The 71,068-nt window shown below is 42.7% G+C and overlaps 5 protein-coding genes across 8 annotated transcripts; 2 read left to right on the forward strand and 3 right to left on the reverse strand.

Moving 5' to 3' along the window:
- Positions 1 to 14,461: 14,461 nt before the first annotated feature.
- On the reverse strand, positions 14,462 to 18,696 carry LOC123106258 (carotenoid 9,10(9',10')-cleavage dioxygenase). Its single transcript, XM_044528469.1, has 14 exons — positions 18,407 to 18,696; positions 18,136 to 18,206; positions 18,031 to 18,045; positions 17,730 to 17,841; positions 17,335 to 17,434; positions 17,169 to 17,231; positions 16,917 to 17,027; positions 16,649 to 16,833; positions 16,284 to 16,422; positions 15,635 to 15,752; positions 15,456 to 15,557; positions 15,029 to 15,298; positions 14,804 to 14,915; positions 14,462 to 14,706 (listed from the first exon to the last, which is right to left on the reverse strand). The coding sequence occupies exons 1-14, from the start codon at positions 18,668 to 18,670 to the stop codon at positions 14,677 to 14,679; spliced, it is 1,692 nt and encodes a 563-aa protein (XP_044384404.1). The 5' UTR covers positions 18,671 to 18,696; the 3' UTR covers positions 14,462 to 14,676.
- A 10,917-nt stretch (positions 18,697 to 29,613) lies between these two features.
- LOC123101918 (uncharacterized) lies at positions 29,614 to 34,507 on the reverse strand. Its single transcript, XM_044523159.1, has 3 exons — positions 34,163 to 34,507; positions 30,700 to 30,790; positions 29,614 to 30,082 (listed from the first exon to the last, which is right to left on the reverse strand). The coding sequence occupies exons 1-3, from the start codon at positions 34,328 to 34,330 to the stop codon at positions 29,817 to 29,819; spliced, it is 525 nt and encodes a 174-aa protein (XP_044379094.1). The 5' UTR covers positions 34,331 to 34,507; the 3' UTR covers positions 29,614 to 29,816.
- A 1,353-nt stretch (positions 34,508 to 35,860) lies between these two features.
- Positions 35,861 to 40,021, forward strand: LOC123101920 (phosphatidylinositol 4-phosphate 5-kinase 2). Of its 4 annotated transcripts, none has more exons than XM_044523160.1 (8): positions 35,861 to 36,455; positions 36,619 to 36,786; positions 36,890 to 37,055; positions 37,161 to 37,271; positions 37,379 to 37,572; positions 37,663 to 37,796; positions 37,913 to 38,012; positions 39,405 to 40,021. In XM_044523160.1, exons 1-8 carry the CDS (start codon positions 36,064 to 36,066, stop codon positions 39,724 to 39,726), a joined length of 1,587 nt encoding a protein of 528 aa, XP_044379095.1. In that variant the 5' UTR covers positions 35,861 to 36,063; the 3' UTR covers positions 39,727 to 40,021. The 4 variants fall into 4 exon arrangements, with proteins under 4 accessions (XP_044379095.1, XP_044379097.1, XP_044379096.1 ...); XM_044523162.1 differs by having other exon boundaries at positions 39,414 to 40,021; XM_044523161.1 differs by having other exon boundaries at positions 37,916 to 38,012.
- Positions 40,022 to 41,017: 996 nt separating this feature from the next.
- LOC123101921 (probable ethylene response sensor 1) lies at positions 41,018 to 45,969 on the forward strand. The gene is made up of 6 exons (XM_044523165.1): positions 41,018 to 41,222; positions 42,694 to 43,671; positions 44,339 to 44,707; positions 44,795 to 45,061; positions 45,154 to 45,281; positions 45,372 to 45,969. Exons 2-6 carry the CDS (start codon positions 42,766 to 42,768, stop codon positions 45,601 to 45,603), a joined length of 1,902 nt encoding a protein of 633 aa, XP_044379100.1. The 5' UTR covers positions 41,018 to 41,222; positions 42,694 to 42,765; the 3' UTR covers positions 45,604 to 45,969.
- Positions 45,970 to 52,899: 6,930 nt separating this feature from the next.
- On the reverse strand, positions 52,900 to 58,814 carry LOC542869 (sucrose-phosphatase 2). The gene is made up of 9 exons (XM_044523166.1): positions 58,511 to 58,814; positions 55,967 to 56,035; positions 55,568 to 55,867; positions 55,369 to 55,470; positions 55,035 to 55,229; positions 54,656 to 54,943; positions 54,298 to 54,484; positions 53,353 to 53,399; positions 52,900 to 53,248 (listed from the first exon to the last, which is right to left on the reverse strand). Exons 2-9 carry the CDS (start codon positions 56,024 to 56,026, stop codon positions 53,159 to 53,161), a joined length of 1,269 nt encoding a protein of 422 aa, XP_044379101.1. The 5' UTR covers positions 56,027 to 56,035; positions 58,511 to 58,814; the 3' UTR covers positions 52,900 to 53,158.
- Positions 58,815 to 71,068: the final 12,254 nt, after the last annotated feature.

A 71,068-nucleotide genomic window follows, 5' to 3' on the forward strand; every position in this document is an offset into this window, starting at 1 on the left:
GGCAAAGAAATCTATGAAAGAAAAAGGTATTGAAGCTGAAGATGTTAAGAATTTACCTCCTATTGAAGAAATACATGGTCTTAATTTACCGCCTGTTGAAGAAACATATAATCCAAATCCTTTACCTATTGAAGAAACTCATGGTCTTGATAACCCGACACAGGTAGTAAAGGTAAATTCTCTCTATAGATATGATAAAGCTGTAATCCCATTTACTAAAATTGCTAGCCCATGCTTAGATGAGTTCGATAAATTTATGGGTAAGCAAGAAGACTTTAATGCTTATTTTGGTAGACAATTAAAATATAATTCAAATATACTTGGACACTTGGGTGATTATATGGCTAATGTCAAATGTGAACTTAAACTTATTAGTAAACATGCTTCTATGGTTACCACTCAAGTAGAACAAGTACTTAAAGCTTAAAATGATTTGCTCAATGAATTGAATAGTAAAGATAATGATTATGCTGTTAGAGTGGCTACTAGAACTGGTAGAATGACTCAGGAACCTTTGTATCCTAAAGGCCATCCTAAGAGAATTGAGCAAGATTCTCAGAGAAATAATATAGATGCACCTAGTTCTTCTAAAATGAAGAAAAAGAAAAATGATAGGACTTTGCATGCTTCTAGTGAACCTATTGTTGAAACACCTGAGAATCCAAATGATATTTCTATTTCTGATGCTGAAACACAACCTGGTAATGAAACTAAAACTAGTGGTAATGTTAATGATAATGTTCATAATGATGCTCAACCTAGTAATGATAATGACATAGAGATTGAACCTGTTGTTGATCTTGACAACCCACAATCAAAGAATCAACGTTATGATAAGAAAGACTTCGTTGCTAGGAAACATGGTAAAGAAAGAGAGCCTTGGGTTTAGAAACCCATGCCTTTTCCTCCCAAACCATCCAAGAAAAAGGATGATGAGGATTTTGAGCGCTTTGCTGAAATGATTAGACCTATCTTTTTGCATATGCGATTAACTGATATGCTTAAAACCAATCCTTATGCTAAGTATATGAAAGATATTATTACAAATAAAAGAAAGATACCGGAAGCTGAAATTTCCACCATGCTTGCTAATTACACTTTTAAGGGTGGAATACCAAACAACCTTGGAGATCCAGGAGTAGCCACTATACCATGCTCTATTAAAAGAAACTATGTTAAAACTACTTTATGTGATCTTGGAGCCGGTGTTAGTGTTATGCCTCTCTCTTTATATCGTAGACTTGATTTGAATAAGTTGACACCTACTGAAATATCTTTGCAAATGGCTGATAAATCAACTGCTATACCTGTCGATATTTGTGAGGATGTGCCTGTTGTAGTTGCAAACGTTACTATTTTAACGGACTTTATTATTCTTGATATTCTCGAGGATGATAGTATGTCTATTATTCTTGGAAGACCCTTTTTGAATACTGCAGGGGCTGTTATTGATTGCACTAAAGGAAATGTCACTTTTCATGTTAATGGTAATGAGCATAGGGTACACTTTCCGAGGAAACAACCTCAAGTTCATAGTATCAACTCTATTGGAAAAATTCCATCGATTATATTTGGAGGTTTTGAATTTCCTCTTCCTACTGTCAAGAAGAAATATGATATTCTTATTATTGGGGATGTGCATATCCCCGTTGAGGTAACATAGTGTTATTCGAAATTTCTCTGGTTCCATGTTATTCAGAATGAGTTCGTTAACAAGACTTGATCAACCTTGTTAGTGGATTCCTTTTGATGATCATGAGATGGATGAAACTAGAAGGCACAACTTTTTGTATCCCACTTTTACTTTCTGTTATTTATATTAAATAAAATAAAAATAAATATTTGTCTATCTGTTATATGATTATCCGTGCAATATGAAAATACCTCAAAAATAAAAGTTCTCCAAATGCCCTGAAAATTAAATATGATTTTTTCTAGAATATTTGAGGATTTATGGAACAGAGAACACACCAGGGGGGCCAACCACCTTGCCACGAGGGTCGAGGGCGCGCCCCCTACCTCGTGGGCCCACGATGGTCCTCCTCCACTTATTCCTGCACCCACACACTTCATCTTCCTCCCCCAAACACGAATAACCAGCTCAAACCCGAGTCCAAGCTCGTTTTGCTGCCATTTTCGATCTCCTTGCTCAAAGCACCTCTCACAAAACTGCTTGGGGAGATTGTTCCTTGGTATGTGACTCCTCCATTGGTCCAATTAGTTTTTGTTCTAGTGCTTTATTCATTGCAAATTTTTGCTGCTTAGGTGACCCTGTTCTTGAGCTTGCATGTCAAATTTATATGGTCAAAAGTAGTTTTGATGCATGATATAGGCCCTAGGCACTTGTAGGAGTAGTTGCTATCAATATTATTGAGTTTGGTTTACTTTTATTTTGAAATTACTAAAAAAATTCAGAATTTTTCAGAGGAAGAAAAATTCTTAGGAAAATGTTCCAAGGTGGTTCTTCAAGGAAGCAAGGACCCAGGCTTGCAATGCGTGATGCTGACGAAGAGCCACCAAGAGATGCTCCAGTGCGTCCTTGTGAGTGGCCTTTTGAAAATTTTATGGATCGAGCAGGAATAAAAGAAGAATTCAACGCATATTTGCGTAACGCTGATCTCGTGAGCTTCGAGAAGAGAAGTGCAGTCAGTATCATGAGCTCACTAGCTCCTTTGTGAGGAGGTTTGAATTTTCAACTTCACGTAATTCTCCAACTGTCCTATTTGATCTTTATGATAAATCTTATACCATGGACTTAGAGAATTTTACCACTGCATGCAAACTTCCACAATGGGGTAGTATAAGGGATCCTCGCAAATCTAAATTTAGAGATTTTCTTACTAATATAACTGTAGGAGAATCTAGAGATATTAAACAAGCTACCATAGGGAGCATTCACCTTCCTGCTATACGTTATTTTGCTCTCTTCATAGGTAGATGCATAAATGGTAAGGATGAGGCATGTCACATGTGTGTCCCCGATCTTAGTATTCTTAGGAGTGCTGTGTTAGAAGACAAATCATATAATTTGGGAGCCATTGTTGCACATAGGTTGCATCTTAATAGACGTAATGGAGATTTCTTTGGTGGAATTTATGCAACCCGCATAGCTAATTTTCTTGGTATAGATGTACGCGAAGATGATATCGAACTACCTTCTGCCTATCTAGATTTTAATGATATGGTTCACCACCAGTTTGTCGAGAGGAACGAATCACCTCTCCAGTATCGACTAATCTTTGACAGACACCTTGTTGTCCGTATTACTCTCCCTGCTCCTGCCTTCTTTGATTATCAGGCAAGAGGAGGATATACTATTACCAGAGAGGAGGCAGGTGAGTACGAGAGGAGAGAGGAGGCCGCTCGTCGCCATGCTGCAGCTCAGCAGGCGATAGCTGCTGCATCACAGTACGGCCCCAGCTACTATTATGGATATCAGTCAGGCCAGCCGTGGCCATAGACCAACTTAGGCCAAAAACCTAAGCTTGGGGGAGTACGTATTTCCCACCGACATTACATTTATGCTCACACACTCATTGCTAGATGTCGGTGCTCATACTTTTTCATTGTATCATCCATGCTAGTTTATTTTCCTTTTTATGCTTTCTTCTTGTGTGTTTAATAAACCTTAAGAAAAACCAAAAAAAATAGTTGTAGCTTTTAATCAGTTTAATTTCCATGCTTGTAGTAGTAATTAAAAAGAAAACCCAAAAATATTTCATGTTCTTCTTCTGCTTGCTTGGAGTTTTCCCGTGTAAATAGTTTTATTTCTTTTTTTTTCTTTGGGGGTCGATAGGAGAAGACCATGATTAAATTGTTGAAGTGGCTCTTATATGCATTATTGTTGATCTGACAAAAGAGACCATATTGCCTTGTCTTCTCCTGTTTATTGAATGCTTGCAGATTCCAGCTTAGTCCAATGCACGTGCACTATTATTATTATTCACACTATTCGGTCGTGCAAGTGAAAGGCAATTATGATGATATATGATGGACTGGCTGAGATAAGAAAAACTGGTATGAACTCGACCTCTTTTGTTTTTGTAAATATGATTAGTTCATCGTTCCTGATTCAGCCTATTATGAATAAACATGTTTGCAATGACAACTAGAGATCATAGTTTCTTATGCAATGCTTGATTATCTATGAGTTATAATGGTTTACCTTGCATGCCAACATGCTATTAAAATGGTTATGATGTGGTATGATAGGGTGGTATCCTCCTCTGAATGATTTAAGTGACTTGACTTGGCGCATGTTCACGCATGTAGTTGAAACAAAATCAACATAGCCTTCACGATATTTATGTTCATGGTGGATTATATCCTATGCATGCTTGCATTCAGTGTTGATTAATTTTAATGCATGTTCATGACCGTTGTCGCTCTCTAGCTGGTCGCTTCCCAGTCTTTTGCTAGCCTTCACCTGTACTAAGCGGGAATACTGCTTGTGCATCCAAACTCCTTAAACCCCAAAGTTATTTCACATGAGTCCACTATACCTACCTATATACGGTATCTACCTGCTGTTCCAAGTAAATTTGTATGTGCCAAACTCTAAACCTTCAAATAAATATCCTGTTTTGTATGCTCGAATAGCTCATGTATCAACTAGGGTTGTCTGTATCTTCCATGTTAGGCGGGTTATTCTCAAGAGAAGTGGACTCCGCTCCTCACTCACGAGATAAATGGCTGGTCACCGGGATGCCCATTCCCATGTTTTATGCAAACTAAATCAAAATAATTGCAAACAAAACTCCCCCTGGGACTCTTGTTAGTTGGAGGCACTCGTTGTTTCGATCAAGCCATGGATTGATGCTTATGGTGGAAGGGGGAGTATAAACTTTACCATTCTATTTGAGAACCGCCTATAATGTGTGTAGCATGGAAGATATCGCCATCTCTTGGTTGTTATGTTGACAATGAAAGTACACCGCTCAAAATATTATTCACCTCTGTTTCAAAACCGAGCTCTGGCACCTCTACAAATCCCTGCTTCCCTCTGTGAAGGGCCTATCTATTTACTTTTATGCTGAGTCATCATCCTCTTATTAAAAAGCACCAGTTGGAGAGCACCACTGTCATTTGCATTCATTACTGTTAGTTTACATTGAATATGACTTGACTGGATCTCTTTTACCATGAATTACAATGTCTAGTTAGTCCTTGGTCTTTAAAGGTGCTCTGCATTTATATTTTGCGGTCTCAAAAGGGGCTAGCGAGATACCATCATGTTATATCATATTATGATTGTTTTGAGAAAGTATTGTCATCCAAGTTTTATTATTATGGCTCGCTAGTTGATTATGCTATTGATATGAGTAACTTGAGACCTATGCGTTATTGCAAATGTGGTTAGTTACAATCTTTGCTGAAAACTTGAATGCTGGCTCTACATATTTACAACAACAAGAGCAAACAGAGTTTGTAAAAGTTTTTCTTTATCACTTTCAGTTTGTCAACTGAATTGCTTGAGGACAAGCAAAGGTTTAAGCTTGGGGGAGTTGATACGTCTCCAACGTATCTACTTTTCCAAACACTTTTGCCCTTACTTTGGACTCTAACTTGCATGATTTGAATGGAACTAACCCGGACTGACGCTATTTTCAGCAGAATTACCATGGTGTTATTTATGTGCAGGAGCAAACGTTCTTGGAATGACCTGAAACTTCACGGAGACACTTTTCAGAAAATAAGAAAAATACCTGCCAAAGATGAAGGCCAGGGGGCCCACCGTCCTGCCACGAGGGTGGGGCGCGCCTCCCCCCTAGGGCGCGCCCCCCTACCTCGTGGGCCCCCTGTTGCCTCTTCGACTCCACCTCCATATATTAAGTTTCGATGAGAAAAAAAATCAGAGAGAAGAAATCATCGTGTTTTACGATACGGAGCCGCCGCCAAGCCCTAAAACCTCTTGGGAGGGCTGATCTGGAGTCCGTTCGGGGCTCCGGAGAGGGGAATCCGTCGCTATCGTCATCATCAACCATCCTCCATCACCAATTTCATGATGCTCACCGTCGTGCGTGAGTAATTCCATCGTAGGCTTGCTGGGTGGTGATGGGTTGGATGGGATCTATCATGTAATCGAGTTAGTTTTGTTAGGGTTTGATCCCTAGTATCCACTATGTTCTGAGATTGATGTTGCTATGACTTTGCTATGCTTAATGCTTGTCACTAGGGCCAGAGTGCCATGATTTCAGATCTGAACCTACTATGGTTTCATCAATATATGAGTGTTCTTGATCCTATCTTGCAAGTCTATAGTCACCTATTATGTGTTATGATCTGTTAACCCCGAAGTGACAATAATCGGGATACTTACCGATGATGACCGTAGTTTGAGGAGTTCATGTATTCACTATGTGTTAATGCTTTGTTCCGGTTCTCTATTAAAAGGAGGCCTTAATATCCCTTAGTTTCCGTAAGGACCCCGCTGCCACGGGAGGGTAGGACAAAAGATGTCATGCAAGTTCTTTTCCATAAGCACGTATGACTATGTTCAGAATACATGCCTACATTATATCAATGAACTGGAGCTAGTTCTGTGTCACCGTAGGTTATGACTGTTACATGATGAACCACATCCGGCATAATTCTCCATCACCTATCCATTGCCTACGAGCTTTCCATATATTGTTCTTCGCTTATTTACTTTCCCGTTGCTATTGCTATCATCACTACAAAATACCAAAATATTACTTTTACTACGGTTACCTTTTGCTACCGTTATCACTACTATCATATTACTTTGCTACTAAATACTTTGCTGCAGATATTAAGTTTCCAGGTGTGGTTGAATTGACAACTCAGCTGCTAATACTTGAGAATATTCTTTGGCTCCCCTTCTGTCGAATCAATAAATTTGGGTTGAATACTCTACCCTCGAAAACTGTTGCGATCCCCTATACTTGTGGGTTATCACTACCGCTCGCAGGGAGCGGTACTACCGCGTAGGGATGGAAGTAAAAAATTATTTCCACGCCTAATTCCGCGTGCGCCAGCGTTCTGGACTAGAGACAGCGGTACTAACGCTCGCGAGGAGCGGTACTACCACAGGGCGCGGTACTACTGCAAGCCAAGGCGGTACTACCGCAAGCCCCTACGGTACTACTGCTCCCTTGAGTAGTACTACCGCATGCCACAGAACCTATAGCACTTGGAGGCCTTCATCTCGCCGTCTTTGTTCCAATGCAGCGAAGGAAAGGTGGTGCAAAGAAATAGATGTGTACGTGTTGATTCCACCCTAACCTTTCCGAAGTGAACCGCCTCTTGATAGTACGGCTTTCCTATGACTCAAAATCCATCGAAAAGAAACGTAGAAAAACCGCCGTCTTCGATATGCTCCGAGGGGCACCGAATCGTCTTATGCCTAGACATGAGATATCTGAAATGCTCAATGCACATGGTGAGTCCGCAAATGCACTGTCATCAATCACCAAAACCATATAGGGAGAAATATGCCCTTACACCGACCTCCATCACCTTGAAGCTAACATTACTAGAGATGAGTTAAATGTTGTTGTCTTTGACTTGCATGAGGAGAAGACACTGTAGAAGGGTAGAGAGGGATTTGGTGAAATTGTTGTTGTATTGCTTGAGGCTTGTGCGCATATATATAGGAGTACATGATCAACTTGGAGTACAAGACAAGGTAGAATAAATCCTACGTTATCCTATCTTCCTAACTAATTACGGTACTCAACACACCCCGCAATAACAATGGTAGGGATGCAGATACTGAGACTGGAGAAGAATCAGAAGGTAAGAAACCATATAGAAAGGTAGAGGGGGATTTGGTGGAATTGTTATTGCATTGTTTGAGCCTCGTGGGCATATATATAGGAGTACATGATCAACTTGAAGTACAAGACAAGGTAGAATAAATCTTACGCTATCCTATCTTTCCTAACTAATCACGATACTGAACAGGCACAAGGTCCAGACATTTTTATTAGTGCATTCTTCAAGTGTTTCCACCGTATAATTGAAGATGATCTTTTTTAGGAAACTAGGCAAACGGTCAGACTTGAGGGCCAATCAATGGAAGCTCCTAATGGGGCAAATATAATTAAATTCCAAAAAAAGTTGCACGGATGGCCTCTGGTTTTAGGCCAATTAGCATAATGCATAGTGTTGTCAAGATCTTTTGCAATATCCTTGCCAGCAGATTGGGACTGGAGCGATGTGAATGAGTCCCCACAAGAAAACATCTAAATAAACTTGATACCCATGCAGCGTACTGTGTAGTTAAAGAGTGGGTATATACAATCATGTCTACTAATTTTATTTTATTTTGAGAATCTCACAAAGCTTTATTACTGAATCATAATGTTCATAGGTACAAAAAGAAGATCGCCGGGTTGTCCTAGCCAAGTGTGTCGGCCAAACCCTAAAGATAACGCATGCTTTGCGAGATTATGGGCCTCCGTATTGGAGGTCCTATACTCATGAGTAAACGAACATGAAATAAAGGTAGTTGCTCTAGTCTTGATTTCCTCGACAATGGCTCCAAATTCTGCTGAGCTTCCCTGTCTGATTGCATCTACCACCACCTTGCAATCGGAGGCAACAAGTAAATGGTTGATATAGAGATCTTCTGAAAGTGCTAATGCCTCCCGAACAGCTAGTGCTTCTAGCACTTGGGGGTTGTGCAGTCCTCTGAAAACGAGAGCTGACGCTCCCATGAACAAACCTCTCTCATCCCTGCAAACCACACCAACTGCGCCAAACGTACCTGGGCGTGACACGGCCGCGTCCACATTGAGTTTGTAGTAATCTGTTGGTGGTGGAATCCACGTACGGGGTCGTGGTACTGCTATCCCATGTGCTTCCTCCTTCTTCTTCAAAAACTCTATGTCTGATAAGTAAGCTTTGATGAAGTTGTCAGTGGCAAACGGAGTCTGGTATATATCCTCATGTATAGCTTTCCGTCTTGCACTCCAAATCGCCCATAAAGTAACAATCATCAACTGAAATTGCTCCGGTGGAAGAGAGTCATTCATGGCAAAGAGCCACAGCCGTGCGTCAGGTTCTGAGGTTGCCCACATGTGCTCGACCATCTCGGCTTCTGAAAGTGCCCACACACACCTAGACACATTACACTCCAGCAAAGAATGCCGCCAGCTATCCTGCCCTCCGCATAGGGAGCAAGCACTCGTAGTGGCCATATGACGATGGTTTAGGACATCTCCCGTAGGGAGTGAGTGTTGCGCCAATCGCCAAGTGAAAAAGCGCAGTTTCGGTGGCACTGACATGTTCCATAGCGAGTTCCACCCCCTCATCTCATGTTCAGAGTTGGAAGGATCCTCCCTTTCCTCCAGCCATGCCTCGCGCCCAATCTTGATCTTGACAATCATCTTATAAGCTGACCGTACAGAAAAACGCCCCCTTGGATCATCATTCCATGCCCAGAAATCGTCCACACGCCGTGTACAGAGCGGTATTTGCAAGATCACCTCCACATCAATGGGTATGAACACCTGTCTAAGCAAGTCCTCTCGCCACGCATCTCTAGTGTGGTCGATCAGATCAGAAACCAGTTGCGGTGGGTCAGCAACTAAGGAGGCCACCGGCTTCATCATTCCGTCCCTTGGGATCCAACTATGTTGCCATATGTTCGTGGTAGTTCCATCACCAATACGCCGGATAGCTCCTTGGGTGATAATATCTCTCCCATCAAGTATAGATCGCCACACCTGAGAAGGATGTGGACCTAGTTGAGCTTCAAGGACTGTACATTGTGGAAAATATGATGCTTTAAGGATTTGTGCACTAAGAGAGGAGGGATCATTCAATAATCTCCAAATTTGCCGAGACAAAAGTGCCAAGTTGAAGATTTCTATATCCCGAAAGCCAAGTCCTCCCAAACTTTTCGGTCGGGTCATCAAATCCCAAGCTACCCAACATGGTTTCCTCTTGCCTCTCTTGCTCCCCCACCAAAATTGACGAATGAGTGATGTAATGCTTCCACAAAGGCCTCGAGGTAATCTGAAGCAAGACATCGAAAAAACTGGTAAAGCTTGAGCCACAGATTTTATGAGAACCTCCTTTCCTGCCACTGATAAAAGTTTCTCCATCCATCCCTTTATCCTTTCCCAAACTCTGTCTCGTAAATATTTGAAGGTGCCATTTTTGGACTGTCCAACATCGGTCGGCAGACCCAAATACTTTTCACTCAAAGACTCATTCTGCACATTAAGTATATTCTTTATCTCCACCCTAAGGGTCTCCGGGCATCCCTTACTAAAAAATATGGACGATTTATCATAGTTTACCCTTTGGCCCGAAGCCAAGCAATATGCATCAAGTAGGTTTGAAACCTCATTTGCCCCCTGGACACTAGACTTGAAAAGCAGCAGGCTGTCATCTGCAAACAAAAGGTGGTTCACTACCGGAGCCGTGGGCGCCACCTTTATGCCACCGAGCACTAATGACTGAGAACTGTGTTTTAAAAGGCACGAAAGGCCCTCCGCTGCAATCAAGAATAAGTAAGGGGAAATAGGATCTCCCTGCCTAATACCCCTGGAAGGTGAGAAGCTCTCTAATCTTTCTCCATTAAACAAGACCGAGAATGAAACAGAAGTGATCATGCTCATAACTGTATGGATCCAATCTGGTGCAAAGCCAAGCTTAACCATAATTGCCTTTAGATAAGGCCACTCTAGTCTGTCATATGCCTTCATCATATCAAGCTTAAGTGCACAAAAGTTGTTTGTCTTGGATCTGTTTCTCTTCATGAAGTGCAAACATTCATACGCACAAATAATATTATCCGTGATCAACCTCCCGGGAACAAAGGCTGATTGCTCCTTTGAGATAATATCTGGCAATATCAACTTCAATCTATTCGACACCACTTTAGAAGCTATTTTATAAATCACATTGCAAAGGCTGGTAGGCCTAAACTGGGTAAGTAGAGTGGGATTTTGTACCTTGGGTATCAACACGAGTACCGTATCATTAATGCTTGCAGCAGTCTCCTCTCCACGGACGATCCGAAGCACCACTTTAGTTACTTCATCCCCACAAATGTCCTAGTGGCGCTGATAGAAGTGTGCAGGAAAACCATCTGGCCCCGGTGCCTTCGTAGGAAACATCTGAAACAGGGCCTGCTTTACTTCCTCATTTGTGTAAGGAGCGCAAAGCGAAGCATTCATCTCTGGTGTCACTTTCCGAGGCACATGTTGTAATACATCATCTACCCCCTGTACACCTTCCGTCGTGTACAAGGTTTTATAGAAATCTGTCACAAGTTGTTTCATCTCAGCCTTGTCCTCTACTCTTATACCCAGCGCATTGTGTAGAGCTCGAATCATATTCTTCCTACGCCGCATATTTGCTCTCATGTGAAAAAAATTTGTGTTGCGATCACCCGCAGTCAGCCACTGTATGCGCGATCTTTGTCTCCACATTAACTCCTCCCTATGATAGAGCTCAACCAGTCGTTCATTCAACTTTTGCTCAAAGTGATTTGGAGCAGTCCTAGACGGAACACTCCGAAGCCTCTCTAGCTCCGCTTTTGCCTTCTTGATCTCCTTCCTAACACTTCCAAAAGTTGCATCCTCCCATGCCAAGAGGTTCTTTGACAGAAGCTCCAATTTTCTGCGAATCCCCTCAACTCCTTGATCCGCTTGCAGTTCGCTCCATCCTGAGCTGATAGTGTCACGCCATGATTCATGTGACTCCCACATCACTTCGTACCGGAAGCTCGGTTTAGGGCGTGGTAAAACCTCTTCAAACTGTACGAGTATTGGTCCATGATCCGAGGACGCCGAAGTTAAGTTTGTAACCTTGGCCATAGGGAAAAGCGCCGCCCAATCAGCTGTGGCCATCGCTCTGTCAAGCCTCACGCGGGTGTAGGATCCCCCGGTCACTTTTTTCTCAAAGGTCCAAAATCTGCCATGATAGCCCAAGTCCATCAACATGCAAACGTCAACCGCATCCCGGAAACCTTGTATTTGTGCATTACTCCGATTAGCAGCTCCCTCATGTTCATCTGGACGTAAAACTTCATTAAAATCTCCCAAACACAGCCAAGGGAGGTTGCTAAAAGACGCCAACCCCTTTAGGAGATCCCATGTTTGGTGTCTCAGTTGTGTCTGGGCCTCGCCATACACGCATGTCAACCTCCATGGGTCTTTCCCTTCCTCTACCACCTTTGCATCAATATGATAAACAGAATCACCCAAGATCTCAACATTTATTGTATTATTCCAAAAAATCCCTATTCCTCCACTTCTTCCTTGACTATCTATCGCATAGGCATTATCATAGCCCAAAGTGTTAGCTAAAGCTTCTACACGTGCACCCTTTACTTGAGTTTCAACAATACACAACACGGTAGGGGTAAATTTCTTCGCAAAGTCGCGAAGCTCACGAACTGTCGCGGCTTTACCCGCGCCGCGACAGTTCCAACAAAATGAACTCATTGCGTCCGGCGGCACTCCTCGGAGGAGCCCGCCGATCCATCATACTGGTCCTTGCCACGTTCCACTCCATCTGTCACCATACTCGGTGTCCCTGCATCAGACAGCTCCTTAAACAGGGCTCCTTTATTGCCAACATCTTTCTTCCGTCGCTTCACCTCTTTCCTTGGAGACACATATACAGGCGGCATCGGTGGAACCCCGTCCGGCTTTCCAGAGATTACAAGAGCTGTAGAGCTCACTGGGACCACGTCCCCTTCTCCATCATCGCTCGACTGAACTGTCTCTGGATGGTTCTTGTCCGATGATTGCCTCTTGTTACTTGCCACCACTACCCCCAGCGTTGCAGCAGTCGGTTCCTCGATCATACCCTTGGGCTCGCTTGGCCCCGATACTTCTGTGGTCATTGCATTGTCCTCTCCTTCATCCTGCCTCCCCGCCTCCCTGCGAGGTTCATTCTGATATGCATTGAAGCGCCAACTTTGATTGGGGTTATACTGATCTCGCCCCCTACCTCTTCCTCCTGCATTCCTTGGGCCGCCTCGTCCCCTCTGGTTACCAAAACCACCTCTGCCAGGTTGCCTGAAGCGAATATTGTTAGCCAGAACAAATTCACCCCACTCAAACTTTGTCTCATCATGAACACCATCACCACACTCCTCGTGCCAATGCCCGCATTCACCACAGTTAAAGCAAAAGACAGGTAATTTCTCGTATTTTACTTGATATCTAACTCGTTCATCCCCCTTCTTTCCAGTGACAAACCTCTTAATTTTTGCGTTGATATCGATTTTCACCCTCACCCGGACAAATTCACCAAAGAAACCTGCCGGTAGCTTGAGCTGCACTTCTTCCACCTCGCCAATTCGCGATGCCATCCCCCTGACTGCAGGCTCGATCAAAAAGTTGTCAGGTAAACGATGGATTTGCGCCCAAACTGCCAACTTATCCAACTTGATGCTATCAGGGTTTTTGAACCCATCATACTCCACCAAAATCACTGCTTGGTCTCTGAAAAGCCATGGCCCCTCTAGCATGGCCTTATTCCAATCCCCTAGACAACCAAACTGCGCTGTGAACAAATTGTCCTTCACTTTCCTCCAGACCACCGTTTTCGCTGGATTCCAGGCTGCACGCATGTCCCCATAAAGAGCATTAGGGCTGAAAGTCCTTGTAGTGTGTACCCTGGCTATGGCTAGCCACTTCGCCGGCGCCCCCAGATCCGGCAACTCCTCCTCCCACACGAAATCATCATCTTCCTCCTCCTGCAAATTCAACCTGGCTAGCAGCTCCTCCGTCGTCTCCTTGCCATGCCGCCCCTTCGAGCTTGATCCCGACGCCATGAACCGAGCAGTCTAGTCGCCGCCAACGAAAACCCTAGATCGATCTGCCGGAGAAACCACTATAACCAAGGCCGGGTAAGGTCACGAGGGGCCTCCCTTGATCAGCCCGAGTCCAGGGGATCACCAGCAGGTTCGATCGGGAAAAAGAAGGTAAGATCCGGCCGCGGCGCCGGAGTATGTCGAAACCCTAGGCTATCGCCGTCGGGGAGAGAAAACTCGCCGAGAGAAAACGATTCACGGACTCGCCCCTATTATCTGGATGGATGGATGGATAATCTGGACTGGTGAAGGCGAGGGGAACCTCACGCATCGACTCGCGGGATCCATCCAGGAACGCACGCATGCATCGCCATCATGTACGCAGCAGCCGCCGCCTTTGTCTCAGTCTCCGCTATTCTGTTACTAGTAACCAATCATGTCTACTAATGAAATCCCCGACCTTGGCTACTGGGTTCTCTTTTTCCAAATCAGAAAGGGGCCCGAAGACAAAGAGAGTCCCCATTGAGGGCCCATCTACCGTGCGCAGTGTTAGGTAGAGCCATCTGGATGATCCGTCTAGGTTTATCAGAATTTGTATCAAATTTACTAGCTCGTTCCTTGTGTCAGTTGATTCAATCACCGTACAAACATTTGAGTACACTAATTACTTCTATATATTAATGTATATGTATGCTACTTTCCTTTATTTCTACAACATGTAGAACATGCTACTTTCCTTTATATATTTTTAAACAAGGCAAAATACTTGCCATTTTCACTAAATAAGAAGTAGATATTTGCCCAGTTAATTGGCAAAAAACTAAGTGAAACCCTTCACAACCTACTGATCTGGCACACATAAAGATACTACATCGGGCATACCATTACAACAGCAAAAAAATATTCATCTAATGCTTCGTTTTTATCCCTCTTCACCGCTCTACTTGATGTCCTAGTTGTTCCTGTCAAAATAACACAAACATTGGTTTCTTTTTTCATCAACACAAAGCAGCTACCAATATATCTCGTAGTGATTACACATTTCAAGACGAAAAGTACCTCATTGACAAAGAAGGCATGGAATCCGTAAGGAACCCGGCTCGGCAGCTCAACAACCGCCACTGGATCAGCACACATCGTCTTGGCATCAATCACATTTATTTCAGATTTCCTGCATCCACAGTGCACGCAAAGAAAACAAAATTAATCACATTAACTTTAGATTTCCTGCATCCATGTAGCAGTACCATCTTGCCTTAGTGATGTAGGAAATGAAAGGAGTACCCTGTGTTTTCATCGTGCACAAAGAATATCAAGTACCCATCATCTTCTTCCCCTAAAACACCAGGCTCCTTGGGCACGAAGACCGCCTCCGAACAAAACCTACTAGGCCCTAGGTCATATATGCCCCTCACATTCCCCCCAACTTCAAGCTGCTCCTTGTCGCTCTCTGGCTCCGCATGTAGGTCAAATTTTATGATGCCAATCATTTTTAAGATGCCAGTCACCTTCACTGTGCTCTCAAGTATCGTGCAGTAGATGTACCGCTGCTTTCTGCATTCAAAAAGATAACATATGAGATGAAGTTTGATAGTTCCGACAAGGAATCTTACTTTGAAATGAAAGTTTTATCATGTGTTAATAGTGATTTCTATGGTATATGCATCATAGAACAAAACAAACTTTGAAGTGAGACCTCCAGTATAAGTACCTGCCAGTATAACTCTCATTGATCCGAGGAAAGTCTATGGCAGATACTGATAGTTGTTTCTGCGAAGCAGCACCTGTTTTCATGTTGAATCTCATCTCGTACCTGAAAGATATAACATTAGGGCAAGTAGTGGGTTGCATGGAATTAAAATAAACGGTATGTATTGTGGGTATACATACAACTCATTCCCGGGATCCTCAAGCTTGTCACTTTGGTGACCATTCACTTGGTCCAAATCTAGGTTGTTGAGACGACATGTAATGAGAATAACTTCGTCACCCTCTTCCCAGGCGTTAGCTGCGAGAACAAATATGCTTCTTGTGATTAGTTCAATAATATTAGCATGGAATGAATAATACAAATAATTACTGCAATTCGTCGATTGATATGTGCTCTAGCAAAGAAGCAAGATGGATTTGACTCTCTTATTTATATATTCATCTGACTGTTTTCGGGTGGATTATTAATAATTAGATCTCGCCCAAAATTAACTTATATTTTTTGGTTTTGCATGGACAATGCTAAAAATTAACTCAAGGAACTGATGTTGTACTTAATTCATCCTCTTGAACATGTTTATTTCAATTTTACTCCCTACGTCCCATAATGTAAGATGTTTTTTGACACCACACTAGAGTCAAAACACGTCTTGCATTATGGGACGGAGGGAGTAGTTCTTATGCTATGGTGCTAGACAACATTGTTGGGAGAATAAAGAATTGCATTTACATTTTATATTCATCATTTCCCTTGCTATGTTGAATTATGACAAATGATATAGAAAGATTGCACATTCGGAGTCCAAGAAAAATGTTAGAGATGGCATACCATTGTGGAATATGAAGCAATTGGGGAGTTCAAACCATCTGATGGTCTTTTCGTCCTTCTCATAGCGTTGGAGTATACCAAACCGAGCGTTCTTTGTAGGATCAAACTTGTAGATAAATTCACCATTCTTCGCCATTTCCTTATACAAGAACATATCAGGTTACAATAAGACCAGGTTATGAAGAGGAGTATTAACCATTTATCAATCGTTGATGCAAACATATGTTGATCATATGCAACCGTCAAACAAATGTTGACTATGGCATCCTTCAACATGATGAAAAGAAATGGTATAGGGGGGAAATCCTACGGAAACCACTTATTATTAATGTCATTTACCATCCTATACATAAATCATCATGTACCTTTGGTCGAAAAAACATTGGCAAGTCCATAAATATGGAATAGTTCTCTGTAATGGCAAAGTCATGCATCATTACAGATTCCGGTATTGTTATTGGCACAGGGTCAAGCATAATTCCGTCCTTGGTGATGATCCGATATGTACAATAGGGAGGTTCATGCGAATACCCAAAGGTGAACATTTCATCTGAAAGAAAGATAAAAACTACATGATTTAACCCAATTTTCATGAATGTAAGTAAGAAATGGTATGTTTTCACCGTAATGTACCTGTGAATGGATCAACCTTTGGATGAGCAGTGAAAGGATGTTTCAACCTTTTGTCATAATCCAACAAACCAAGAGTTTGCAAGTCTCCATCTTCAAGGATCTTAACAACATCTGAAAAACAAAAATAGAAACTCATGCTTCACATTTGCCATGTGCCGTTTATCATGCAAAGTATATGGTATTATCATGCCCACAACAATGTGTGGGCCATGATCTATTATAGAAGCAAATTGTGCTAACAGACTAACTTACAAGGTTTATCTGATTCTGACAGGGCCATGAGTTTGCCATGATGATATATAAGCGCAGTATTAGCTGGAAAAGAAGGGAGCAAATCAAAAAAATACCACTAAATAAAATGCCCATGAAACATATGTAGATATACATCATTCAGTGACTACTTAAGGTTAAGAAGTACCTGTTCCAATTCCGTAAGTAGCATCTAAGACTTTAAGTTTCTTCCTAAGTTCTTGTGTTAGAACCATAAACAATCCAAAAACACCCTTTAGATCTCCAATCTGTAAAGATTGAAGGAAAAAAACTCATGTGTGTGCACAACCGATTTCTTATATAGCCATCACTAAACCCACAAGATTTGGAAGAGATGGGGTTTTAGTGGTGGACTAAGTCATACACATGTACGGTATATATTAGAATCTTACTTAAAAGAAAGTAAGAAAGTTGCAAGCATGAATAAGAAAATTGGAGCATTTCCCGTGGAAAAAGGAGCATAGTTGGAGATGGCGGCACGTAAGATTACCTTGGTAAACTGGTAAGAACATTAAGGCTTTTTAGTGAAACACGTAAGCTTACCTTGGTAAACTTTGCTCCACCAAAATACTCTTCTTGCTCGAGGCGAGAAGTCTTCACATATCTTGATACATATGTAGCTTTTCCATCTTTAATGCGCATTGCATGGATCATTCTGTAAGAAACAATGTAAAAGTTGATGCAATCATGAAGCCAAAGTTTGAATCATAATAGATTAAGGCTTGACTTTATCAGCAAATAGTGAGCTGTAGAACTGTATTGAAAACGGGAGAGAATGAACGTGCACGCAACCGGTACGACTAGATATACAATATTCCAAACAGAAAGGGATTGTGTCACGTACCCATCCCCATCAAACCTGCAAAAAAAAGGAAAACACAAACACCAAAATTAGAAATGTGGCCCTCAATTGTTGGAAGGAAAATTGTCAACAAGTAAGAGTTAGTACCAATGATACCCTGCAAGAGGGGCAAACTTGGGGTTAGGCCCCACCCTGACAAATTCTCCATTCAAGCACTTCTGCAGATAACAAAATAAGGATCACCATGAGGAAAGGAAAAGAAAGGATTATCTAGAGGGCTGCACTGCATGCATGGCTCCAAGAAAAATGTCAGCAAATCAGCGTAGAGGTTGTTGTTATTAGTTGAAAAAATGCTGGAGAAAATGGTGATTTGCTCTAGAAACAAAGGATGAAGAGAGGGAGGGAGAGGGATGCTGACCGGGAGGTGTCCGCGGACGGGGAGGCCGGCGGCGGGCGGGGTCTCGTCCGGCACGGGGGCGAAGTTGCCGGAGAGCCAGGGGATGGGCTCGGCTTTCTTGTCGTCGTGACGGAGGCGGACGGCGAGCCGCTCGAGCAGGTCGACCGCCCAGGACGCCACCCCCTTGCGCGGCCGCGGCGCAGGCACCACCACCATTGCCGCCCCCTTGCTCTGGGTATCTTCTCCCATGGTGGCCGCCGCTGCTGCTGCTTGTGCTTCTCCCATGGTGGCTGGTGGCGTTCCAGATTACTGGCCGGGGTGGGCTTGTATAGGAGACCGGAGATGGTCGGCAGAGTTTGCGTTGCTTGGGACTTGGAAGAGTACACGGCAATGGCGACAGCGACAGCCGACGGGCCTCCATATGTCATGTCAGCGGTGGCGCGGATGGCCGGCCACGCCGAGGCTGCCTCTCTCCATGGATTCCTTCGCCCAAATCGCCTGTCTTTCTTGTCCCTCTGGATGGATGGATGGATGGATGGATGGATGGACTCAAGACTCCATCGCACTGACTCGCTCCACGTTTTTCTACGAAATCCATCTGGCCGATCAAATCCTCTCTGTAGACGGTGTTAGATGAATGGGTGCATGATTGGCGCCGGCCCCCCGTTCAAATTCTTTTACTCCCTCTGTTCATTTATATAAGACGTTTTAGCAAATTCAGACAGTGTACTAAACAGTTCAAACCCAGCTGTCTGAAACGCCTTATAAAAACGAACGGAGGGAGTACTAAAAATAGTCGTGATGGATTTAATAATCCCAGATATTGGGAGCTGGATATAGCATATTGATGCTGGTACAGCGGCAGCAGCTTGTCAAGGTATCGTAAATTGTTCATAGAGCTCATCGATCAGCTGGATATAGTATACAACGGCAGCAGCTTGTCATTGTCAGGCCAACCGTACTGACAGGAGGAGGCGCCATTTTTGGTAGCGTTTGAGGCCATGACCTGGACCCTATGGACTACATGTAGATGTAGCTAGCAAGACCTAACGAGATGGTCTTTTTACTGTGTGCTTCTGACACTACATTTAAATTTAGGGAAGTTCCAAACAGTTTTTGAATTCATTTTGTTAACTTTAAATTTTTTTAAAAAAAATCCTAAAATTAAGAATGTTTTTCTAAATTCATAAACTTATTAAAAAATTAAACGACCATTTCTTTAATTTGTGCATATTTTTGAAATGTGGATTGTTTTCTAAATTAGGAATATTTTTAAAATTTTATGATGTTTTTTAAAATATAAATTATTAGTGAACGCTTTTTGAATATTAATATTTTATATATAAGCAAACATACAAAAAAGGAAAACGAAAAAACAAACACAGAGGCACCCCGCCCCGTACTTGGGCCGGCCCAAAAGCACAGGGACGGCTGCGCGTTTGGGCGTCTCACGTCGCCTTATGCGCGAAATAGGAGGTCCAAGAAAAGAATATTATATTTGTGACCCTAATCTATACATATACCTATACCTATACCTATACCTACCTACTATTAAAGGGAATAGGTATTCTTGGTTCGGTCATAATATTCTTTGTCCCATGGTATTTTTCCATTTACGATGGGACCTACCTAATTTTCGTCCGTCATGGGACACTGGGATTCTTTTTTACGTTTGTCTGTGATTTTCTCGAACGTCTAGGCCGGCCCATGAAGATAAGGATAGGCTGCAAAGATATACTGTAGCTCCAAAAAAAAGATGTGCTTGTGGGGATCAAAACTAGGATGTCATATTACAAACATAAGACTCCAACCAGTTGACCTACCGAGCTTTACTGGTTATAAAGCAGTGAAAATATTAAGAATTAATCTCCAGCGCAGATATGAATTTTTGTTAGATTTCAATATGAACTATTTTTGAAAAAATACCAGAATGTTTTGTGAAGCGCAAACACTTTACAAATTTGTAAACATATTTATAAAAAAAGGAAACATTTTTTAAAATACGAAAATTTTCTGAAAATCATGAACATTTTTTTCAAATAGGAACATTTTTTTAATTCCAAAAAATATGTGAAAATGCAAACATTTTTTGAAATTTGCGACCAAATTTGGGAACACAAAAAAATTGAAACTCCGGAAAAGAAATTGAAACATGAACATTTAAAAAATGGAACAATTTGTGGATTCGGGAACATTTTTTTGAAATTCCAATAGAAATTCTAAAAAATTGTGAAAATTTTGAACAAAAACATTCCAAACAATTTTTGAAAAACCCCAATACAAATTTGAAAACACGTTTTTAACACATTTTCAAACAACTTTGGAAACGGGAACATTATTTGAAACTCCTGAAAATGAAAACATGACTATCTTTAAGATTTGTGAACAATCTCTGAAAACTGGAACATTTTCTGAAATTCTCAACATTTTTAAAAAGTTGTGAAAATAGGACAAAACCATTCCAAACGAACTTTGAAAATCTAGAACATTTTTTAATTTATGTACAAATACGAAAACACAACCATTTTTTTTAATTTATTAAAATGCACAAACATTTTTTTAGATAGAGAGGGTTCACTTGAATATTTATCCCACCTCGCTTTGATCCACAAAAATCCACCGGTTTATATACGTTGGATAGTTGTCAAGTAATCATCAAGCCCAACGAAGGGTATGGTGCGGGAGTGAGGAATTAAGGTTGGCTCTAATTAAGATGAAATTGTTGGAATAGAGTCTGATGAAAGAATTAAATGTTGGCTCTAAACGGAAATGTGGGAAGTATGGCTGAATTCTAGGCTTGGGATGTGCTTGCATGTCCCATGGAGTGTATGGTATGGCTGAATATAACTAACAAAAGATATAAGATACTTGGTTGAAGTTGTATATATAGCTAGTGAGTGATGGCGGAATCTTAATGCGCACTAACAAAGCAACCCCCAAGATGTGTGCAACACGAGAGATACTGCTATCTTCTTTCCATGGGATCAATCGGGTCTTGCTCGCGAACTACTCAAAAACGAAAAAAGAAGCAAACGACATGCCGTCAGCTTTGTTTTTTGGGCGGCATGTTAACCTTTTCAATGTGTAAAGCAATGTTTTTATTTCTTGGTGTTTTTGCCGCTACTAAGTTTTACTTTTTTTGAAAAAAAAATACTTGGTTAATCTACATCCAATTTTTGATCAAGCATTGTTGCTGTAAACAGCACACACAACAGTTTTAGGCCCGCCGCTGTTGGTCAAAGCAGAACACAACATTGAAAGGCCAATTGCTTGCTACATCCGGAAGCACACCAATGTAACACCAGTCGCCCCTATTATTTTTCTATTGGGAAGTTGGACCCCCATGCTACAAAACCAGTTACATAAATGATGCCAAGACAACAAGTCATATAGACAACGCAGCAAAGCCGACCACATGGACACAACAAGGATGACCGCCACTGCTACAAGTCGGAAGCGTGTCGTAGCGAGGTCAATCAGTGTGCTACAAGTTGAATGTGCGGAGGTGTAAAGCTAACTAAGCATAGATGGTAGGATTATAAGGAGAATTATTTGATCCTTAGTACCGTGTTAAGGGTTGTTGCATGATTAATGCCTGACTGATATGCATTTTTTTTAGAGCTTGAAGTGCGTCTTCGCGCCGTGTGATACCTTCTGGATACTATTATGCCACACTGATGAACACGCTAATTTTCACTCTCGTTGCAACGCATGAACATATATGCTAGTTTATCTCAAAAAATTAAAATATGTGTGACCCTAAAAGAAAACAAAAGAAAGAAAATCTCCAGCGTGCCTTGTCTGATGGGGCGTAATTACGCATGGCATAACGCGAGGTGCTAGCCAGCCTCGCCCACGCTCACGCTACAGGGTAACAGGAGCCGCCGATCTGCCGGCCCTGTAATGAAGTGTCATCGTCATTCTGACATTTTGCTAATTTCTTTTTCTCCTTTTCCTTCTTATTTTTAATATTTTAAATGAATATGTTTGAAAACCTAAATTTAATTTAATTTTCGAAAACGGTTAATTCAAACATTGTTAATTTATTATAAAAAATGTTGGTAGCCTTTTAAAAAATGTTTGTGAAAATCAAAACATGTTCCACGTGTAGGAAAAAATGTTACTCAAGTATTTGAAAATGTTAAATGTGTATAAAAAATGTTTGATATGTATAAAAAATGTACAGTATGCTTCAACAATGTTAACCATTTTTAATGTGTTAATAAAAATGTTTCTTATGTACATGAAAAATGTACAATCTCTATTTAAAGATAGACATAAAAGAATATCTCAAAAATGTTAATCATGTATACGACTACTTCAAATCCAACCCGACATCCAACTACACCATCAACGGACACAACTACATTATGGGATACTACCATGTGGATGATATCTATCCTCGGTGAATGACATTTGTGAAGACTATCCTAGAGGCCCAACATAACAAAAAGAAACTAAAGAAAGAAAACCAGAATGAAAAACAAAGAGAAACCAAAAAAACAGTGAAAACCAAATAAACAATGAAAACCGTAAGAAAAACTTGGAAAATGGAAAGATAACAAACCCACCAAAAACGGACCTCTCCGGTCATTGTACAAAAAAAAACTTAAAACAAAATCTACACTCAACCGAACGACCGAAGCAAATGAGCGAAGACTAGCGAGCGTGAGAACACGCTAACGGGCCGGCCAATATGTGGGGGTGCTATGGCTGAGGAGAGCTACCATCTTGCTATAAGCGAGATATAGCTTCCGCGTGTCTGATGTGCTACACAAAGATGTATTATTGGATTGATCATGCCGTATTCAGCATACCTGGCCAAACGGGCCGGCCCGGCCTGGCACAGCCCGGCCCATCGTAATCGTGCCTGGCCTGGCACAGCCCGCCAGGGCACAGTTACTATACGGGCCGTGTCGTGCCGGCCCGCGTGCTGCGCCCCCAGGCCCAGGCACAGCCCAGTTAGTAAAAGGGCCGGCACGTTGGCCCGTTTAGCATGGTGGGCCGCATATTTTCAGCCTGTTATTTGACGCACTGAGCGTTTTTTAGCCTATTTTTACATATTGGGCCATATATATATGTATAAAAAATAAAAATAAAACATAATCTGGCCGTGCCATGCCGGCCCGCCGGCCCAGCCTCCAGGCCCAGGCATGGCTCAGGGCGTGCCACGTGCCGGGCCTGGCTCGTTTAGCCCGTGTCGTGCCTGGCCCAAGGTGGGCCGTGCCGGCGTGCTCACGGGCTGGCCCGAAAAAAATGGCCCATTTGGCCAGCTATAGTATTCAGTATAGTACACAAGACAAAAAAATGCACAAGTGGCCGTCAACCATAATATGAAGATGCACATCTATCGACGTGTATCCCACTGGGTGGCTATCCAGACAGTTTTAAGTACTCCCTTTGTTTCTTATTATTTGTCGTCAAGCGAATATTTCTAGTAGGAGGTAAATACACTAGAAGTCAAAGAACTTGCACGGAACGTTCAGTTTAGTGCATAAACTTGTAAAATACGTGTTTCTGGTCATCTAACTTGTCCTCTTGTTCATATACGGTGCTTTCTACGGTATCCAGTCGTATCCCTATGCATGCCACATGGAGGGGCCCACTGTCAGTGGCTGAGATGGTGATAATCCGCATGCACTTTTTTAGATAGCACCCTATTTGAGACTCCTAAGATATATATCAAAGAGTAAAAGTACATATTCTGAGCTATGTTTTCTCTTATCTAGATTATTAATTTAAAATTATTTTAATTCAGACAAAATTTCCGTTGATTTGTTTGAATTTTTTCATTACTAAAACCAAAGTTACTTGGACTACTATTATGAAAAAGTTCAGACCTCGGGCTCGAGGATGTACATTCATTCTACACTATATTTTCTTTTATCTAGATTTTAATTTATTTTTTTCGAATTCAAACAAAAAATATTTGATTTGTCCAGAATAATTTATGTACATCCATTCTGCACTGTATGTTCTTTTATCTAGATTTTTAAATTTACATTTATTCGAATTCAAACATAAATTGAGTTTATTTGTCCGAAAACGTACGTACATTCACTGTGCACTATATTTCCTTTTATATAAATATTTAAATTTAGAATTATTCGAATTCAAACAAATATTTTGTTGATTTGTCCAAAAGAATTTACGTATATTCATTCTACATTTTATTTCCTTTATCCAGATTTTATAATTTAAAAAAATCAAATTCAACCAAAATTTTCGTTGGTTTGTCCAAAAGAATTTGCATTCATTCATTCTGCACTATTTTTTCCGGGAATATATATTTAAAGTTAGGTACTATGTGCAAAAAAAGATCTATCTTTGCGTAAAAAAATTAAACATAGCTCACTGCCATTGGAATACATAAATTTTATACTATACAATACATAACACTTTTATCATTTTTATCTCTATTTATCACTGATAAACTAAAATCAAATCTATCTTACATAGAAAAAACAATATACAAGATAAAATTTGTTTGTGTTACTAAGTGTCGGTGTGCCTGATGGTTGGCACTTGTACACGATGCCATAGTATCAAACTGGGGCTTTCTCTTTTCAGCAAACCCTTTTGTCGTTTTAATTTCTATTTTTTTTATGCAGTACGTGTTAAATAGCTTTAACTGTGCATTTTAGCGTCAACTGTTAGATTTTCTTTTTTGAGGAAGCGTCAACTGTTAGTTGGTCTAGTGGCTCTCTACGCTAGGCGGATCGTGCTAGCTCATCGGTTTGAATCCCATCAAGCGCTGCAGCTTCTTTCATTTTATTTGAGGATTGTTTGTGTAAAAATAAATAGAATGTATGGGTCCTTTCTTAAAAAAAACAGCCTCAACCACTGATGGTGGCCCTGCCACGTTGGCACTCGTAGGGATACGGTTGGAAGCACCGTATATGCACGAGATGACGAGTTAGATGACCAGAAACACGTTTTTTACAAGTTTATGCACTAAACTGAACATTGCGTGCAAGTTCTGTGACTTCTAGTGTATTTACCTCTTCTAGTAGAGAGTAATAAAGCTAATCTACGGGGAATATCACCGGGAGTCATAAAACGTGCGCTCAATGTTCAGTTTGGTGCTAAAACTTCAAAAATACGGATTTATGGTCACATAACTTGTCCCCGCGTGCATATATGGCGCTTCCTCTCATATCCAGCCACATGGCCTGTCCACATGGCGTGCCAGCCCGATGGAGGCCCACTTGTCAGTGGTTGGGAATGCACAAGGCACTAGGTGACCATAGCACGCTGGATTTTTTTATAGAGAACTCCCTCACAATTTATTTAATGCGCACAAAGCCCTCAAATATAATGAAAAAAGATGGCACACATGGGGTTCAAACACGGGACCTGTCAATAAAATAGTCCGCCATACATCATTCCATCAGTGCCGATTGACGTTCAACATGATCAACTAAAATTCATTTAATCACAAACAAAAGCCCCAACGCGAATTGAGTGACAAAAAAGGGTGGCCCAACAGATTCGATCTCTCAACCTCAAGCATGGATACACTGCAGCTAAACGCTACACTAAGTACCAACCAGTGCATGTAAAGAGAGAAGCCCGATTTTATATATTGTCCACGACCACTACTCTTATTCAGGTTCTTTTTCACTCAGACCGAATTTTCGACAACCGATCAGTCCCCAGAAAATTTGGCGGTCCCCGAAAAAAATGTTGTCGCCTGAAATTTTGAATTTAAACAACAAAAACTACGTCAAATATATTAACTTTTGTGTGCATACAATATCATAATGACATAGTTAGCTTAGTGGCAGGGGCCGCGATTCTATTCCTTGTATTGTGAAATATATTTTTCTTTATTCATGCTCATTTATAAAAATGGTCTCGAACTGTAACAATGAATTGAACATGCAAACTTCTATATAAGAGAGGAGTTGAGCTGACCACTATAACAGGCGTCACTTTTTTTTTGCTAAATTAAATATATTTAGACGATAAAAATATTTGAATTCAAAATTCATTTCAAAATTTTGGTAGATAAAAACTTGAATGGCCAAGATATTTTGAAACCCGGATTTTTCCAACCCTCTCGAAAAAAATGGAATAAAAAATTATCGCTCATGACAAAGTTTTGTATGGTATGGATTAAACATTATACATTTTGAAACAGTTTTCTTAATTGCTTTAACCTGGGAAAACGGAATCTAGGAAGAACTGCATCTAATATAAAATTAGGTTTACCTCTTTACAGTAAGGAATATGTAGTTGGTGTAGTGGTTTGCTTGTGCATGGATGTACCCGAGGTGTATGGAGTTCAAATCCTTGCCCGTGTACTTTTTATTTTTATTTTTCACACCACCTCATGCTGACAAGTGGGATACACAGAGGGGATTATGCTCAATTAAATTAATTAAATACAGAGCAAGGGTGCTTCTGCAAAGAAAAAATGCGGTGAGCTGTTTCGGTCACTAACAATGGGCCGTAGCCACACTGGGGTGCCACGTAAGCGCGGGATACGTCTGAATATGACCAAAGTGACCGTATTTGCACAAGAACGCAAGTTGGATGACCACAAATCTGTATTTTTAAAGTTTTAGCACCAAACTGAATATCGAACACAAGTTCTATGACTCCCAATGCTATTACCTCGCTAATCTAGTAGAGAGTAATAAAGCTAGGAGCATCTTCAGTTGGAGTTCCCACTTCTTCATATGTCCGAAGATATAGTGGCATGCGATGATTTGTTTGTGTAATCCTATTATCTCACATAGTCACACAACATGATTGTGGAGGATGGGGACGATGAGTCTGCCTATTATATTAGAAAGTATAAATACAGATGCTCACATACATGCGACCGTATGAACACACACATGCACACCCTACCCTTACGAGCACCTCCGAAGTACTGAGTCTACACAACATCTTGAGTTTGACGAAGACGCCACGGACGCCTTCGTAGTCGATGTGAACTTCTCCTCCCATTGAACACATATCGCCCAAAGGCCCATAATAAATCTAGAAAAATGTAATCACCAATGCCAAGTCTAAGACTTAGACCCTGGTGGGTTGGTTCCACCACAATAAACCTAACAATCTGAGCTATGCTGGGTTTTACTATTTTATAGTTGAATTGTAGTGTGTTATTTGTATAACTGCATGATGCATGTGCGTGTATTTTGCATAATGTGGTTAGAGTGTAATCTGTGAAGCCCTCTGATTCCAAGAATGCACAATCTCCTATATTTTACTAGGAGTATGTACTTGTTCTGTCTTATTTCTTGCTGATATGGGCCAGTCATCCAACAAGAAAAAAATTATTACTTGTATCCCCTTTAAGAAAAGGACCCAGATATGTCCCACACGTCACACGTCAGATTCGAGCACATAGTAACTCCAAACATTTTTAGGCAATTTAGTGACGCAAGGATAACAACTCTATTTACCAGCATGGCAATTTTCATACTTCAATTTAGTTTTGATGGAAAATTGCCCTATGCCACTGGAATATACCATCCTTGCGTGACTGAAATTTGACATTCTTGTGTGACTGAAATCTGCCATTCTTTACATGGTTGAACTGACATAAAAAACGTCTGAGACGGAGTGTCACGTACCTGACATGTAGCACTTATTGTCTGGGAAAAATAATTACCAATGGGTGCTCGATGAATGAATGGGATTTGTTGAGTATTGTTATTATTAGTAAAGTTAGGATAGTGTAGGATATTATTTTACCTTGCCTTGTACGACAAAATGATCATGTATATATATGTCTATGAGGCTCAAGAAATATAACAACTATTCCATCAACCCCCTCTTTCCCTTCTAACATGGTATCAGCCTTACCTCGATCCTAAACCCTAGCCGCCGCCGCCGCTTCCGCGCCCGTGCGTCGCCCCCGGGGCGGTTGGCCTCCATGACCGCCGCCGAAGGCCGCGCCGCCCGTACCTAGGGTTCGTCCGCCGGTCGTGTTGACCAGCTGCCCTAGAGAGTCTTTCCGAGCCCTTGCTCCGGGTTTTTCTCTCTCCCGCCAGTCATCTTGATCGGCATTTTCTTTTTGGGTTTCCGATCTATGCTTGATCGGTTTGCATCACCCGCCGCCGCCGTCGACCCCCGCGCACCTCTACTTCGACCCCGGCGCGACCAGCCGGCCTCTCCTCCGACTCGACGGTCACGCGCAACGAGGCGGCCCGATAGGGCCAGCCGCCGTCCGCGCGTCGGCCCACCCGTCGCCCTGCGTGGGCCATCACTGCCATGTCTCCGAGTTCAGCGCGCCCCACCACCGATCGAGCAACGGGTTGCCGCTGCGTCGCCCCGTCGGGCCACAGCGCCGCCGCCCTGTGGTTCTTCCTGTGGCTGCCCCGATTCGCGCCACTGTTGTGTTGCCCCTTCAGGTCGTAGCGCCACGGCACACGATTATTAGGAAAGCTATGATAGCGTAGGATATTATTCAACCTTGCCTTGTACTCCAAGATGATTATAGGACAAATGTTTCCTACAAGCAGTGGTAGTTACCACCACTTGCGTTTTGTATGTTGTATGTAGTATCTATCAAAATTGAGAGTATGTACATGTAGTATGTAGTATATAACAATGATTAGGTAGTATATATACTAATTTTTAGGTAGTATATACCATGTTTTGAGTATGCTCTTTTTTACGTACAAATATGTACGTATTTCACAAATATAACAAAAACTATGGGTTCATATGTAATTTTTTCATGTAACTTGCTTTGAAATATCTTAGATATAGTATATGAATATATTTAAAATGATAAAGTAGTATATATATTACCACATGGTAGTATATGAGACATATGGGGTAACTACCATCAGGTGGTAGGATGGATTTTCCCTATATATATATATATATATATATATATATATATATATATATATATATATATATATACATATACATATATATATATACATATATATGCCTACGAGGCTCAAGCAATATAACAACTATTCCATCAATCCCCCTCTCTCCCTTCTAACTGGATTAGTGAAAACTATCGTGCATGGTCATCATCAACTACGTACTCCCTCCGTCCGGAAAAAGTTGTCCAGGGCGTAGTTCATTTACAATTTTGCAAAAAAGTCCTTAGGATTTTAAATCTCGTGCTAATCAGCCCCCTCTTCTTCTTCCTCCTTCCGCCATCATCTGCGCGCACCGTGGTCGCCCCAGCCACCGTCGGCACCCGCAGGGACCAGCGCGCGACGACGGCCAACCTGCGCCACCGCGCGAACCTTCGCCGCCCCTGCCCACCTGTGCCGCCCGCACGGAGACGAGTTGCGCCACCCGCCGGCCACCTACTCCTCCGCGGCGACCACCTCGATGGGCGGCGGCGACCACCTTGATGGGCGGCGGCTCCATGACTGAAGGGCACTGCACCGCCGCTATCCCCTCCAGCGGTGACCCCTCCCGCCAGCCCAGGGCTGCGCCGTCGCTATCCCCTCCCGCCGCCCAGGGCATGCGCCGCCGCTATCCCTTCCCGCCGTCCAGGACCTGCGCGCGCCTGCGTCTCGAGCGCCTGGAGCTGGAGCTCCCGGCGGGCCTCGACCTGAAGCTCGTCCTCAAGCTCCCAGCGGGCCTGCTCCTGTGCAAGTTGCTGCTCCTCCGCCCGTAGCTCCCCTGCTCGTGTTGCTGCTGGTGAGAAGAAGCACCCCTCTGTAAATCTGCTCCTCTGCCTGCTTGCTCGTGGTGCTCCAATTTCTGCACATTGCAATTTCAAACACTATTCATCATGTTCACTGAAGAAAATTGATCTGCTTTTAAGAAAACTGATCATGTTCTCTGAAGAAAATTGATCTGCTATTAAGAAAACGGAACATGTTCTCTGGACTGATAGCATCAATTTAACTGAATGCATCAAGAGCAACTGGTCCAGATTTTGGCAAAATTACAAGTTAACTAAATGCATCATCAAGAGCAACTGGACCAGATTGTTGCTGTTATGGTCTAAAATGGGAGAAGGAAAAAATGTTATGCCTGTCAATTGTTGAATTATTCAGAGTATTTGAATTATTCAAAGATCCATGTTCTGTATCCAGGATAATGCACAATTGCAGTGTCCATGGATCACAGGATAATCAATTGCAGTGTTAAATTCAGTCAGTGTGTACTCCAAGTAGTGATTTTAAATTCAGTCATCAAAATACAGTCAATTTTTGTTTGCTTTGGTCTCCTCCACAGATCAGACAAGTAGTGAGCATCTACAAATTCAAGTTGGGGAGGTTGATGCCCTTGGTCTCCTCCACAGCTCAGACAAGCAGAATGAACCACTATCCTAGTAACTAACAGAAGATAATTTCAATATTCAGAATGTGTACCTGCACTAGTTGTCAACAAGAAATATAGTAAAAGTTGAGATGTACTCCTGGCCCCTGCTTTTGTTTGCTTTTTAATTCCTGGCCCTGGTCCCTGCAAAAAAAGAGAGAGATGTAGTAGGACCTGTAGTTGCTTATGAACAAGGAGTACTTTTAATATCTACTTTTCCTTTCTTGGTTTCTTTGCTTTTTGTCTAGGATTCTTCATGGTTTTCTTGTTATGACTATATGCTCACCATTCATCTTTTGTATACTCTTGTTATGAGATCAGACAGGAGCACACAACTATGAATTTGAATTTGATGCCGGAAGAGGAGGACGAAGCTCAAGAAGAAGAACAAGCTCAGCAGGGTGACGCTATGGATTTGAATTTGATGCCGGAAGATGAGGACGAAGCTCAAGAAGAAGAACAAGCTCAGCAGGGTGACGCTATGGATTTGAATTTGATGCCGGAAGATGAGGACGAAGCTCAAGAAGAAGAACAAGCTCAGCAGGGTGACGCTATGGATTTGAATTTGATGCCGGAAGATGAGGACGAAGCTCAAGAAGAAGAACAAGCTCAGCAGGGTGATGCTATTGATTTGAACTTGATGCCGGAAGATGAGAATGAAGACATTGAATTGAATTGGTTTCCTGAAGAGGAAGAAGCTCAATATGCACAAGAAGATGCAGAAGTGCAAGAAGCTCAAGATGCACAAGAAGATGCAGAAGTGCAAGAAGCTGATGCACATGGCAATCCAAGAGGGAAGGACTTGACAGACAAGGACAGACATGGTGTTTACTTTGCTCTGCGAGTAATCGAGCTTAGAGATGGACAGGTTCACGTGTATGACAAGGTGCTCATCGCGACTATGCTGAATGTTCACCTGCGAACAGTTACAAGAATATGGAATCTAGCCAAACGACAACTTGAAGCAGGCCAAGAAGTTGATGTTTCAACCAAGAAGAACAAAAGTGGTAGGAAGAGAAAAGAACTAGATCTGTCGAGAACAGCCACAATCCCTTTGAACAAAAGAAGAACAATCCGTTCTCTAGCAAGGTGTTTAGGTGTGCCCCGATCAACCCTACATGACATATTCCAATTGCAAGAGCTGAAACGCATCACAAGCACCATCAAACCCACCCTCAAGCCACATAACAAGATAGCGAGACTAAAGTTCTGCCTATCCATGATGGATGAAAGATGGATATCAAGTCCTTGGCCCAGTTTCAAGCCAATGACAAATATGGTCCACATCGATGAGAAGTGGTATGACATGACTCGAGTGAAGAGTAGCTACTACGTACTGCCTGGAGAGGAAGAACCAAATCGAACTGTGCACAATACTCATAGCATTGGGAAGGTAATGTTTCTAACAGCTGTGGCCAAACCTCGCTACAATGAAGATGGGGAGATGACATTTGATGGAAAACTTGGCATTTGGCCGTTCGTGGTAGAGACCGAGGCACAACGAACAAGCCAGAACAGAGATAGGGGGACAATAGAGTTGAAGCCGGTCAAAGTTACTAGACCTGTGTGCAGAGATTACCTGATCAATAAAGTAATCCCTGCCATTCAAGACAAATGGCCTGACGGTGATGAGGACACAACGATCTTTATTCAACAAGATAATGCAACACCGCATGTCCTCCCTAATGATGCTGGTTTTCTAGAAGCCGTGGCACAGACAGATCTCGATATTCGATTATTGCAACAACCACCAAACAGCCCTGAGCTCAATGTTCTAGATCTTTGTTTCCACTGCTCCCTCCAATCCCTAACTGACTGCAGAGCGCCTATGAATATACAGGAACTGGCACAGGGTGTAGAGGAGGAGTTTGAGAACTACGATCCCCATAAGCTGTTCAAAAGCTTTATGACGTTGCAAGCAGTCATGGTGGAAGTGATGAAAGATCAAGGAGGAAACAACTACAAGATGCCGCATCTGCATAAGGAACGTCTACAGAATGCTGGAGAGGAAATAACCGGTGTATACTGCAGTCCGGAGCTAATTACTGACACCAAGGCCATTATAGAACAAGGAAATGAGTAGATAGGGAAAGGAAAAAGAAAGGGACAAGGAAAGAGAAAAGGAATAGGAAAAGAAAGGATAGGAGTATGTCATGTGTATGTCTTGTGTATGTCATGTGTCATGTGTATGTCTTGTGTATATGTGTATGTCTTGTGTATGTCTTGTGTCATGTGTATGTCATCTACAAAATTATTTGGATTTATTGGAATTATTTGCATTAAGTTGGAATTATTTGAATTAAGTTGGAATTACTTGAATTAGCTAGGTTTATTTGAATTAAGTTGGAATTATTTGAATTAAACAAGGTTTATTTGAACTAAGTTGGAATTAGCTAGATCTTCTTCTTCTTCTTCTTCTTCTTCTTCTTCTTCTTCTTCTAGAAGCACAAGCAGTACAAATATTACTACAGATGATGATCATTGTTATACACCATTTGTTCAATTGCAAACAATTACTCCAGAAGCTTGTGTATACACCATTTGTCCATTTGTGTATATACTCTTAACTACAGTAAGAACTTGTCAAAATTCAGAAGATTCTTCTAAAGGTTACAGTGGCAACTCCAGAAGCTTTACCCAAAAATTGAGCATGGCATCTACAGGTTACAGTGGCAACTCCAGTAGCTAAGCCTGCCAAAGTACTCATGTCCTTTTCAAAAACATCATGAGTCCAAAATCTAGGAGACAGTTTTATGTGTAAAACATTCTGATTTTTTACACTGAACATTTCTGGATTACTAATTCAGTCCGAACATGTCACAACATTTCTGAATTTTGTAAACTGAACTTTGTATTCTTCTTGCTTTACTTGAACAAGAGGGCCATCATGAATCAAAGAGAGTAAACTAAATTTTTGTACTCTTACTTCCATAATCCACCATGAATTGCTAGGTACTGTATCATCCAAGCCAGAACACTAGAAAACCAAGATAGTTTGAGATAGAAAAATAAATATTTCTTTTATGTGTGTATGGAGTAGTTTTGACAGCAGTAGTTTTGACACAGTTCACAAGATCTTATTCATACTCCAAGCATTATTCATACTCCAAGATAGTTTTGACAGCAGTATAATTGTGCTGTATGTCAATCAGTTTCTACTCAAATTTGATTTTATTTGATTTTATTTGAGAATTAAGTTACTCTAAATGGAGTACCAAATTGTGAGAACAAGCCATCTGAAAAGAGCACTAGCTAAGATCTAATCCTTATGTCCAGTTAACCACTAATTTAGGAGCATATCAGAGACAAATGTTCAGAGACAAACTTGATGTTAATTTAGCCATGTTCAGAGACAAATTAGACTTGACAGTAAAGATCAAAATTTCAGACTTGACACATAAATCAGACTTAGCCAATGTTCAGTCTTAAGCAAATCTCAGAAGCAGCAAATTTCAGTAAAAAAAATCAGGTTTTACACATAAATAATGGACGGGAATTGAAGGAGGGAGGCTTAACCTGCCAACAAGATGCCACCGCCGTCGTCGAGCTCGCAGTACAGTATGTGCAGGGATGGTGGAGCTCGCAGTACAGAAGACGTCTCTGCCGCCGTCGAGCTCGCCATCGAGGTTGCTGTCGTCGGGCTCGTCGGCTACGTCTCCCGCCGTCTGGCCTCACAGCCACCATATCAGCCTCGCCGTCGCCGGATCTGAAGCAGCCGGAGCAGAGTGCGGAGGTCACTAGGAAGGGGGGAAGCTAGGGGAGGAAGGCAAGCTGGAGCTGCGCGAGCAGGAGAGAGCGGCGGAGGAGGCGGCGAGCTTTGGCGGTGGTGGAGCTTCGCCGCAGCGCCGATGAGGACCTGGAAATGGCCGCCGCCGAGCATATCGAAAGAAAAAATCAGTCTTCTCCTCGTCGAGGATCACCATGGGGAACGAGGAGGGGAACAAGGAGAGGGAAGCTGCGTCGGAGGCGTGGGGTGGGAAAGGCGTGGTGCGGGAGAGCTCCGGCGATGCGGGGAGCTGCGGGGGAGCCGCTGCGGGCAAGCTGCGGAGGAGCTGAGATGCGGGGGAGCGGACCTCCGACGCGACGAGGAGCGGAGGAGACGGCGGGAGCTGTGGGTTTGTCGGGAATCTGCTGGGGGGGGGGGGGGTTCATAAAAACACCTTGAGGACAACTATTCCCGGACGGAGGGAGTACAATACAAAGAGTACACGCATAGGCACCAACTAATCAGTAGCAATCACCAAAGCCTAACTGACATGCACACCCTACCCCTATGAGCACCTCCGAGATATTGAGCCTACACAACATCTTGAGATCGATGAAGTCGTCACGGACGCCTTCATAGTCGACGTGAACGTCACCTCCCATTCAACGCGAAGGCCTGAAATAAAATCCAGAAAAATGCAACCATCAGTGCCAAGTCTAGGACTGGAGCCTTGGTGGGTTGGTTCCACCGCAATAAATCTAACAATCTAAGCTACGCCGAATTTGCTATTTTATTGTTAAATTGTTGTGTGTTATTTGTATAACTGCATGATGCGTGCGCATGTATTTGCATAATGCGGTTAGAGTGTAATCCATGATGCCCTCCGATTCCAAGAATGAACAATCTCCTATATTTACTAGGAGTATGTACTTGTCCTGTATTGTTTCTTTCTGGTATCGGCCAGTCATCCAACAAGAAAGAACTACTACTTGTATTCCCTTTAAAAAAATCTGATAAGTTCCACGACGTAATGTACAAGCACACGACAATTCCAAACATTTTTTACAGCAAGTTTAGTGACGTGAGAATGCCAACTTTTGTTACCTAACATGGCAACTTCTGTGGTCCAGTTTATTCTTGACAACCCGTGTGTCACTTGAATTTGCCATCTTTACGTGACTGAAATTCCCATTAAAAATGTGCCACGCATCTGACGTGTCCCACTTATCATTTATCATTTGAGAAAAAGAATGAGATACTAATGGGTACTCGCTGAATGAATGGGATGAATGGGATTCGTGATGCATGCATGGTCATCATCAAGTACGGAGTAGAATACAAGGAGTACACGTATAGGTACTAACTAATGAGTAGTAAAATCACCAACGACGGTTATTATCTTCAATTCAATCAATCAACGAATCAAATGAAATGATGATGATTCCAATCCAATCCAATCGCCCCCCTTAATAGCTTGCTCCGCTAATCTCGTCCGCACCAAAGGCTGACCGTCCTCCTCGATCTCCTCCCTCCCTGCTGCCCTGTTGCTTTGCCTTTGGCTTTTGGCTTTGCTTTGCTAATGCCAATGGCGATGTTAATGGCCGCCACCTCGTGTCCTGACCAGACGACCTTAACCCCTCCCTCCGTCCTCGCTAAACCCACTCCTTCTTCCTTCTCATCTCTGGCTAATTAGCTGGTTCATGCTGGAGCAATGAGGCGGGTGGCGCCGGCGACCGTCGCTTCTGCCCACGGAGGTGCCCACCAAGGCCACGACGGAGACGCCCACGCCTCGCCCACCGCGCCGCACGGCTGCGCCTGCCCCTGCCGCCGCGGCAAGGCCACCGGCCACCACGGCAATGCCGGGGGCAACGCCAGCCGCTCGCCGGAGCCCAAAGCCCCCGCCTTGCCGCGGATCTGCATCTGGGACTCCGCCGGCGACGGCCAAGTCCTCGAGGCCTCCGTCTCCGTGGCGTGGCCGGACGAGGCCGCCACGCCGCGCGCCAATCTGGAGCCGCCGCCGCCGCAACGGAGGCGGCCCGGGAAGACCATCTCCAAGGGCCACAGGAACTACCACCTCATGCTCAACCTGCAGCTCGGCATCAGGCATGCCCATCCTTTCTTTCCTTCCTTTCTTTTTTACAAGAAGAAGAAAGACAATACTGTCAGTCCCTGATCTCCATTGCAGACCTAATAAGATATACTGCCAATGGTGGGTACAGTTTTGGTGGCAATGGGTTGTGAATTCGATGGTTGTTCTTGTCTGCAGACACGCGGTGGGGAAGTCCGCGGCGAAGCCGATGCGGGAGCTCAGCCGGGCGGACTTTGATCCCCGGGAGAAGTTCTGGACGCGGTTCCCGCCGGCGGGGTCCAAGACGACGCCGCCGCATTCCTCCTCCGAGTTCCGGTGGAAGGACTACTGCCCCATGGTCTTCAGGTAGCTGCCCAATGCCAACTGATAATCTTCAGCTCAGTCACTTGTTACTTCAACCTGCTCTGTAACTGGCTCTGTTTTCTTTTTATGTTGTTTTGCTTCACAGGCACATGAGGAAGCTGTTTGCCGTCGACCCGGCGGATTACATGCTTGCGATCTGCGGGGACGACGCCTTGCAGGAGCTGTCATCGCCGGGGAAGAGCGGGAGCTTCTTCTACCTCACGCAGGACGAGCGCTTCATGATCAAGACTGTCAAGAAATCTGAAGTCAAGGTAACACCAACATTCATGCTTGTTAGTTTTATTTATCATTTGTGTACACTATTTATTAATTTTGGCTGAGGATTCATCTTCTGTTGTGTTCTGCATGTTGTGTAGTTGTTGATTCGGATGTTGCCGAGCTACCACAAACATGTTAAACAGTACAAGAACTCTCTCATCACAAGGTTCTACGGTGTTCACTCTGTGAAGCCATATGGTGGGCAGAAGGTGTGCAACCCTTCCCACATGCCAACAACAACTACATTGGCTCCCTAGTGATGTTGACCGTTTCTTGGTTCATGAGTCATGACACTACGACACATGTTCTTTCGCAGGTGCGGTTCATCGTAATGGGCAATCTGTTCTGCTCGGAGCACCGGATCCAACGCCGTTATGACCTGAAAGGCTCCTCCTACGGTCGGAAATCCGACAGGTTTGAAGAAGAAACCGGCGATGCAACCACGCTCAAGGACTTGGATCTCAATTTTGTGTTCCGGATGCAGCGCTCTTGGTATAAAGAGCTTCATGAGTACGCTTTCTGTCCTCCCCGGTAATGCTAGCGTAACTATATTGTCTTCCAGCAACATCGAGTCTGAAATGGCATTATTGTTTTCTTTAGGCAACTTAGGCGAGATTGTGCGTTCTTGGAATCGGAGGGCATCATGGATTACAGTTTATTGGTTGGAGTTCACTTTTGCGATGATATTGTCCCTGCATCAAAGATGGCATTATCTACTTTTACTTCTTCTCCTGGTAAGCAAGTTGGGTGTTACTTGAAGGAAGACATGATTCTGCTAAATGCTAAATAAGTACGGAATTTTGGCAACATTATGGTTTTTTCCGCTAACGTGAGCAATCATATTACCCAGAAGAGCTTTCGGCCAACATGGTGTCGGCATGCCAGGGCAGCGTCAGCATGCCTGAGCCATGCCCCTCAGCTAAAGATTTGGACAAGATGGCCGATCACCGGTACGTCATAATAGTGCTTGCACACATATGCATCTCTGTAGCTTCTTGACCCTTGCAGAATTAAATGAAATCTAGTCATAAATAGTACTGATAAATTGATAATCAAATAGAGGCTGATTAAACCGTGGAGCCTCTTTTGTCTATGTTAAGATACCTGTAAACATCATGTATCCGTGGCATGAAAATGAAATTTGATGTCACCCCTTTAAATGTTTGCTAAACGACATGATGCATTTTTTCTGTACTTTCTGTATGTGCGAGATCAAATATCTGTTGCTTGCAATATGAGCCTGCTCTTGTTAAGCATAAAGAGTGAAGAAAATACTTTCCTCACATCTTGGCTTAGCTACTTTGAATGTTTTCCCTGTCGGAAAAAAGACACCAAATGTGTCGCTACTCTATTGAATGAGCAACCACTTCCATACTACATACTAGTAAAATACTTGGATCTCTGTAGCTTCTTGACACTTGCAGAATTAAATTTAGTCATAGACAGTACTGATAATTGATAATCAAATAAAGACCGATTAAACTGCAGAACCTCTTTTGTCAATTGCAAGATACCTGTAAACATCATATGTCAGTGACATGAAAATGAAATTTGAACTACATGATACATTTTTTTCCGGATTTGATTGTGTGTGCAAGATCAAATCTGTTGTTTGCAATATGAGCCCGCTCTTGTTAAGCACAAAGAGTGAAGAAATTCTTTTTCTGGCATCTTGGCCTAGCTACTTTGAATGTTTCCCTGTCAGAGAAAAGGCAGCAAATGTGTCGCCATCTCAGGACTCTGATGAGCAACCACTTCCATGCTACTAGTAGTAAAATAGGAGTACTTCTTTGTAGTAATCACTCACTTTGTACTACCAAAGCGACATGTTTAGTAATAATACTTTGGATCCCAGAGCTTCAGTTGTTAGCCCCTCCCACTATGAGACCTTCAGTTACTAAATATGTCGCCTTTTGCAAATACATACATTAGTTCTAATGGAACACATGCCTTGTTTTATTGACAAGTGGTACACTTAGTTTTTGCCTCCCTAAGATGTTACACCTGGGGTCGCATTGTCCGTCTCCTTTTTAATAAAACATGAGCTGTCATGATACATAGTGCAAACTTGATCGCTGCCGTCCCTTGTTTTCACATAGTGCATGTTCTGGCATCATTTGGCTTGCTCGCCCCCCACCTGTAATACCGAGATAGCAGTACCCCTTAATTATTCTATCGTGTTCATCGTTTTCTCTTATATGTAATGTAACTAATACCAACTGGACACTTGGCAACTCCAACCCCAGGTTCATTTTTAACTGTTGTTGTATAATAACTAGTGATACCAACTGGACAGTCGGCAACTCCAATTTCAGGTTCATTTTTAATCGGTATTCTCTTAGTGACTTCAGGAAACCTTTGGCTAGACTGGGTGCGCACCTGCCAGCTCGAGCGGAGCGCACATCCATGAGCGACGTCGACCCGTTCCTCTCTGGCGGCGGGGGATTCTCGTCGGGCCGGAGCAAGAGCAGGGGTGAAGCCTACGACGTCATCCTCTACTTTGGGATAATCGACATCCTCCAGGACTACGACATCAGCAAGAGGCTGGAGCACGCATACAAGTCGCTGCAGACGGACCCTAGCTCGATCTCCGCGGTCGACCCGAGGCTCTACTCGCAGAGGTTCCGGGATTTCATGGGCAGGATATTCATCAAGGAGTGCTAGTGTACCACATAAGTTTTGATGTACCATATATACTACACATTAGTGTTGCCACAGTAAAGAAGATGAGCATGAGTAGAGGGACATGGGGCTGTAGTGGCTGAATTTTTGAGACACGGCCAGGGTTATGGGGAGAGGAAGAGGTGGTGTCTGTAAATGGTTTGTGTGATCCTGGTTAGTGAGGGGCAGATCAGATCCCTGATTTTGTTTGTTAGTGCTTGTTTAGTCTCCTGGGCTGCTTTGCCCTTTGTATATGTGTGTTGGATGGAGTGAAAGGGAGACATGGTTGTGTTTTTTATGTTTGATGAGAAAAGAGAAGATGAGTCTGGTGTAAGCCATGGATGATGATATGATAGTAGTAGGGAAGAAAGATCTTGTGCAGATACACTCTGATGCATGGCACTGTCTCCTAGTTAAATTTAGCAGCATCTGGTTGTTGAGCCCACATTGTTTGTAATATTTAATTGTTGCTAATGTTGGGTTAGTTCCCCCATAGAGGAGGAGCTTTGGGTAGGGTACTGGTGCTATCAAAGGTATGCATGAGTAGTAGTAGTATATGCTGTTGGTGTGGATTAGTAAGTAGTAGATCAGATCTTGTTTGTGATTAGCAGCCATAGTTTAGGGCCTGTTTGGTTCCAAATAAGTCACTAACTTATAAGTCGAAAAGTGAAAAAAATGACTTATTTTGCCAAACAGACCCGACTTATAAGTCACCCCAACTTATAAGTCATAAGTTGCTCCACCCCAATTTAAAACTTATAAGTCACCCCCTTTTGTGTGGGTCCCACCACCTGCATGATGTTGATTGGTGTGGAAAGGTGTGTCAGGTGACAAACAAACATGCATGACTTATAATTCACTAGTTTTAAGTCACCTGACTTATAAATCGGGTGACTTATTGAAACCAAACAGGCCCTTAGTAGCAGTGGTTAGGCTGGTGTGGTGGGATAGGGGTAGTCATGTTGAATTGTTGGGCATTGGTCAGAGTGCCAACCAGTGGAAGGGAGGAGCAGAGGGAGTTTGGTCAAAGTCCACTGGCAGGACCGAGGCACTTGCACTATTTTTAAGCCTCAAGTTGTTTTTTTATATAAGAGGTGTTAAGAATATTGTGAAGACCTATTTTTCGGATGGTAGGAGTATATAATAAGATGAAAGAAAGCAATGATCAACTCCAACTTGTCCGCAACACATATGGCCTCCGCCCGTTTCGTCCGAGTGTCTTTTTTTTTCTTGAGAGTACGCCAAAGACGTACCATAGCTTTATAGAAGGGAGAAAAATATTTATAAGAGTCCCGTCCGAGTGTCGTCAGCTGAGTGAATGAGTGTGCAGCTGAGCTGGGTTGGTTCGTCCCCCCTGGCCTCCTCCTTTCCTTTTCTTTCCTTTCCCCCTTCTCCGTCCGTCCGTCCGGCTCCGGCTCCGGCTCCGGCTCCTTTCCCCACGCCACCGCCGCGCCGCGCAACTCCGGCGCTCTCCCCGCAAGCAAGCAGAACGAGCGCAGGTATCTTCTTCCTCTTCTTGCTCGGTCTCCGCTGGTTCTGCAGCACGGCATCCCCTCCTCCCCGCCGCCTACATCGGCCATGGCAGTTAGGGATCTCCTTCTCCTGGCCCTTTCTTTACCTAGATCTGCAGCTGCGCGCGGTTTTTCCTGAGATTCGCCTGCCCTGCTAAGCTCACCTCAGCTCAGCTCAGTCCCCATACCTGCTTCTGGGAAGGCAGGGATTAGCATAGCACGCTAGGCTAGGCTACTCCGTCTGAAAAATCGAAATGCCACAGTTCGTTTGGGAGTAGCTATTTTGGCCGCTTCTTCATCCCACCCACCAGTTTTTGGCTGCTTGGACAATTAGATTTCTGCACCTCTGGCATCTGGGCTCAACGTGCATCGGTTCAGACACCCATCACATTTGCTACGGATGCACCAAAATTTCCTCTTCTTCATTTAAATTTGTTCATGTGCACTCACTCACCGACGACACATAGCCACTTAGATCTTTTTATATATATTTTTACAACTCTGCGCCGAATGCATATCAAATCAGACACCTATTGCGCACTATGGATCTGTTTGTAATGCTTAGACAGTAGACACCCAAGCATACCATCACATACAATGGATGCACCCGAATTTATCTTCTCTTGTTGTTTTTCTCTGCTAGTTCAGTAGTTCTGCATTTTCTTACAATATATCCCCTGCTCCCTGCTCCCTGCTACCTGCATCGGCCATGGTTTAGGTCTGGCAGCTAGGGGTCTCTCCTTTCCTTTCCCTGTGGTTTACCTAGGTCTGGAAACCAGCCAGCAGCTGCGCTTTTGCCTAAGATTTGCCTGCTCTGCTAAGCTTGCTCGCCATACTTGTTAATTAGGAATAGCATAGCTCCACCCTACCTCCCTCCCTGCCCCTGCTAGCTAGCTAGGCTACTCGCGTGAAAATTGAAATGCCACAATTAGTTTAAGAATAGCTATTTGGACAGCTTCATCCCACCAATTTTTATATCTACACTTGCTTTACCCTAGACTACTTAGATAAGTGGATTTCTACAGCTCCGCGCTCAATGTCTATCAATTCAGATAACCATCACATTTGTTATGGATGTACCCAAATTTATCTTCTTTATAGTTGTTGTTTTCATCACTTAAATAAATCTAACTTGCTTCATGACATAATTAGTTTGAGAACAGTTATTTAGGCTGCTTCGCCCGACCAATTTGTTCATCTATCTACACCCTAGCATGCCTGGCTACTTAGATAATTAGATTTCTACATCTCCGCACTCAATGTGTAACAATACAGATACCTATCCCATACCACTATGGATGACACGTGCCCAAATCTATCTTCTTTATTTTTTGTTCTCTTCACTTTAATGAAATGAATCTAACTTGCTTCATCACATACTATGGATGTACCCTACTTTATGTTATTTATTTGTTGTTCTGACACTTCATCAAGCTGTTTCTCTGATTTTTCTTTGCAGGGAACAAATGCCGGCCAGGACGACGACAACGACTCTCTAGCTAGACATCAAGCCTCCAGATTAACTACTAAAATGGAGGGCTGTGACTGCATCGAGCCGTTCTGGCCGACCGACGAGCTCCTCATCAAGTACCAGTACATCTCAGACTTCTTCATAGCCCTCGCCTACTTCTCCATCCCACTCGAGCTCATCTACTTCGTCAAGAAGTCGTCATTCTTCCCCTACCGATGGGTGCTCATCCAGTTCGGCGCCTTCATCGTCCTCTGTGGGGCCACCCACCTCATAAACCTCTGGACCTTCACCATGCACACCAAGACCGTCGCCATCGTCATGACCGTCGCCAAGGTCTCCACGGCCGTCGTGTCCTGTGCGACCGCCCTCATGCTAGTTCATATCATACCCGACCTGCTCAGCGTCAAGACGAGGGAGCTGTTTCTCAAGAAGAAGGCCGACGAGCTTGACAGGGAAATGGGACTGATACGCACGCAGGAGGAGACGGGGAGGCATGTCAGAATGCTCACCCATGAGATCAGGAGCACGCTTGACAGGCACACCATCTTGAAGACTACTCTGGTTGAGCTCGGGAGGACGCTGGGTCTGGAGGAATGTGCCTTGTGGATGCCATCACGGAGCGGTTCTAGCCTTCAGCTAACTCATACTCTGCGCCACCCGATCCCGGGTGGCTCGTCTGTGCAGATCAATCTTCCTGTTGTCAATCAAGTCTTCAGTAGCAACCGGGCGATCATTGTGCCGCATACGTCTCCGTTGGCAAGGATCCGCCCTGTTCAAGGCCGGTATGTCCCACCGGAGGTGGCTGCTGTGAGAGTCCCCCTGCTGCACCTTTCAAACTTCCAGATAAATGACTGGCCCGAGCTTTCGGCGAAAAGCTACGCGATTATGGTTTTGATGCTCCCGTCTGATAGCGCGAGGAAATGGCATGTCCATGAACTGGAGCTCGTCGAGGTCGTCGCCGATCAGGTTGCTACTACACTTTCCCTGATGCTATATTGTTCATTTCTTGTTCTTATTATTGATGTGTAGCTAATATATTGTTCTGATGGACATAAATCAACCTTCTCTGTGGTTTTTTATTTCCCTTTTTTGGAATTTATAGTCCTTGAAAAACTATTCTGTATGCAGAAATTTCTCATGTGCTGCATTCCATTCTGTTTGTGGTTTAATTTTTAATAGATTGTGCACATAAAAACTAGTTACCTAGATACGTACATATGCATGGTGAACTAGCATTCTACACTGCTCTAATGAGGTCCTGTATGGCACTATTTTCCTGATGTGCAGCTAATATATTTTAATGAGCATACATCAACCTTCTCTGTAGTTTTCTTTTCTTTCCTTTAATTTTTCATTTTCAGTGGAAATGCCCTTTATAAAGAGTTGTAACAGGGTGATCCTCTGAATAACTGTTACCTGCAGTTGGCCGTTAAATGAAGCTGGGCGTTAAACCTTTTATCTAGGAAAGAATTACAGTCCTTGGAAAACTATTCTGTATGCAGAAAATTTTGTGCTGCATCATGTTGTTTGTACTTCAGTTTTTACTTAGATTGTGCACACAGAAATACAGATATGCATGGTGAACCAGCTTTCTACACTGCTCTAATGAGATCATATATGGTACTCTCTGCAGGTAGCTGTTGCCCTCTCTCATGCTGCTATTCTTGAAGAATCCATGCGAGCACGTGATCTACTGATGGATCAAAATGTGGCCCTAGATTTAGCTCGGCGAGAGGCTGAAATGGCAATACGTGCTCGCAATGACTTCCTAGCTGTGATGAATCATGAAATGCGAACCCCGATGAACGCGATAATAGCCCTCTCCTCCTTGCTACTAGAAACTGAACTTACCCCTGAGCAGCGCCTAATGGTGGAAACGGTGCTGAAGAGCAGCAACCTTTTAGCGACGCTCATCAATGACGTCTTGGATCTTTCGAAACTCGAGGATGGTAGTTTCGAACTGGATATAAGCGCATTCAATCTTCATGCTGTTTTCAAAGAGGTTTGTACAAAAATATATCGCCCTCCCCACCTAATACCACTGGTGATGCATATTACTCTAACCTGAACTTGGTATATGGCATTGCAGGTGATGAGTTTCGTCAAGCCGATTGCAGCCATAAAAAAACTCTCTGTGTCGGTTATGTTATCCCCTGACTTGCCTCTATCTGCCATCGGTGATGAGAAGCGACTCATGCAAACTATTCTGAACGTCTGCGGCAATGCCGTTAAGTTTACCAAGGAGGGCCACATCTCGCTCTTAGCGTCGGTTGTGAAGCCTGACGCTCTAAGAGAGTTCAGAAGCACCGATTTCCATCCGGTCGCGACCGATGGACATTTCTATGTAAAAGTTCAGGTAAAGATCGCATCGCAGAAACTCCATGCTCTAATCAATGTATTAAGCGAGAATGGCACGTGCGAGGATCACATGAAACTCTGTGGTTTCAGGTTAAAGATACAGGGTGCGGCATCAGCCCTCAGGACCTATCCCATGTGTTCACAAAGTTTGCTCACACGCAGAGCGGCGGGAACCAGGGGTACAACGGCAGCGGCCTCGGGCTCGCCATTTGCAAGAGGTATTCTACCAATGTCCTAACAGATTCCCGGCTTGAACGGCCGATGGGTCGGTCGATGACATAGTGACTTAGAAACACCTGAACGTGCAGGTTTGTGAGCCTGATGGGCGGGCACATATGGCTGGAGAGCGATGGGGCCGGAAAGGGCTGCACGGCGACGTTCGTAGTGAAGCTGGGGGCCTGTGACGCGTACCAGCAGCCGGCGGTCCCTCTGGTGTGGCCGAGCCACGCCGGCTCCGACCCGTCTGGCCCGTCGGCGGCGGCTCGCTGGGAAGAGAGAGGGCTGTCTAACCTGAAACCTAGGTACCAGAGGAGTATATGACATGATAATCAAAACCGATGGATCATTGTCTAATTTTGTGGTCGGGGGAGGTAGGAGATGGAATAGAAGGTGTTTGTTTGTACACATGATGTAAAGAAGATGGTGATTGGCGCGTCCTGTAATCTGATGGATGTTGCTGTGCGGTTAATAGTGCATGGCAGCAGTAGGGTACAGTTGTTGCATCTGACTGATGATTCTGCTGCAGTGCAGTGCTGGCCGAATGTTGCAAAGAGTTGGAAGCCCATTGCAGCATGCAGCAAAGCACCAGCAACCAATGTAGTACATTATGCAGAGTTCTTTCCAGGATTTGTGAATTGTCCAAGCCAGTGAAGACCTCTTGCAATTTGGATCCCTCGGTTTCTTCCATTTTATTTTCCGATAGATAATGGACTATTTTCTTGATGCATAACTCTGGCATTTGCAACAACACATCAGCTGTGAGGCTAGGCAGAATAACTGACCATGAAATGGGTCCAAATTGGCGAAAACAGCACGTGTACCGTGGTTCCTTGAAAGTGAAAATCGCACAAGCAGGGTTTGGAAATATGAAGAATGCATTCTCCCAACAAAAAGATAATGAATACATTTACTACTTATAATATCATTTCATTTTTTTTCTATTCCTTAGAAACCAGGTACTATTTGCTAAGACAAGAATAAATATACTAATAGCAAGCATGATATTTGCAAAACCAATGCCCTTATCTCTGGCCAACTGGCTTCATTCACGCCAAATAAACAACATCATATAGCAGCCATGAACTGTTGTTCATTGTCCTGAAGCACATGTACAAAGTAACAAACACAGTGGTAGCTCCTGGAACTAGAACCATAAGACCAGCAAACTGGCAACATGATTATTAGCAAAAAGAACGAGAAGATGCCACCGTGGCTTCTTCAGATTTCAAAGGTGAAAGGCCTCAAGATCAAGGGAAAAGAAAGACAAAATAATCCAATCCATCTTTTCTGTCACCGAGCTAATCGCATCAGACCATTCCACTATTGTCCTATCCTCTTGATTGATCATGTTATCAAGAAAGGAGTAACAATATGCATCTATAAACACTTCTAATATATAAGCATAACAACTGCAACTGAATAAATCATCTCATAAACATACTTAAGATCCACCATAAAGATAAATCATCGATTTTGTAACCATGTAGGGCAACTTGTACAATCTAAATCAATGAAAGCACATAGTCGCCATACGAAGCATACTATATAATAGTGCAAAAATGCAAATGGTTATTGCTGATGGATCATCACTATAGGGTCCAATAGGGTAGTGCAGTAGAGCCAGGGCCGACCTAAAGGCCAGGCAAAAGGGACAACCGCCCTGGTCCTCGCGAGAGAAGGACCCCAAATACGAATTATATGTAACAACTATACAATTATACATTACACTTAGAAGATTATTGAATACATAAAAGAGAATCTCAATTTGCATGAGTGCAAGTTCACACTGCATATTAATAGTTTGTAGAACAAACCAATCCGACTGGTAAAGTTGAGTTTAATTACATTGCTAGTCTCTCTTTACGATGGACGTCTCAGTATCATAATAAAATTTATGATAACTAGATTTTTGTGTTTAAACGAATGCACAATTTTTCATTTGAGAAATGGGTAGGAGATCTTAGATGTACCAAAGAAAACCAAGTGAATCTAAACTAGCATGTCAGATAATCGAATCATATGTCAAACTACGATCGAAAATATTTCATGTTCTTCTATTATTATAACGATGGTCCTATTTTGAATACAAGTACAAAATCATGCACATGTTGCCAACCTATTACGAACCCAACTTGCAAGTCGTATTTGCCATGGCCTAGAAATTTCTATGAATCTGTTTTCCAACATACACCAGAAACCACTATTAAGAAATTGATTAGTGTGTATGATTTAGAAAATATCTACCACGATATTCAATATCATTAAAAGATATATGTACACATGCATAGATATGGTATTGGTTTTCCTGTCCTGTGTCAGCTAGCGTGATTCTATTGCTTCTGTTCTGATCATCGTCGAGATACTTGTTGTGCTATGCCAGGGAATTGCGAAGTACCCCTCCACGAGACTGTTAAGTTCACAAATAAATAAATGATGCAATTGGGGCAGTCGCAAAAGCCACCACCCACCCAAGCTCAAATGGTCCTTATATGAACATTAAAAATAAAAAATAAACTGATTTTTTTTGCAACATACTTTAAGAAATTTTAATTTTTACCATGCCTTTCACCAAAAAAAAAAAATCAGTGCTCTAAATGGGTTTGAAAGTAACATTTTCAGAGCATTGGTTTTGTTTTTTGTACCACGCCTTTCACCAATATCATTTCATGATGAAATTTTGCATGCACAACAAACATTTCTTAAAGTATGCCACAAAAGAAATTAGCTTCTCAAAATGTTTTCTATTTTTTTTATAATATTACGTTCATACCAAGAGTATTTGATACTAGGTGTAGAAACTCCACATTCCTTAACATCCTTTTGATATTATAGCAAATATGCTCGTGCATTGCACAACGGGAGAAAACAATCAAATTATGCTGAGATAAGGAATTTTAAAATGTCATTTCACAAACTACGTCTGAATCATCTCACAGTGAGATAAGAGACTTTTAACAAGTCAAAAACTGAAAATGTGATGGTCTCATCACAACTTGATTTCCTAAGGCGCCACAGTGAAATATTTTATGGCTAAGCAAGCTGCATTGATGAACCCTGCGTGAGCTAAACTGATGAACGATGTGCCTCACGTTGGCCTAGCATCACGGTGTTTTTCATGACTAGTAAAACTATAGTACAAGAATAAACATAGGTATGTATGGAGGCAAATTAGACATTTAGTCACTTTCATATAGCTTACAAAAAATAACCCATAAAAGTTGTGTGAATTTTTCTAAGGCAAGCGTTGTATAGAACACAAAAACCCTTTTTTAACCGATGAGCGATGGACTAAATAAAATCATAAAACAGCCTCTACATATCCCCTAAAAGAGCTCTATGTAAGCGACGGTTCGTTTTGTTCGTTATTTACGTATCTGTTTAAATTTTGTGAATATTTTCTAAAATTTGAAATTATTTTAAAATTGCTAAATATATTTAGAATTCACGATCACTTTTTAAAAATCATGAACATTTTTTTGAAATCGTGATTTTTTTATAATATGCAAACAATTTTAAAAAATCTTGAACATTTTATGATTTTCCTACCATTTTTTGAATTCATGAACATTTTATGATTTCTCAAAAAAAACTTCAACTCACAACTTTATGAGATTTGGAATTTTTGGAAACCCTAAATTAATTTAAAAAAGGAAAAACATAAACATAAATAAGAAAAGAAAAGGCAAAAAAGGAAATGAAAGAAACACCCAACCTGAGTCTTGGAAGCTATTGCACACCACGTTTTCGTTTCTAAAGTATGCTGTCGAGCAAGGACTTGATTATCAGGCCTATTTCACGAATCAACCTAGGTCTCACGGGCTATGGGATCAGCGGTTTGATGCTATCCTTCAGGTGCATGCCGGACTTTAGACCGGTACACACCTTGAGGGCTACTAGCTATACATCTAGGCAGAGAATGAATTGCACAAATCAAAAAATTAGCAAAAAACATTCGAAGATCGAGGTGGTGCACCACCTCGGAAGCAGACCGGCATAAAACTCTGATGCGAATGAATAGTTCCATAGAGAACATTTCCGTCATTAAGCTCGGTTGAAATCCTTCAAACTTTTTCAATACCGAGGTAATCTATGACACCTCAGATTTAGCACCGACAGCAGAAAGGAGCACTCACATTCTTTTCCATGATGTTGGGATGCGCTGCCTAGATCGTCTTTGTCATCCCTCTCCATGCTCGGCTCGATGCCGGTGCTAGTGGTTAACGGCATCGGGATAGTGATGCAGGCGCGTGCATGTCCTTGTTCTTATGTATTGTCGGCGTCGTCATGCGCCGAAGGACCGTGAAGCAGCTGGTCGTGGTTGTGGCATTTTTTGCGTTACTGGCCCTGTTGATGGTTGTGTTTATGTTGGTCACAAAGGTTTGCATCCCAAAGGTGTTTGGCATCATCGCAACCACTTACAGCACGGCCATGTTCATTATCGCAATGATCATGGATATCGTAAGTGATTTCTCAATTTGTGGCTTGTGGCTAGTGTTAAATGCCCAACATTACGGCCACCGTGACCACAATGGTGCAGCTCATTGTCAATTTCTTCTTCTACCTCCATAACAAGAACGAGGACAAGGGAGGGTATGATGCAGCATAATTATGCTGATGTTGTTGCTACAACTTCTTCTGATATTTGGGGCTACAAAATTACATGAAGTACAAGTTATTTACCTATCTTGCCATTGGCTGGCTGTTAGAAGCAGTTTTACTCATAGTCGTTTCAAACCATTTTGTGATCTGAGGTTATGTAAACCAATTATTTTTTATACCAAACTTTTATACTTTTTTAAACTAATTATACCATATTAAAATTTTAATTTGTATAATTTTCTATTACTTAGACATCATAGTTAGCTGCATGACAATGTTTATAAATAATAGTTACAATATTCCTTGTCATGCAGTTGTAATACATATTAATGGACAAAATTTTAAATTAACCAAAAACTCTTTCTAGTTAAAAAATCCTTTGAATTGACTTTTAAATATTGCATGAATGATAGTGTATACCCATATATTTGCATACACTGCTCTAATTGCTGCACCTAATTCTCTCTTTAGCTTTGTTTCTTAAAACATTAGGGATATATTTGTAATTTTTTATCTTTTATAGTTTTACCTGCAAAATTTTCAGGACAAACGACTTTTTTCCTGATCAGGCTTTTAGTTTTCACGTGTTTATGTAACTTGATTTTTTCTTACTCACAAAAACATTGATTTTCTATTAATGAAATACATGGTTCCGCCGCAAAAGATGTTAAGCGATCATGTCACACATGTGCCACGCAAGATGAAAATGAAATGTTGTGGACCCCGAAAACCCATTTAACACGAGCAAATGATAATATTGTTATTACTGTTTTAGTGCTTTATTGACGCAAAACCATCACAAGTAAGGCATGCAGTCGCTTCAGAAGAACACCACCCTTAACCGACGAAAAGTACATTGGTAGCACAACTAACATCGAATCTGACTAGTCAGACCCACGTGTAAGGGCTGACATGGCAAAGACTAGTCGGCCGAGGTGGTCAGTGGTCCACATATCTGCTGCTAAAATGGGCGCTGGCCCACCTGTCGGTGACCCATCAGCCGCTAGCCGACGCGGCACCTGGCCACCGCCATGGCTGGAGCCAGTGGCGGAGCTTGCAGCAAATTCCTGGATGGGCTGGGTAGGCTAAATTGCATGAAATTGCATGAAATTGGTTTTTCCCCGGCCCATGGGCCGGCTATAATAGGAGGATGTGGTGCAAAGCTGGGCGGGCCATGGCCCATGTAGCCTTGCTGAAGCTCCGCCAGTGGCTGGAGCCAAGCACCGGGAACACCTATAGGCCGCTCGCTGCGGCGAAATGCCGGCGCTTCGCACAGTAGCGGCTAGCGTGGGCCGGCCCATTTACAGTGGCACGCGGCGGAACGTTCCCGAGATGAAAAATCGCAAAAAAGAAATTAGCGCTCGCGCTGTAACTCGAACACGCGACTTCGCACTAACTGGCCTGCCGTGCAAACCACTGCAATGTAGACATTCTCACATTCAACTAGCAGCGCGACAGTTAAAGACTACAGATAATTTATTGGGTCGAACCGACGACCTCCTACAACTGAATTTTTCAAAATTATGAATATTTTCTTCAAAATAAAAACATTTTCTGAATTTTCGTACAAATTTTGTAAAACAGGAACATTTTGATGATGTGAACAAATTTGAGAAAGGGGAACATTTCTTGAATTTGTGAACAAAAAACAAAAATGTTTATATTTTTAAAACTTCCAGAACATTTTTTGAATTTGTGATTTTTTTTGAAAAACATGAACTATTATTGAATTTGTGAACAAATTTGGAAAGCTGGAATATTTTTTTCAATTCCGAAACATTTTTTGAATCTTGAGAACAAATTTTGAAATGGTGAACAATTTTAAAAAATCCTGAACAAAGTTGGAAGCGCGAACAATTTTTTAAAGCATGAACATTTTTGAATCTTGAGAACATATTTCGAAACGGAGAGAAATTTTGAAAAAATCCGAACAAATTTGGAAGTCCGAACAATTTTTTAAAGCACAAATATTTTCTGAATCTTGGAAACATATTTTCAAACGGAGAGAATTTTGAAAAATCCTCAAAAAATTTGGAAGAGCTAACATTTTTTGAATATGTGAACAAAAAATTAAAATTCAGTACATTTTCTGAATTTCAGAACTTTTGTACTTTTTTGTGTAACGAGAACAAATTTTGAATTTTGAGAACATTTTTTGGAAACACGAACAATATTTAGTTTTTTGTTTTTTAAAGGACAAGAAGAAAAGAAAAGGAAATAAAAAAGAAAATCATAAACATTTGTAAAACTACAAACATATTCTTAAAAAGAAAAATAAACTTGAAAAAGAAAATGAAACAAGAAACAAAAAACGAAAAAATGAAAAAGAAACAGAAACGAAAAAAAGAGAAATAAAAAAACAATAGAAAGCCGAAAAAGAACCTGAAAAAATGATACAGGAAAAAAACCCGGTTCAGGGAACCTTCTGGAAGGTTCCCAAAACCGGTTTAGACGCATTATGTGTGGGCCGGCCCATTTCTCGCTCGCTGCGCTGCCCCTGTGCGATCGCTCGACAGTTTGCCGCAGCGAGCGGCGAATAGGATTTTCCCCAAGCACCCTCAACAATGGTGGGCAGGATGCAACGGAAACGGCAGGAGTCTGATATCCCTTGTCCATGGCAGTCGATATGCAGCGCAGAGGGCACGAACCGTGCTCCCCTTGTACATGGCAGATGGGATGCGTCTGCGGGAAAATATCAGATGATACCAACACTTAGGTGATACCATGATACGGGCTTCCGGGCCAATGGATCTCATATCCAACGGTTCTCGGAAGTCAATTGTACCTATGCGAAGTTTTGAGACTCACGGATAACTTTTTTGCAAAATGCTTAAGAACTTCGGGGAGCCGTCGGATCTGAGATCCAACGGCTCCCAGAAGCCCGTATCATGGTATCACCTAAGTGTTGGTATCACCTGGTATTTTCCGATAGGGCCGGAGCCAAGCTCCCGTCGTTCATGTCGTCCAGTTGTCGCAGAAATGGATAAAAATGAATGTATATAGAAGAACACTGAATAATGACGAGTAGCACATCGAACTAGTATATACTGGTACTGGGGTCATTTACTTCAGTTTAGCCTCTCATGACAGTAAGCATTAGCCAAAGGCATCAAGAGACCTCCGTAGACATCATCCAGCCCAGTATATGTGTCTGGGAGCACTTATTATTAAGATTATGAACAAGTAAAAGAAATTCTCATGCTTTCGCTACGATTTCTTATTTGATCCTCAAGAAGAAGAAAAACTCCTTCCCGTGCGCCGGCGGTGGCGGTCCAGTCTAGAGTTTGGATGACTGCTCGACCCCGGGATATTCTTTACGCCATGTCTTGTGGATGTGTGTTACCACAAAACCCCCAGGGGTTTCAGGCTGAGTGACATCACAAAAACAACCCGTGTTAAAATTTCCAAAATACGAGTGGGTCAGGTCAGGTTTTGGCTCAACACAAGTGATATATATATATATATATATACCTTTACATTCAGTGCAAGGGTTGTAAAACAGCACGCCCACGCATTACCTGAAAATAGCATAGCGGCGCATTAAACATTGAGGTGAGGATGATTCGCTAAAATAAGATTTATATGAAGATAACGCGAGCGTGCTTATATAATAATTGACAGGACGAAAAAACTTTGAAATCCACGTCACACTGTCCCACAGGTTATGCGCTATGCCCTCCATTAGGTAGAAATCAGATAATCATCATGTCCATCAGATAGAATCAACCGGCAAACCCATGCTAAAGTCCCCATACCTCTTTGTTAGGAAGGGAACATGTCAAATCAGGTAGCCAGATCATTTTAACTAGCTTGAAGCACAATTTTCCATTAATCATAGACCAAGATTGATTTTCGACATCCCCAACTGACTCGGGATATAACTATTGATTGCTCAACAACGAATGACCCCCAATCCACGGGTTGTCCTTTTGCAAAGGACTTTGAATCTATGGCCATTATCATCAAGTGGTCATTGATGTTTACATATGTAGTAAAGGGATTATGTTTCAGTCAACTTCTACTATCTAGATCACTTCATACCATAACCAGTAAGTCCATAATATCTGGCCAGAATAGAGTTATACAACAGTCCACACTGTAAATTTAGCATTGTACTTCTCTGTAACTGAATGATGCGGTCATTGTTTCGCAACAGGAAAAAAAAAGGATATGTGCGCAAAGTAATATAAAAACCTACTACCATAGTCCTAAAATTATTACTTGGCCTCCATGTCGAATAAAGGTAAACCATAAATGACACTATCTATAAATAAAACAAGAATTCTGATTGAGCACATACAAACTGGGTAAAAAGATTGCAATCTGAACAAAACGTATTAAATAGCATTTTTTGTTAAAGTTTGAGTTGCTCAGGGCAGTAACTGTATAATACTTTGCAGAATCATAACAACTCACCTTCTGCCTCCCACAAGTCGAATCTCACAAGCCAACTGTCAGGAGCAGTCTGCAAGATAACAAGTCTGTCCACCCATGATCGGTACTTTTTCCCTTGTTTGTCACCATAACATGAAGCCAGCTCATCAATGGACGAATGGATCGAAAGTTCGACCCCAGACGGATGAATAATAACTCCATTTGCATCCTAACACCCACAATAAATAAATAATCTTTAAGTTTGAGAAAATATTAAGGAAAATATGGCATTTTCTCAGAATTAGAAAGCTTGAGAAACTGAGATGGGAGAGGGAGAAATTTAGACAAAAGCTAACCAAACTATTTAAATGTATATGGAAGTGGAAAACCATATACATACTGTGGTGTTTTTGAAGTACTCTATAACAGAATCAGCCTTTGGAACATCAGCTCTACGCCACTTTTCGTACAGAACATAGAACTTCACAATGGCCGCTGTAGGCTTGAAAGGGTCCTCCTTGATGTAAGGGAACTCAACGTCTCTTGGAGAAACATTAGGTCCTAGCTTGAAGTGCCCAATAGCTTGAATAATACCAGCAGCACACCTCTCAGTTGCATGAATTATCTTAGGATTATCCTTCGCATTTTCTGCATGCCACTGGAGTAGTTCCTCTTGGGCATTGCTAACCTAACATTTTAGAACATAGAGTTGCAGTAAACTCACATTCATTCACGCCTGAACTTTTATAGACACATCATGCAAGTTATTGTACACTGACCATGACACCATGTACACCAGGGATACTGAATAATTCTGCATCATTACCAGAGTCACCACAAGCAAGAGTATTGTTGGGTGTTTTTCCGCATGAACCTAACTTCTTGAGCAAATATGCAAGTGCTTGACCCTTTCCAGCCCCTTGAGCTAATATGTCAAGATCCTGGCCACCACTGTAGATTATTTTCGCATCTACCTGTTTACAGTAAATATAGTAGTTAACCACACAAATTCCAAAAAACCATGTTTCTTAAAGAATATATTGCGAAAAACTAACACCTAACAACATCAGTAAACATGCTGCCTCTTAAAAAAAAGTAAGCATGCTGCCTCACCCCACGTTTCTCAAACTTCTCGGAGAGAGACTTGATCACTCCCTGAGCGTTCTTCTTGTCAACCAAAAAGCTGACCTTATGTGGACGCTGTTCTGTCTCTACCTGCATTCATGCAAGTGAATGACAATAAAGTGTTATTTGTATAGAGATCAAAATGATTATTAATTAGGGGAAGTAGCTGTTTAGCAATCGAACATGCCTGAAGCTTCAGCTCAGAAAACTTAGCTGTCTCCTCAAGAACAATATTCCTGTCCCACTTATTGTTCAGATATTCCTCCCAGCCATGATCAGGGACCATGGCTTCACCATAAGTTATCTCAGAGCCCACAGACAAAATAGTGATATCTGGAGTTAGCATAGGCTTCTCTTTCCTCAATTCCTTATACAGAGTAGGTGATCTTCCTGTTGAAAAGACAAGAAGAGAATCCTGACAGTAAACAGACTCCCAAAGGGCCCCAAACCTAAGCAAAGACAGGTTCTCTTCGTCATGATGATCAACCTGAAAGTTTGAAACCCAAGAAACTTCAAATTAGTTGGTCATACAAAAAAGTTACAATTATCTCTGGACAAAATCCAAGCTGCGAGTTTAGACAAACACCATTGTGTGATCGAGATCTGAAACAATCATAAGACGCGCAGAGCCCTTGAGCTTATCCATTTTAGCAACCTGCAAAGATGGTTGTCCTTCTGTGAGGAATTAAGACTCGAAGGGAAGATCTTGGGTGCATAAAACATCAAGAAAAGTTCTATTCGTGCCATTGACATCATTAACTATGAACCCAGACTTTCACACGCAGTCAAAGGAGCAAGTAAAAGAGTAGTTCTTATATACTCATCCTAATGTTTCCACTGCTGGTTTGCTGCATGCTATGAACTGTCTCCAGATTCCAGAAAATAAACTATCACACCCAACTCAGATCATGCACGCACTCAATGTGAAATAGAAACACATTGTCCAGTTTTAATAGAACATTTACTATCAAAACCTCATACAATCAGTTTCAATAGAAGTGTGATTCAGTTGTGTTTTGATACTGCTAGGCTGCTACGGGGCAGGTAATTAGCATCACTGGCTCTAGAATCTGGACGAAACACACCCTACCAGAATTTAAGAACTATCCAAGCAGGTTAGGGTTCGTCAGCAACGATAGAAAGCAAACCAAGCCCGGATCGATCCCCACTCCACGCCGGTCTAGGCGAACGGTGGAGGAGGACGGCAGTTATGGGAGGATCCCCTTCGAGGTGGCATGCGAGATCCAGAGGCACGTTTTGGCGTAGATTGTGTTCGATCGACGATGCCCTCGCCAGGGGAAGAGGAAGGGGAGTGGAGTGTGGGAGGAGAGACGGGTGGCGAGCGGTTGTTTCGGGAGAGATGGACGAGCGCCTTTCTTCCTCCCGAATTTCATTGGTGGTGAGGCCCCCGCGCCTTGGCTGCAACCGTTCCCTTCTATCGACGATGGCTACCACAAGATAACATATCTCAGCATGTCCGGCCCATCCAATGGCATATCCATCTGTTTTTTGAAATGATTATTAATGGTTAAAAACATGTTTTTTACTCTTTCGAAAAAAAGAACGGCGTTTTGACTAAAGACAACTTAGCAAAGAAATGATGGAAATAAAGCATTGCGAGTTTTGCGGCAGTAATGAGAACCTTAATAGGGGGTGGTGGCCCCAGCGGCGCCCCCCACAAACCAAATCAACTTAAAAAATTAGAACACATATTATAGCAAAAAAATTGCAATTTCATTCAAATTTTGTACATATTTTCAATTTTTTTGAATGAAATTCAAACCAGGCGGCCTTAAACCCTAACCCTAGCCTACTCCTCAGCGAGCTTGTCCCAGTCAATGTTGGAGGCGCTGCCGTTGCCGTCGACGACGACTACGGCGATGGGGGACGATGACAACGGCAGCGCCTCCAGCGTCGACAAGGACAAGTTCGCCGAGGACAACCAGGATGGAGGAGGCTGCATGAGAGGTGGAGGCGCTGTCGCGATGCGCACGAAAAGTGGAGGCGCCACCGGACGAGGAGGTGGCCATATGCATCGAGTTCGCCATGGTCGCCATGTAGCCAGGCGTATCCAGTTTGATCTCGAGGACCGAGTCCGCTAGGGCCGCCAACAAGCCAGGGGAGTCGTCCCGCAGCTGCGACGACACGCCATAGCCCAGCTGCAGGGCCTCCTGCGACTCCGGTTCCAGGCGGCGTCGAACAAGGTTGAGGCAGCCGCGCGGTGGGGATCGCCACTCCTTCACCGGGCCGATGAGAATGCCGCGGTGTCCATGCGGTGGTGATCGTCGCTCCTCCTTCACCAGGCAGCAGGTGCTGGCTCGCTGCATCGGTGGTAGCAGTCGGAGTGGGGCCACGCTCCGAGGCGGCATGGCGGTGGGCGGCTTTGATTGCGCTGGCCACCGTGTGGCCAGTCGCCTCCCACCAGTGGTGCCACCTGACAGAGTTGTGGCATGACATGAATGGGCCGTCGGCGGCGGCGACCGCCGCCCGCTGGCGTGCGAACTGTGGTGGTTGTCGTTCTCGAGGAGGCGCCGCTCCTCCCGTGTCATCCAGCTCCGGCGGCAGATATGCTCCGCCGTTTTGGGAAGCGAAGCGGCCTCGTGCACGGCGTCATAAACCACGGATGCGGATGCTGCGTGTCTATGACGAGGAGGGCCCGCCTGTCGGAGGGCAATGTCCGGCACACCGAGCAAGTTTGTAGGGTGGCTAGGGGGGTGCCGGACATATTTTGGCTCGGCCCGGACACTTGGGGGTGCCGTTTTTTCAGTCCGGACCCCATTGGGGGTTCATTTGTGGGGGGTGCCGGTGGAGATGCTCTAATCATCCTTTTCCCTTTATTACTCATGCTCTTGACCATGAACAACGCACGCATTCTATCTATCAAATCATGAAAATATAGCAGCGACCAACATATTGCTAACCACCGAACACATATTGGGCAAGAACAGACAGCAACAAAATCAAACAGATCGCAACAGAACCATATGTATACCAAGTAATGAAAGATCATCCTATTTCGAATCATCTCCTCTCAAGATCGGAATCCACCCAAATCTCAATCTGCTGCTGGCCAAGATCGGGTCGAGATTCGCGGTACGCGAGGGAGGAGTTGAGGCGGGCGGATTCATACCTTGACGGAGCCCGAGGGCCTGGCGCCGCACGGCCGATCTGCCGCTGGTCCCCGCCGCCGCGCCGCGCGAACCGCCGGTATCCACCGCTGCTTGGTGAGAGCGCCGACCCGCTGCTCCACCGCCGCCACAGAGAGGAAGAAAGGAAGAGGCGAGGAGGGATGGGGTTCGTGCGGTTGGCGGTGAAATAGGGGAGATCGATCGTGGGGGGGTGAGCCTAGGCCAGCCCGTGAGGAGAGGTGAACCACTGCCCACTTCCGGATCGGAAAACGCTCTCCGTCACCCGACCCATCTCTCGTCTCTCCCTTCTGTCCACCGCCCCCAACCGCGCGTCCCGGCTTTTACATCAGAGCGATATACACAACTTTTTATTATATAGTTTTATTTAAAGGTATATAAGAGTATGAAAAGTAAATCGAAATTACAAGTCGCTACATGCATCGGTCACCGGAAAAATGCTAGAATGACAAGGCTAAACATAGTGTAATCTTCTAGCATGTTGTCAGTCACCCCGGTTGAATATAGGCCGAACGATCAGACCCTCATCAGTCGAGTATATCCGGAATTCATAAGAACCCGCTGGTCGGGTTGTAGGAGAAAGGACCACATGATGATCCAGTACGTAGCACGGTGAACAACCAGTAGCGGAGACAGGGGGTGCCAGCAGGGGCCCAGGCCCCCCTAACATCCAAGATTTGTTGATAATTTGCTTATGAACAGTGTAAAATTAGTCATTAGTTGCTGCTAAATGCCTCTCTTTCAATGGTTTGGCCCTCCCCAATCTGATTCACCGTCACTTGGCCCCCTCGATCGATTTTTTTCTGGCTCCGCCACTGTGAACAATCTATAAAAAATAAATACCCAAACCTTGCTGAACACCACATCATTTCGGCAATTTCATATAGCCCAAATAAATGAAGACACGTCAATGCAAACATGCACTTTAGTTTTCTTGTTTTCCCCGAAAAGTCATGTTCCAAACATATGAGCAATAGTGGTAGGAGGTGGAGTATTAAAAAAATACACAAGCCGCCAAATGTTACGAACAAAGGAACAAGAGATAAACAAATGCTCTAAAGTTTCATACAAAAGGCACATCTTATACAGCCGTTCCAGTGTCTCCTGGCTAGATTATCTTTTGTGAGAATAACTTCCCGATTGACAAAACACACGAAGATTTTAATCTTTAACGAAACTTTTAGTTTTCACAAATACTTTAGTAGCAAAGGTGTATGCTCATTCATATAATCAATACACATAGACTTAACTGAAATTGCTCCAGATGGAGTCAACTGCCACCTGAACGTATCATCATCAATAGATAAAGATATATCCCTAAGTCTTTCCACTAAATTCAGCCAGGCGGTCCATTTTACCGCATGTTAAAGACCATTTAGACAAACTCAATATTTATCAGTGGAGCATTAGTTAAAACGCCAGCCACTAAGACATGCTTATTACACGCAATGCTAAAGAGAGTGGGGTTCAACGCAATGCTAAAGAGAGAGGGGTATTGAACCGATAATGGCCTATCCCCAAGCCAAATGTCGTGCCAAAAGTGGGGGCCTAACCATTCCCCACAACAAAAGGAATTACATGAGAAGAAGTCCTTCTGAACCGCAAGTAATCCTCTCCAAAATGGAGAGTCGGATGGTTTTGGAGTAACTTGAGCCAATGTTTTACCACAAAAGTATTTACTGCATAAGAGTTCCTGCCAAATGCCCGCCTCATGTAATAGTTTGAATAGCCATTTACTTAATAAACATCTATTTCTAATTTCAAGTAACTCAATACCCCAGCCCCCTTGGTCTTTAGGACGGCAGACGATATTCCACTTTGTTAAGCCATTCTTTCTCTTATGTTGATCACTTTGCTAGGAAACCTGACCGCGAAAGTAATCAAGTTTTTTTTCAAACCCCAGCTAGTATTTCAAAAAAGGAGAGAATGAACATGGGTAGATTAGTGAGAACAAAATTTATCAAGACAAGATGATCCCCATATGGGGGCATCTCTTCCCACCCATGAAGCAGGTATTTCTCGAAAGGGTCCTCAATTGGTTTCCATTCTTTATTTAGCAACTTTCTATAATGAATAGGAATTACCAAATATTTAAATGTCAAAGTAACTGCCTCACAACCAAAAATGTGCCAATACTCATTTTACATCTCAATAGCTTCGCCAAAGCAATATATTTCACTTTCATGAAAGTTAATCTTAAGTGTCGACCGTTGTTCAAATATAGACAAAATAAGCTTCATATTAACAACTTTGTCAAGGTCATGCTCAAGAAAAAAAATATCATCAACGTATTGGAGAATCGATACCCCTCCATCAACTAGATGAGGTATAAGACCTCCTACCTGGCCATCTTTCTTTGCTCTTACAATAAGGACATCCAACATATCGGCAACAATATTAAAAAGAACTGGAGACAGCTGGCCACCTTGTCTCAGCCCTTTTAGCGTTTAAAAGTAATGACCAATTTCATCATTCAGACCAATCCCAACACTACCTCCTTGCACAAATCTAGCAACATCTTTTAGGGTCAAAACCCTTCATACATAGAGCTTGTTGCAAAAAGGACCATTTAACCGTATCATATGCCTTTTCAAAACCAATTTTGAAAAGCACTCCATTGACACGTCTCCAACACATCTATAATTTATGAAGTATCCATGCCATGTTTACAACATTTTTATATGGTTTTGGTGCACTTTTATACGATTTTTATGGAACTAACCTATTAACCTAGTGCCTAGTGTGAGTTGTTGTTTTCTGCATGTTTTTGGTTTTTCAGGAAATCCGTACCAAACAAGGTCCAAATACCAAGAAAATTTATGATGATTTTTTTTGAACATAAGAGACTCCCGAAGCTTCGAGGAAGGACCAGAAGACCCACGAGGGAGTCACGAGCTCACTGATGTCTACTACGTAACTTTATTCTTATAAACTCGTGTTGGGCCTCCAAGCGTAGAGTTTTGTAGGACAGTAGCAATTTTCTCTCAAGTGGATGACCTAAGATTTATCAATCCGTGGGAGGCATAGGATGAAGATAGTCTCTCTCAAACAACCCTGCAACCAAATAGCAAAGAGTCTCTTATGTCCCCAACACACCAAATACAATGGTAAATTGTATAGGTGCATTAGTTCGGCGAAGAGATGGTCATACAAGTGTAGTAATGATAGTAGACGTTGATTTTTGTAATAAGAAAAATAAAAAAAACAGCAAGGTAACAACAAAAGTGAGCACAAATGATATTGCAATGCTTGAACATAAGGCCTAGGGTTCATATTTTCACTAGTGCAATCTCTCAACAATGCTAACATAATTGAACCATATAACAATTCCTCAACGTGCGATAATGAATCACTCCAAAGTTCTTATCTAGCGGAGAACCTAAGATGAAATTGTTTGTAGGGTACAAAACCACCTCAAAGTTATCATTTCCAATCAATCTATCGAGCTATTCCTATAAGAGTCACAAACAGCCCAAGAGTTCGTACTAAAATAACACTGATGACCCACAAGTATAGGCGATCTATCGTAGTCCTTTCGATAAGTAAGAGTGTCGAACCCAACGAGGAGCAGAAGAAAATGATAAGCGGTTTTCAGCAAGGTATTCTCTGCAAGTACTGAAATAAGTGGTAACAAATATTTTTGTGATAGGATAAGTTGTAACGAGCAACAAGTAACAAAAGTAAATAAAGTGCAGCAAGGTGGCCCAATCCTTTTGTAGCAAAGGACAAGCCAGAACAAACTCTTATAATAGGAAAAGCGCTCCCGAGGACACATGGGAATATCGTCAAGCTAGTTTTCATCACGTTCATATGATTCGCGTTCGATAGTTTGATAATTTGATATGTGGGTGGACCAGTGCTTGGGTGTTGTTCTTACTTGAACAAGCATCCCACTTATGATTAACCTCTATTGCAAGCATCCGCAACTACAACAAAAGTATTAAGGTAAACCTAACCATAGCATGAAACATATGGATCCAAATCAGCCCCTTACGAAGCAACGCATAAACTAGGGTTTAAGCTTCTGTCACTCTAGCAACCCATCATCTACTTATTACTTCCCAATGCCTTCCTCTAGGCCCAAATAATGGTGAAGTGTTATGTAGTCGACGTTCACATAACACCACTAGAGGCTAGACAACATACATCTTATCAAAATATCAAACGAATACCAAATTCACATGACTACTCATAGCAAGACTTCTCCCTTGTCCTCGGGAACGAACGTAATTACTCACAAAGCATATTCATGTTCATAATCAGAGGGGTAATAATATGCATATAGGATCTGAACATATGATCTTCCACCAATTAAACGAACTAGCATCAACTACAAGGAGTAATCAACACTACTAGCAACCTACTAGCACCAATCCCGGATTTTGAGACAAGAATTGGATGCAAGAGATGAACTAGGGTTTGGAGATGAGATGGTGCTGGTGAAGATGTTGATGGAGATTGCCCTCTCCCAAAGAGAGGAGCATTGGTGATGACGATGGTGATGATTTCCCCCTCCCGAAGGGAAGTATCCCCGGCAGAACAGCTCTGCCGGAGCTCTAGATTGGATCCGCCAAGGTTCCGCCTCGTGGCGGCGGAGTCTCGTCCCGAAAATTTCCCCCTTATTTTTTTCTCATCGAAAGACTTCATATAGGAGAAGATGGGCGTCGGAGAGCCACCAGGGGGCCCACGAGGTAGGGGGGCGCGCCCTAGGGGGGGCGCCCCCACCCTCGTGAGCAGGGTGTGGGCCCCCTGGCCTTCATCTTTGGTGAAGATTTTTCTTTATTTATTTAAGACGTTCTGTGGAGTTTCAGGACTTTTGGAGTTGCGCAGAATAGGTCTCTAATATTTGCTCCTTTTCCAGCCCAGAATTCCAGCTGCCGGCATTCTCCCTCCTTATGTAAACCTTGTAAAATAAGAGAGAATAGCCATAAGTATTGTGATATAAAGTGAAATAACAGTCCATAATGCAATAAATATCGATATAAAAGCATGATGCAAAATGGACGTATCAACTCCCCCAAGCTTAGACCTCGCTTGTCCTCAAGCGAAAAGCCGATAACAATAAATATTTCCTCATGTTTAGAGGTAGAGGCATCGATAAAAATAAAATACGGACATGAAGGCATCACGATTATTCTCATAACATCAACATATATAGATTTTGTCATATGATTACTTATGTTCAAGTGATGATCTATTCACAATGCAAAGTATAAATCATAAACCTTATTGGGCTCCGACAAACTATAATCTCAGTCATTGAAGCAATTGCAATTTATCATAACATCGGAAAGAGTCTATGTCAGAGCTAAAAGCAAGTCCACATACTCAACTATCATTTAGTCCTCCATAATTGCTAACACTCACGCGATACTTGTGGTTACGGAGTTTTAATCGGACAAAGAGAAAGATAGGGGCTTATAGTTTTGCCCCACAACCTTTTACCTCAAGGGTAATGTCAACAATAATGGTTCATGCTCCCCTACATCCAATTATATATATATATATATATATATATATATATATATATATATATATATATATATATATATATATATATCATGTTCTTTCCAACATGCTGAGCTTGTCAAAGGATAAAATGAAAAAGAAAAGGTGAAGATCACCATGACTCTTGCATAAGGTAGAAGATAATAATAAAGGATAGGCCCTTCGCAGAGGGAAACAGAGGTTGCCATGCGCTTTTATGGTTGGATGCATAAAATCTCAATGCGAAAGAACGTCATTTTATATTGCCCCTTGTGATATGAACCTTTATTATGCAGTCCGTCGCTTTTATTACTTCCACATCACAAGATCGTATAAAGCTTATTTCTCCCACACCAATCAATCATAAATATTTAGAGCAATTTTTATTGCTTTGCACCGATGACAACTTACTTGAAGGATCTTACTCAATCCATAGGTAGATATGGTGGACTCTCATGGCAAAACTGGTTTAAGGGTATTTGGAAGAACAAGTAGTATTTCTACTTGGTGCTGAGAATTTGGCTAGCATGAGGGGGAAAGGCAAGCTCAACAAGTTAGAGGATCCATGACAACATACTTTATCTCAGATATAAGAAAGACATAACTCATTATGTTGTCTTCCTTGTCCAACATCAACTCTTTGGCATGTCATATTTTAATGAGTGCTCCCAATCATAAAAGATGTCAATGATAATATATCTATATGTGAAAACCTCTCTTTCCTTATTAGTTCCTATTAATTGCAACAATGACCAAAGCTATGTCTGCCAACTCCCAACAACTTTTAATCATCATACTCTTTCTATGTGAAGTCATTACTCTCAATAAGATTAATATGAACTTTTTGTTTCTTTTTATTCTTTTTCTCTTTTCTTTTATTCACCCAAGATCGTGGCAAAATAATCAAGCCCTTGACTCAACACTAATCTTTATTATATATAACTCACGGACTCGATTACATAGAGAGATCATAAAGCAAAACTCAAAACTAGATCATGTCATAAACTTTATTCTACTAGATCAAGATACTACTAATAGGATCGAACTAAGAAAAAGGGTAAAGATAGGAGTTGTGATTGTGATACGATACCGGGGCACCTCCCCAAGCTTGGCAGTTGCCAAGGGGACTGCCCATACCCAAGTGATTATGTCTCCTTTGTTGGTGAAGAAGATGGTGGTGATGCAGGCTTAGTTGATGGCTTAGGCTTCTCCCTTAATTTGCGCTTGAGGACGGCATTTTGATCCCTCAGATCATCAATTTCCCACTCCAGGGTTAATATCTTTTTGCATAGATCCTGCTTATTTTCCTGCAAGAGACGAAAAGGGATAAACTCGAACTTGGGTTTCTTTACCCTATCAGGGAGACTTGACTTTTTGAAATCCACGTGCATGTCCCCAGGTTGAGGTAATGGTGCTTCATCTTCATCTGAGCTCGTCTCCTCCTTCCCCTTGGGTTCATAGTCCTCTTCTTCCTCCGTGGTCCATCCATCATGTTCCACATCTCCATAGACCTTTGGATTTGCTAAGTAGTCATCCACATAGCTTTCTCCTTCCGAATCCTAGGAAGACATGTTGATTTAATCTGCAACGGGACAGCTCGAAACGAGAACAGAGCATAATTGCGTGGTACGGGAGTCAAAACCTTCGGGAGAATATATAATGAATTTTTACCGACCAAAATACGTAATGTGCAAGAAAACGTAGTCCGGAAGGCACAAGAGGTGCTCATGAGGTAGGGGGCGCGCCCAGGGGGTAGGGCGCACCCACCACCCTTGTGGGGCCCTCGTGTCCTTCCCGGACTGCTACTTATTTTTCTATTTTTCTAAATATTCCAAAATGGAGAAATATTGCCTTGAAAGTTGTTTTGGAGTCGGTTTACTTACCGTACCACATACCTATTCCTTTTCGGAGTCTGAAACGTTCCGGAAAGTGTCTCTTATGTATTCCTCCGGGGTTATGGTTTCAACATTTATGGGATTACCTAAGATATAATGTTCGATTCTTTGACCGTTTACCACCTTCGGATTTGTGCCCTCGAAGTTGTTGATTTTTATGGCAGCGGAACGATAGACCTCTTCGATAACATAGGGGCCTTCCCATTTAGAGAGAAGTTTTCCTACAAAAAATCTTAAATGAGAGTTGTATAGCAATACATAATCACCTACATTAAACTCACGCTTTTGTATCCTTTTGTCATGCCATCTTTTAACTTTTTCTTTAAACTGTTGGGGAACGTAGTAATTTCAAAAAATTTCCTACGCACACGCAAGATCATGTGATGCATAGCAACGAGGGGGGAGAGTGATCTACGTACCTTGTAGATCGACAACGGAAGCGTTTGGTTGATGTAGTCGTACGTCTCCACGGCCCGACCGATCAAGCACCGAAACTACGGCACCTCCGAGTTCTAGCACACGTTCAGCTCGATGACGATCCCCGAACTCCGATCCAGCAAAGTGTCGGGGAAGAGTTCCGTCAGCACGACGGCGTGGTGACGATCTTGATGCACTACTGCTGCAGGGCTCCGCCTAAGCACCGCTACAATATTATCGAGGACTATGGTGGCTGGGGCGTCGCACACGGCTAAGAATAAGATCACGTGGATCAACTTGTGTCTTTCTGGGGTGCCCCTGCCTCCGTATATAAAGGACTAAAGGGGGGGTGCGGCTGGCCTAGGAGAGGCGCGCCAGGAGAGTCCTACTCCCTCTGGGAGTAGGATTCCCCCCCCCCAATCCTAGTTGGAATAGGATTCGCGGAGGGGGGAAAGAGAGAGAGGGGCTGGCCCCCTCTCCTTGTCCTATTCGGACCAAGGGAGGGGAGGGGCGCGCGGCCCATGTTGGGCTGCATCTTCTCTTTTCCACTAAGGCCCACTATGGCCCATATAGCTCCCGGGGGGTTCCGGTAACCTCCCGGTACTCCGGTAAAATCCCGATTTCACCCGGAACACTTCCGATATCCAAACATAGGCTTCCAATATATCAATCTTTATGTCTCGACCATTTCGAGACTCCTCGTCATGTCCGTGATCACATCTGGAACTCCGAACAAACTTCAGTACATCAAAATGCATAAACTCATAATATAACTGTCATCGTAACCTTAAGCGTGCGGACCCTACGGGTTCGAGAACAATGTAGACATGACCGAGACATGTCTCTGGTCAATAACCAATAGCGGGACCTGGATGCCCATATTGGCTCCTACATATTCTACGAAGATCTTTATCGGTCAGACCGCATAACAACATACGTTGTTCCCTTTGTCATCGGTATGTTACTTGCCCGAGATTCGATCGTCGGTATTCCAATACCTAGTTCAATCTCGTTACCGGCAAGTCTCTTTACTCGTTCTGTAATACATCATCCCGCAACTAACTCATTAGTTGCAATGCTTGCAAGGCTTAAGTGATGTGCATTACCGAGAGGGCCCAGAGATACCTCTCCGACAATCGGAGTGACAAATCCTAATCTCGAAATACGCCAACCCAACATGTACCTTTGGAGACACCTGTAGAGCTCCTTTATAATCACCCAGTTACGTTGTGACGTTTGGTAGCACACAAAGTGTTCCTCCGGCAAACGGGAGTTGCATAATCTCATAGTTATAGGAACATGTATAAGTCATGAAGAAAGCAATAGCAACATACTAAACGATCGGGTGCTAAGCTAATGGAATGGGTCATGTCAATCAGATCATTCAACTTAATGATGTGATCCCGTTAATCAAATAACAACTCCTTGTTCATGGTTAGGAAACATAACCATCTTTGATTAACGAGCTAGTCAAGTAGAGGCATACTAGTGACACTCTGTTTGTCTATGTATTCACACATGTATTATGTTTCCGGTTAATACAATTCTAGCATGAATAATAAACATTTATCATGATATAAGGAAATAAATAATAACTTTATTATTGCCTCTAGGGCATATTTCCTTCAGTCTCCCACTTGCACTAGAGTCAATAATCTAGATTACACAGTAATGATTCTAACACCCATGGAGCCTTGGTGCTGATCATGTTTTGCTCGTGGAAGAGGCTTAGTCAATGGGTGTGCAATATTCAGATCCGTATGTATCTTGCAAATCTCTATGTCTCCCACCTGGACTAGATCACGGATGGAATTGAAGCGTCTCTTGATGTGCTTGGTTCTCTTGTGAAATCTGGATTCCTTTGCCAAGGCAATTGCACCAGTATTGTCACAAAAGATTTTCATTGGACCCGATGCACTAGGTATGACACCTAGATCGGATATGAACTCCTTCATCCAGACTCCTTCATTTGCTGCTTCCGAAGCAGCTATGTACTCCGCTTCACAAGTAGATCCCGCCACGACGCTTTGTTTAGAACTGCACCAACTGACAGCTCCACCGTTTAATGTAAACACGTATCCGGTTTGCGATTTAGAATCGTCCGGATCAGTGTCAAAGCTTGCATCAACATAACCGTTTACGATGAGCTCTTTGTCACCTCCATATACGAGAAACATATCCTTAGTCCTTTTCAGGTACTTCAGGATGTTCTTGACCGCTGTCCAGTGATCCACTCCTGGATTACTTTGGTACCTCCCTGCTAGACTTATAGCAAGGCACACATCAGGTCTGGTACACAGCATTGCATACATGATAGAGCCTATGGCTGAAGCATAGGGAACATCTTTCATATTCTCTCTATCTTCTGCAGTGGTCGGGCATTGAGTCTTACTCAACTTCACACCTTGTAACACAGGCAAGAACCCTTTCTTTGCTTGATCCATTTTGAACTTCTTCAAAACTTTGTCAAGGTATGTGCTTTGTGAAAGTCCAATTAAGCGTCTTGATCTATCTCTATAGATCTTAATGCCTAATATGTAAGCAGCTTCACCGAGGTCTTTCATTGAAAAACTCTTATTCAAGTATCCCTTTATGCTATCCAGAAATTCTATATCATTTCCAATTAGTAATATGTCATCTACATATAATATCAGAAATGCTATAGAGCTCCCACTCACTTTCTTGTAAATACAGGCTTCTCCAAAAGTCTGTATAAAACCAAATGCTTTGATCACACTATCAAAACGTTTATTCCAACTCCGAGAGGCTTGCACCAGTCCATAAATGGATCGCTGGAGCTTGCACACTTTGTTAGCTCCCTTTGGATCGACAAAACCTTCTGGTTGCATCATATACAACTCTTCTTCCAGAAATCCATTCAGGAATGCAGTTTTGACATCCATCTGCCAAATTTCATAATCATAAAATGCGGCAATTGCTAACATGATTCGGACAGACTTAAGCATCGCTACGGGTGAGAAGGTCTCATCGTAGTCAATCCCTTGAACTTGCCGAAAACCTTTTGCGACAAGTCGAGCTTTGTAGACAGTAATATTACCGTCAGCGTCAGTCTTCTTCTTGAAGATCCATTTATTCTCAATTGCTTGCCGATCATCGGGCAAGTCAACCAAAGTCCATACTTTGTTCTCATACATGGATCCCATCTCAGATTTCATGGCTTCAAGCCACTTTGCGGAATCTGGGCTCACCATCGCTTCTTCATAGTTCGTAGGTTCATCATGATCTAGTAGCATGACTTGCAGAACAGGATTACCGTACCACTCTGGCGCGGATCTTACTCTGGTTGATCTACGAGGTTCAGTAGTATCTTGTTCTGAAGTTTCATGATCATCATCATTAGCTTCCTCACTCACTGGTGTAGGTGTCACAGAAACAGTTTTCTGTGATGCACTACTTTCCAATAAGGGAGCAGGTACAGTTACCTCGTCAAGTTCTACTTTCCTCCCACTCACTTCTTTCGAGAGAAACTCCTTCTCTAGAAAGTTTCCGAACTTAGCAACAAAAGTCTTGCCTTCGGATCTGTGATAGAAGGTGTATCCAATAGTCTCCTTTGGATATCCTATGAAGACACATTTCTCCGATTTGGGTTCGAGCTTATCAGGTTGAAGCTTTTTCACATAAGCATCGCAGCCCCAAACTTTCAGAAACGACAACTTTGGTTTCTTGCCAAACCACAGTTCATAAGGCGTCGTCTCAACGGATTTTGATGGTGCCCTATTTAACGTGAATGCGGCCGTCTCTAGAGCGTATCCCCAAAACGATAGCGGTAAATCAGTAAGAGACATCATAGATCGCATCATATCTAGTAAAGTACGATTACGACGTTCGGACACACCATTGCGCTGTGGTGTTCCGGGTGGCGTGAGTTGCGAAACTATTCTACAATTTTTCAAATGTACACCAAACTCGTAACTCAAATATTCTCCTCCACAATCAGATCGTAGAAACTTTATTTTCTTGTTACGATGATTTTCAACTTCACTCTGAAATTCTTTGAACTTTTCAAACATTTCAGACTTATGTTTCATTAAGTAGATATACCCATATCTGCTTAAGTCATCTGTGAAGGTGAGAAAATAACGATATCCGCCACGAGCCTCAATATTCATCGGACCACATACATCTGTATATATGATTTCCAACAAATCTGTTGCTCTCTCCATAGTACCGGAGAACGGTGTTTTAGTCATCTTGCCCATGAGGCACGGTTCGCAAGTACCAAGTGATTCATAATCAAGTGGTTCCAAAAGTCCATCAGTATGGAGTTTCTTCATGCGCTTTACACCGATATGACCTAAACGGCAGTGCTACAAATAAGTTGCACTATCATTATCAACTCTGCATCTTTTGGCTTCAACATTATGAATATGTGTGTTACTACTATCGAGATTCAATAAGAATAGACCACTCTTCAAGGGTGCATGACCATAAAAGATATTACTCATATAAATAGAACAACCATTATTCTCTGATTTAAATGAATAACCGTCTCGCATCAAACAAGATCCAGATATAATGTTCATGCTTAACGCTGGCACCAAATAACAATTATTTAGGTCTAATATTAATCCCGAAGGTAGATGTAGAGGTAGCGTGCCGACTGCGATCACATCGACTTTGGAACCGTTTCCCACGCGCATCGTCACCTCGTCCTTAGCCAATCTTCGCTTAATCCGTAGTCCCTGTTTCGAGTTGCAAATATTAGCAACAGAACCAGTATCA

Source organism: Triticum aestivum, chromosome 5A (assembly GCF_018294505.1).
Source record: "Triticum aestivum cultivar Chinese Spring chromosome 5A, IWGSC CS RefSeq v2.1, whole genome shotgun sequence".
Classification (NCBI taxonomy): domain Eukaryota; kingdom Viridiplantae; phylum Streptophyta; class Magnoliopsida; order Poales; family Poaceae; genus Triticum; species Triticum aestivum.

Coding starts and splice junctions, on each gene's coding strand:
- LOC123106258 (XM_044528469.1), bottom strand. CDS start 18,670: ATGGGAGAAGCACAAGCAGCAGCAGCGGCGGCCACCATGGGAGAAGAT. Junction 16,834..16,916: donor AAAGGTTGATCCATTCACAG/GTACATTACGGT, acceptor TCTTTCTTTCAG/ATGAAATGTTCACCTTTGGG. Junction 14,707..14,803: donor ATGCCTTCTTTGTCAATGAG/GTACTTTTCGTC, acceptor TTATTTTGACAG/GAACAACTAGGACATCAAGT.
- LOC123101921 (XM_044523165.1), top strand. CDS start 42,766: ATGGAGGGCTGTGACTGCATCGAGCCGTTCTGGCCGACCGACGAGCTC. Junction 43,672..44,338: donor TCGAGGTCGTCGCCGATCAG/GTTGCTACTACA, acceptor TACTCTCTGCAG/GTAGCTGTTGCCCTCTCTCA. Junction 44,708..44,794: donor TTCATGCTGTTTTCAAAGAG/GTTTGTACAAAA, acceptor ATGGCATTGCAG/GTGATGAGTTTCGTCAAGCC.
- LOC542869 (XM_044523166.1), bottom strand. CDS start 56,026: ATGGATAAGCTCAAGGGCTCTGCGCGTCTTATGATTGTTTCAGATCTC. Junction 55,868..55,966: donor CAGATCTCGATCACACAATG/GTGTTTGTCTAA, acceptor TCAAACTTTCAG/GTTGATCATCATGACGAAGA. Junction 54,944..55,034: donor CTGGTGTACATGGTGTCATG/GTCAGTGTACAA, acceptor CTAAAATGTTAG/GTTAGCAATGCCCAAGAGGA.
- LOC123101920 (XM_044523160.1), top strand. CDS start 36,064: ATGAGGCGGGTGGCGCCGGCGACCGTCGCTTCTGCCCACGGAGGTGCC. Junction 37,272..37,378: donor AGCCATATGGTGGGCAGAAG/GTGTGCAACCCT, acceptor GTTCTTTCGCAG/GTGCGGTTCATCGTAATGGG. Junction 37,573..37,662: donor TGGTATAAAGAGCTTCATGA/GTACGCTTTCTG, acceptor TGTTTTCTTTAG/GCAACTTAGGCGAGATTGTG.
- LOC123101918 (XM_044523159.1), bottom strand. CDS start 34,330: ATGGTGGCTGTGAGGCCAGACGGCGGGAGACGTAGCCGACGAGCCCGA. Junction 30,791..34,162: donor CGGTGGCATCTTGTTGGCAG/GTTAAGCCTCCC, acceptor CTTTTTTTGCAG/GGACCAGGGCCAGGAATTAA. Junction 30,083..30,699: donor CTTGTTGACAACTAGTGCAG/GTACACATTCTG, acceptor TGCAATGTGCAG/AAATTGGAGCACCACGAGCA.